This window comes from Notolabrus celidotus, chromosome 19, assembly GCF_009762535.1.
Source record: "Notolabrus celidotus isolate fNotCel1 chromosome 19, fNotCel1.pri, whole genome shotgun sequence".
NCBI classification, from domain to species: domain Eukaryota; kingdom Metazoa; phylum Chordata; class Actinopteri; order Labriformes; family Labridae; genus Notolabrus; species Notolabrus celidotus.
Window position 1 is genome coordinate 10,645,413 of NC_048290.1, and position 72,089 is coordinate 10,717,501.

Genomic DNA, 72,089 nt, shown 5'->3' on the forward strand with positions numbered 1-72,089 from the left:
ATGATGCATCAAGACCACTTGAACAGTCCTGGTTCAGATGAGGGATGTCATCCCAACGTGCACCAGGAGAGACGAACCCCTTCCACTGAGCCTTACCCTATGTGGAACCAAGATGGCTACCCATTACGTAGCTTCACTCCCCCTTACCAGAGACAGCATGAGAGCTCAGATAGTGGCCAGCTGGATGACAGGTCAGTTATCAGCTCATAAAATACTAGATTATGTCAATACAACAGGGACTTAACCTGTTTCTGAATTCTCTCTGTAGAATTTAATTTTTTGAATTAGTCAAGCATAACACCAAGACCATAAGTGAGTCTTTTGTTTTACCTACAAGACTTGTATCCATCACAAGTTCTGGCAGTCAAACATATCCAGCCCATTTCAAATCAGTTCTCTTGTAAAACCCTGCCAGGTGACCCTGGCCCTTCTTCTGTCTTTTCTTTTCTTCATCTTTTTTTCCATCCTCTCATCCACAGAAGTGATCTGGCCGGCTCTCAACAGGACTCCTACGAAGACCGGGGCAACGAGTGCTTGACTCAAGACGATCTCCCCCACCATGGTTACCAGAGTCGAGGCTCTGAAAGAGAGCACAGACACCCTGACCAAGGCTTACTCACCACTGCTCAAAACCTCTCCCAGAATCACGCAGATGGTGATTACCCAAAACAAGACTCTAGAGACAAGCACCTGAAAGATGGCCCCGAATCCCACGATGAGATCTTGGAAGGCTCAAAAGACAACTGGAAAAGAGACGGGGGACAGAAACAAGATGAAAGACTCAGCAGTGCTCAAGGCCAGTGGTCCGAAGCAAGTTCCAGTTCCAGTAGTAGTGTCAGCCAGCCGTCTGAGACCAGCGGACGCACATTGATTCGCAGAACTGGACCCATCAAGAAACCAGTTCTCAAAGCTCTTAAAGTGGAAGACAAAGAGAATGAGAAGCCTAAACCTGAGCCTGAGGAGAAGACTGTCCCGTACCGCCTGGAAAAAGAAATCCTTACTAATGTTTACGACCTAAAGAAAGATAACCAGCCAGCGAGCAACAGACGCTCGGCCTCACCCGTTGTTGAGAAACAGCCGGAAGAAAGGCAGCGTCAGTCACCAGCTCCTACCAAGACAGAGAGGCCCCTGAGCACCCACAGCGACGACTCCCCCAAAGAGAGCACCTGGGAATGCAACAAGAGCCAGTCACCCAGAGAGAGTCAGGAGAGCCGGGAGGCCCACGCACCACGGCGCAATAACTGGATCTTCATAGATGAAGAGCAGGCCTTTGGTTCAGTCAGGGGAACAGGCAGAGGCCGAAGCCGAGGCTTCAGGGAGTTCAACTCTAGAGGTGGAACCCGCGGTGGCCGAGGTGGAGACAATCTCAGAGGAGCTTATAACAACAACAACAACAGGAGTGAAGCTCAGCGCGCAGGCAGAGGCCGAGCAACCCCCAGGGACCTCGTCAAGGCGGAAGAGTTCCAGAGGGGCAAGCCAAGAAGGAGAAATGTCAGCGAGACTTTGAGTGAAGCCTCTGAGTATGAAGAACTGCCCAAGAGGCGACGCCAGAAGGGATCTGAGAATGGAGAAGGTTACACAGATTCTGGAGAAGCCCGTAAAGCTGACAGAGAATCTTGGAGGTCCAACAAGGTGTACACAGACGACCAGGCGGCCCAAGATCCCCGAGATAAGACAAAGTCCAGCAGGAGCTTTGGAGGCCGCATGCTACCTCCCAGACTGAACACTACTGGAGGTTACAACCGAGGCTTTGGAGGATCCAGAGAGATGTCTAGCTGGAGGGGCCGTGGACCCCAGTTTAGTGGCAGTGGTGGCTCCATGCAAGAAAACGGTTACGGCCCTGGAGCCGAGACTACATACTCCCGCAGACCCCCTGTTGAGCGCGAGGCTCTAAAGTATGCCCCCAAATTCACCGGCTCATTCATGGAAAACGGCACAGAGGAGAGGGAAGGAGAATACTACTTTGACAACGACAACCCCGACAGGCAGATGTTAAGAAGACGGCGTCCACCCCGTCAAGACAAACCTCCACGATTCCGCCGACTACGCCAAGAGCGCGAGCCCGGCTCAAACCAGTGGACAAGCGAAGAGTACGTTAATGGAGACTTCGCAAACCCTTGGCCAACTCGCCCCAAAGGCAGCGGTGAGGAAAGCTGGCCCAGCGGCCACTACACTGGCGGACGACCCAACCAACATGGTCAGGCGGAGGAATGGGAGACGGGATCTGAGAACAGTGACTTTGGTGACTGGAGAGAGAAGCGAGGAGGAAGTGGAGGCCCCGCACCGCAGGGTCACGGTGATATTCCCTCTGACTCCGGTCACAGTGAGCCAGGCTCTGGTGAGAAGAGGGAGCTTTGTAAGAGAAGCTTCTCCAGCCAGAGGCCACTGGTGGAGCGGCAGAACAGGAAAGGAGAGCCTTCAATGTTGGAGACGGGCAAGATGGTGCGCACACCTGAGCCACCAAACTCCTCCAACAGGAGCGACAGCTGGCAGAACGGAGGGAGTTGTACAAGGTGAGCTTAAACAAAACACCTGTAGGCTATAATATGCTTTTTAAAGTTATACTTTTTGGGCATTTTTGCCTCTTAATGGATGGGACAGCTGAAGAGAGCCAGGGCATGTGGGGAATAGAGAGTGGGGGAGGACATGGTCGAGGCTGGAATCGAGCGCAAATGCAGATACAGAGAGCAGAGACCACTCGACCAGTCTCAAAACAGCGCTTCAGAAACAGATGGGTGACATCACAGATACTATGTCCATATTTTATACCATCTATGGTCTTCCCCCACTCTCTGCTCCCCACAGTTCCTGTCTTTCTTCAGCCTATCTAATAAAGGGAAACATATTTTTTTTTAAATCAACAACAGAAAGAAACTCTATACATTTTAAAAGAAGCTATTCAGTGATAAAAGGAGGATCTCAGAGCATACATGCTTGAATGTGGAACTGTACCTCTCATTCTCATGTTTGTGGTCAACTCAGCCTGTTGATTCTAAATGAACAGCAGTGAGCTGCCTTAACTCTTTGTGTTCATTTGTGGTGCGCCTTTAGTTAACAAATGATCAAACTATGCCACCCTTGCTTGGACTTTGAAGTCCGCCTATCGCAAGTATATAAAACTTTCTCTGCAGACTTCAATGCATCTTTCTTTTTGTCTCAACATAAAGAAATGGACAGCTAGTACATCAATTAACTTCCTTATATCGCTTTCCATCAATCCACTATCTTCTTCTGGCATTATGCCCTTGTAAACTTCTTTTTCTGTCAGTTAATTTCTGTCTGTGTTATCCTCATTCATCACCGCCCTGTGGAGACATGATGTGGTGATGTGGTGAATCAAATTGCCAGGGAAATTGGAGTAGCGCTTTATTCCTCTTGTTTTTGGTAACAAGAGGTGTAAACAACTTTGATGTCACCTGGGTTCAGAACTTTATTCAAATTTGGAACATAGTCACTTATTCTGTGCAAGTTGGTCAAATTGATCAGCTGCAGTGTAGTCTCTCTCTCTCTCTCTCTCTCTCTCTCTCTCTCTCTCTCTCTCTCTCTCTCTCTCTCTCTCTCTCTCTCTCTCTCTCTCTCTCTCTCAACACTGAGTTAAAAATCATAATCTACTTGATTAAAACATCAAGAGATAATTTCTACATCGCATGGACATTATTTTCCTCAGACATGAACCCCATCCAGAATTATATTGAAGTTTTCTAATTTGATCACATTTTTAGTTTTAACAAATCAGGCACACAAAAATAAATCCAGTCATGTAGAATATTAACTCTACATGGACTACGAGTATGTAACATACATGTAGAAGTTCTGCAGTGTTGAAATGTTGCTGATACAGGGGTTCATAAATGTATTAGAATGGTGTGAACAGAGGCCAAATGCACATTTAAAATTAACTTCAATTTTACGCTAAAAGTCTTAGAACAAAATTATATACATACCTACATACAATTATAAAATATATTTTGGGATGGGGGGTATTTTTCTGCAATCACATGTCTGATTTAAAAGTAATATTTATTCTAGTTTGCCAAGGGGCGGCCTTGATGACACTTAGTTGATAAACTGGAACATGTGTTTTCGATGATCTTGTATCAGTACTCAGAGTCCCCTTCTCTAACCATGCCTCTCCCATTTTAAGCAGAGGTCCTGATGAGTCAGGCCAAGTCTACAGCATAGAACAGCCGGATGAGAGGGAATCCAGTGAGCCCTCTGGGAAGAAACTAGACAAAGAGCTGAAGCAAGGACCTGTCAAGACCGACATGGTTGAACCTCTGTCCCAGTATGAGATCAGCAGCTACCCACGTGAGTCCAGCCGTTCAGAATGATCTTTTTGCTTTTCTCCATGTTGATAGAAATTTAAAAAGCCTTTCTGTATGCAAACATGTCCCCATCTAAAAATAGACTAACATAATCAATACAGATTTTTTCTATGTTACCCAATTAGTGAGTATTTCCCATTGATCACATGCTTGTTTTGTAGTCGAGGGAGACATTGGGGGACCAGTTTCGACTCCAGATGGATTCCAGGATGCCCTGTCCAAAAAGCAAAGGCGCCCGCAGGAAGATGAGAGAAGGAGGAAGGAACAAGTAGCCGCAGTAAGTGACCATATGCTCAGTCCTGATGCTCGCAAAGTGATCACGCTGAGGTTAAACAAAAAGTGCTCAGTTTGTATAAATGTATCCTGCGTTCTACACCAGGTGCCGGTGAAGAACAGGACTATCACATCCAAGATACCACCACGCTTTGCCAAAAAGCAAGGCAGCATGAGCCTGGAGCAACCTGAGGAGGCGCTTACCTCCAACAACCTGGGAACAGAAATCTGGGAGACAAACAGCTCAGGTAATAGACAGGCCCGTGCTTTTGTTCTCCCTATAAAGCAAGTCACATTATAGTGATTTGAGACATTTTCAGAAGCATATTTTATTATTACCTTCTTTGATTGTATTTCTTGAAGGGTGTACTCATGATATTTTTCATCTTTTTCAGCTCTTTCAGTTCAGTCTTCAGGAGGAGATTCATGGACTAAACAGGTCTCCTACACTGGAAGTGAACCAAACTCTGAGGTAGGACGATGTAGCTGCTCATCTAAACCTCAATTGCATATTGAACATATTGAATTCTGCATTTCCTTCTCTCACTCCTTATTTACAAGTGTTGAATAAACAGCAATAGCCTGGGTCGTTTGACAAACACTGACACGTTGTTGCTTTCTCCATCTTTACCAGGACTCTGATGCCGGCCCCGAGCACACTAAAGAGCAGCACAAGCCGGGACCCATCGGAAATGAGCGCTCCCTAAAGCACCGTAAAGGCTCCGAAGGCGTCGATCGTCTGGAAGGTGGGCCCATCACACCGGTCAATGGTGTGGACCTCCACGGGGACTCTGTGCTGCCTGTGCCGCCCATCGAATTTGGAGTCAGTGCCAAAGACTCTGATTTCAGCCTGCCACCCGGCTCCACCCCGGTGCCCGTGTCCAATCCTGTCAACAAGCTTCAGGATGCACTAACCACCAATGTGAGTGACCATATCTGTACTTCAGAGTCTTACAATTCAAAGTGGTGTGACTTTTACCACTAAAATCCGGAATAGAATGAAGAAAGTGAGCTAACTCAGAAGTGTGTGAATGTTGCTTTGATGTTGATTTGAATCTGAGTGATCTGATTTTTGTTTCCTAAACAGACCGCCCTCAATCAGAGCATCCCCATGCTGCGATCCAATCACCTGCAGCCAGGCATAAACCTCAACCCTATCTCTTTCCCCAGTGCTGATCTCACACTCAAGGTATTTTTGGGTGCAACCCTAAAGCAAGCAAAGAATAACCAGTGTCTTTTCATGTAAACCTATCTTGTACAAAGCGAATTAAGTGTGCTAAACTGATGGGTAATTTGTGTGATTCAAATATGCATATAAACTTAAAATGTTCTGTTTCCTTCAGATGGAATCAGCCCGTAAAGCTTGGGAGAACTCTCAGTCCCTCCCTGAGCAGGGCTCTCCTGGCGGTGGAGCCTCTGGGGTTCAGCCTCCCTGCAGTGTCGGCTCATCCAGTGGCGTCAGCTACAGTTCATTTGGAGGAGTTTCCATGCCTCAGATGCCCGTTGCTTCTGTTGCACCTTCCATGTCCATGCAAGGTAAACCGCTTTCTATCATATCTGTTTGATAAGCACTCAGTCTTTGAAGAAACATGATTTAAACTCTGTCGTGTCCTGTCCCCTCTGCAGGTAGTCATATTCCTCCGTTGTATCTGGATGGTCATGTCTTTCCTAGCCAGCCACGCCTCGTTCCTCCCACCATGACTCAGCAGCAGACTTACCAACAGGTAGAGATACAATCACATATACATACATACAGACAGGCTCAGTTGTGTGTGAGCAGAAGTGTCATTGTTTTCTTTATGTTTGCATCAGGCGGCTGCAGCCCAGCAGATCCCCATCTCCTTACACACATCTCTTCAGGCTCAGGCTCAGCTGGGGCTCCGTGGAGGTCTACCTGTCTCTCAGTCACAAGAGATGTTCAGCTCTATTCCCCCCTTCAGGTACTCCTCATTCTTTACATTGAATTTCCAGTGTGCTTCTTAATTTTCTTTTCTTTGTAAGTGTTCATCGTATGAGGCTCCACTTTTCAGTCCCTCATTCTGCTTCTTTTCTCTACTTTCAGGTCCCAGGTCTACATGCACCCCAACCTATCTCAGCCCAGCCCCATGGTGCTGTCTGGTGGAGCCCCTCTGAAGGGGCCGTACTCTGCTTTCCCTGGCATGCAGCCCTCAGACATGGTCAAGCAACAGTCCGGCTCACACTACCAGCCCATGAACGGCAGCCAGCAGCTTGTCTACGACAGCCAAATGAACCAGGGGCCCGGGATGAGTTCCTCCCAGCTGATGGACTCGCAGCTCATTCAGGTCAGTAGGTTGATTCAACCTTGAAATGTGCAAATCATTAATTTAATACCAGCAGCTGTTCTGGAAGCATTCAGAGCCCAGTCAGTCTGCTGTAACGCTGTTTGGACATGAAAAGTAACATCATTGTTATCTCCAGGTGACCATGCCGCTGCCCGGCTCTCAGCTGCGCTACGGCTCAGCTCAGCAACACCTCATCCTCCCGCAGTCCATCCAGCTGCAGCAGGGCCAGAACCTGTCTGTAGGAGCTCCCCGCAGGATGCTGCCGCCTGGCTCCCAGGCTGCTGTCATGACCGGCAGCCGAGAGGTGAGACTTCAATTTGATTTTAAACTAAGAGCAAATAGATATTTGTGTGATTTTACGTCTTTCTTTCTATTAATAAGCAGCTTTCATTGCCGATCTCCATTTTCTCCCCCTTCTCTCAGGGCTCACAGATGGAAATGAAAGGGTTCCAGTTCTCTGACAAGCCCAGTCATTCCCAAGGCATGCCTGTGGGGTCCTATAGGTGAGTGTAGCACTATACTGCTTTAGACCTTCAACAAGTGAGATTTAGTCTTTCATAAATGCATATTATAGGAAATGGATTGTGAAATGTACTCTTCTCTCCCTTCCCTTCTTATCAGGCCTGGGTCTGCCAGTCCAAGTGGGAAGCCCTCTGGCCCTGGGGGGCCTGTAGGTCCTCTGCCGACACATTTTGCTCAGCAGGTATTTATTTGTTTATTGAAATATGTTTTCTATGTAACGGTAAATGGGGTTGGTTTTTATTCTTGGGCTAATGAAAGATGTTTTTCACTTTTTGCTTAAGTATGAAAACTGCACTAGTAAAGTGATCTTATGTCCGTATTAGGGTTTATTTTTTAATATATCAAAATATAGAACATAGTTGGTGAAATACATATCGTGGTAAGCTAAATGTATTAACGCTCTATCAGGATCTAATTGAAGACACAAACCTGATACCAAACTCACATATTTGAAACAATGTACAAACACCTTTAAAGTTTTAATACATGCTAATTATACCTCTTTTCATTCCCCCTCCCCTCATTCATCCCTTCCCCCCCCTCCCTCAACCATGACCAATAGGTCCCTACCGCTCAGGGCAGCATGGTGATGCACATGCGCCCCCCCACCACTGGCCCTTTCCCCAACCCCATCCAGAGACCCGTCATGCAGGTTAACAAACCTGTTATCATCCGCTCCCCCCCTTACCCCAACCCCGGCCGCGACCCTTCCCACTCCACCCCTCCCTCTGCCCCTGAGCCCCCTGTTAAGGGGCCAGAGGATGGCATGAAGGTGAGCCACCCACTGTAAATATAGGTAATTTGATTTTATCCATTTTCTTTCTTCTTCTCTCTTTGTATTTCTTGTGTGTTTGTGTTATGTGCATGTTATTTAAAGTGTAGCTTAGTTTCAACCCATAAGTGTTGATAAGATTCTCTGCTAAATGACTTGAATGGGATTAATTATTCTATACTAATAATGATAACATTGATGACATTTTGTGTATGGACTAGCTCTTCTGTAATATGAAAATGTTTCCTCACTATGAATGTAGCTTACAAAATATTTAATGCATGTGACAGTAACTTAAGTTTTACACTATATTAGCAAATAAGTTATATCACTGCCTGTGTTTTTGGATTCTCTAAAGCTGGTTTGATCAATTTCTAGTGATGAAGATGTGTTAAAAAGAATAAATGAGGGAAAAAAAGAAGTAAGACAGAAAAAATAGATCATCATTTTAGTAGAATTTGTGGGGTAATTGGTGCAGTATTATAGTATTTACGGTAAATAAGGCAGCAGTTTGGTGTTTTGGAAAGCAAAAAACACCTACCTGCATTACAATAACTTTTTACAAGTGAATCAGTACATTAAAAAAACAGTTTCTGCCAAAGCCGCTGTAGGAGGACTAAATTAAATTGATTTGAATTAGCTAAGTAGCTGTTAAAACTGTCAGAAACCAAGAGAGTCATAAAGTATGTCAAGCACCTCCTTCTTTTTCCTGATTGCTCAGTTTCAGCTTTGGACTACCCAAACAACTGTACATGCATGCAATGTATGCTTTTGCAAGGTGCCGCTTTATGTGTAAGCTCCTCTCTTCCTTTCCTCCATGCAGAACAAAACCCTGCGAGACGTACGCAAGGCAGTGGATGAGATCAAGACACCACCCGGGGGCATGACCAGCAAACTCCAGGAGCCCCTGCCCTCCACAGGGCAAGCCAAACCAGCACGCACTGGAGCCATCAAACCCCAGGCTGTCAAAGTAGAGGAAGGCAAGGCATAACAATGGACCTTAAGAATCCTCATCACCACCCAGCCTGCCGACACAGAGCCCCCTGACCCACGTCTGAGTCTGTTTAGACGCAGCGTATACCAAGGCATCAGGACAGGGGGGGACAACAAGCAGACATCATAATGAGTTACTCCTCTTGAACTGTCAGAACTGGACACTATTATTTCACACCACGTATAGAGATATATAAATATATATAAATATATACATAGACACAGTCTTTTAAGCAGGTCTCTTCAAGGTCCTCTTTAATTTATTATTAGTCACTTTGAAGGGGAGATTGGTAAGGAGGAAAACATTATTTCTGTTCTTTGTGTTTCTCTTCGAGGTGGGGAAAGGAAAGTGGCCAACTCAGACAGATGGTTCATTTTCACACCATTTTGCCAAACTGTATTTACTCCCTGTTTATGGACTGTAGCCCTTAAGACCAGGCAGACACCTGATACAACGGACTATGAGAAGAAAAGTCTGTTCCACATTTTTAAACAAATTTGAAATGCAGCAGGGCACTTTTTTGTCATTTTTCATTGGCATTTTTACTGATAAATAAAATATCAAAGTCATCACCCCTTCTCCTCTTGGTAAAGGACTTCTTTTATTAACCCCTGAAAAAAAAATCCCCTTATTTGTGGACATCTTTGCATGTCAACACGGTGAAAACACCCTTTGAATGCTCCCCAGCCCATGAACTGTGGCTCCGATTGGTAGACATGATCTCCTTTCTTAAACTCTGTTCTTTGCTTTTACATTCTGTCGCTCTCTCTTCTGTATGTAAATTGAAACATAAAAAGTGGACATTTTTACCTAAATCACGTTGCTTCCACGAAAAAAACTCCACCGGCATTGATACAGCGTGTGTGCATGTGACCTGCTGAACGCGTGTAAACTGGCAGCAACATTTCACAAAGACTGCACCTGAACTCAGCCTTCATTGTGCTGCCATCGACTGCCTGGATTATGAGAAAAACCAAGCTGGCAACTTTTTCTTTGGAGCTCATTGTGAAGTTAAATATACAGGGGAGAGACTTGGTTCACAGTTGCTGTAAAAGACTCCGCCCCCTACAAATAGCTGATTGAAATGTTTGCTTTCTTATCGCTTTATTTGGGTTGTAATTAATCAATTTGTCTGTTGATGAACATGTGATGTAAGTAATGATTTCGACGCCCCTCAGTCTGGGGTGTTATGCTTTTTTCTTTCTAAGGCTCTTAAAAGACTTTTCTCTCTACTCCGTTAAAGTCCCCACTAACAGCACTGTGGGGATTCCTGAAGAAACAGACTCATCACCATTTGATTATTCCGGTCTCTGAGGTGGCACTAGCAATAAATGCAGCCTAACTATAATCACAATCAGGGTCCAAATAACCTTTCTGTTACTACGATCACAACCGAGGGGCGTTTCTCGTTGCTTGCTGCATTAAAACCGATCTTTGCTTGAGCTTTTTTTTTCTGTGAGCACTGCAGTTCCAGTGGAATCTGAAGGACTTTTTAAAGTGTTTGTTCTATTTGAAAATGTGAAGCTGTTGGAATTCTCATTTACTTTGGTTTATTATTTTTCTTTTTGTAATGGACACTCGTTTTGAAGCTCACAATGCCAATGTCATAACTGGTTAAATGTTACTGCTTACCATACAGCTCCATGACACTACAAAATGTTGCGATTTCTCTTTATGACAGTGTTTCACTGGTATATATGTATATGCATACTTAACTGTACAGTCGAGCCTTGTCAGCGAGGGGAGGCTTTAAACCCACATTTCATTTTAGATATTGTGGCACTATAAAGGATTTAATGTTGAAAAGGTCACTGTGTTCTCAGAATGGACTGCTTTCACTTGTTGATAGGTTTTATCGGGCTTGGAGTGTTTTTTTTTTCTGCATCTTATCCCTTACTGCAAAAGATCTTGAAGCTTCTCATCATTGTACTTGCACCAAAATATTGCCCTGACTTTTTTTTTTGTACTTTTAAGATGCATATTTCATTTTTTGTCAGAGGACCAGTGCTTTCTAAAGCTGATCCAGCATTCTATTTATCCTACCTGATCTTTATCCTTTCAGATATTTGGTCATTACTCTCCCTTGTTAAAAAAAAAAAAAAGAGCTTATTGAAAGAAAAAGAAATAAAGCAGTTGTGATTTCTTAAATGTACTTTTGATTCTGTATTCTCACTTTGTCATATTAAAATCATGCATCAACTAATTTATGGGGGACATTTTTGGGGCAGTGTTGAGCACAATATCTTGAAATACACTCACCGTTCACATTTAGTGTGCTGTGTTTTGTTGTTTCATTCAGTAATGTTCAACTTTACACCAAAGGACCAACATTCGATTTAGGTACCCAAGAAATGCCGGTTCAGAGGTTCTCCTGCAGAAGTGAAAATTAGAGTTGTACTCCTTATCACTGCCTCATAGATGTATTCATTAGGTACTTAGGGAATGCAAAAAATAATCCTATTGTAACTTTAACTCACCAGTTTACAAAAATATTTGGTTTATATTGTGACGACCATGCCTGTGTTGGTGGTGCAGGGGGCATGCCTTGGCTGAGGATCTTCTACCCCCTCATCTTCCCCCTGACCCTCTGGCTGGCTCTGGTTCTCCCTGGCATGGAGTGCACATTCTGACGCTTGGTTTCTTCTGTTCCATTTCGCAACTATTCTCTAACACGCACTCACACATACACTCAACACTACTCATAACATCTCAAGTTAAAGTTACTCATGCTTTTGTAAATAAATTATTCATTTTGTTTTTGCCAAATTGCGTTTGTCTCCATTTTTGTCATAATGTATGACCCGTATTGAGACACCATTTTTCCACACATGGCTTTGCCTTCAAACCTTTGAGCTAGAGCAAATATTGTTTCTCTTTCTATCCTCTGCACCATGACATCCAACCAGGAAGTGGTTCTGACTGTGCCTCAACTATTTATTAAGTTTTGTGCCAGTTTGTCTCCACAAAGGGTAATTTGAGCCATACATTTTGTGGCCATATATAAACCATACATTCAGTGCATCAAGAAAAAATACTTTAAATCCAAGCAGCTCATAATTAAAAGTTAAAAGTCCTGGAAAATCACGGATTGTCCTGGAAAATTATTCCAACATAACTGCTTGCGACCTGACACAGTTAAAAAAACACATCCCCATTCAACATTTGTGGCCATTTTTGTCATTCAGTTCTATTTAGGTCAATCAATGCACTGATCCTCTGATTATCATTATTATATATTTATTTATTTATTCCAGTAAGGCAGCTTCCAGATTCCTTAGCAGGCTCTTTTGTTTTTTACTTAGCTCATTTTATATTTTTTGTGAAAAGAGAAAGCTGAGATGAAAGTTGCCCATCATTGTTACTTGGTTGCACTAATAAAGTGAAGGGCTATACATCTGTGGTTGCATTGTTCTATAATCAATTTGCCATAATTTTTAAGCATGTAAGAGATGATTTCATGGATAGCCATAGACTGCACGTCATTCAATGTGGACTTCAACTGAGAGGAACATATTAGACTATTTAGGAACTACATTAGGAACCAAATTTAGACTGTCATACCAGCTTGATCATCAATGAAAATGTCCTGGAAAATGATCTCTGGAAAAGAATGGGAACCCTGAAACAACTATCTTTTTTCTTTGTTTTATGACAGATATATAATCACTTCAAGCTTGGTGCCAGCAACAAGTTTCAAGAAGGCTGTTAAGACTAAACAGACTGGTCAGGAGGGCCAGTTCTGTCCTGGGCTGTCCTCTGGACTCCATACAGGAGGTGAGTGAAAGGAGGATGTTAGCCAAGCTGACATCCATCATGGACAATCCCTCTCACCCCCTGCATGAGACTGTGGGGTCCCTGAGCAGCTCCTTCAGCAGCAGACTGAGACTCCCACCCTGCAGGACGGAGCGCTACCGCAGGTCCTTCATCCCATCTGCAATCAGTTTAACACCAGCACTACTGTGTCCCGTTAATCAGCTGTTCTCATCTTTCTTTCCACTACATGGAAGTTACTATGTGGCTTGGCACATTCACAAATAACTACTGTATCCATCTGAATCGCACTGTTTTGCATACTATGTTTGTTTTTAAATAACCTGGTGCAATTTTTATCTGCAACTTATCTATTTATCAGATAGAAGTGTACATAGAGTGTATATATCTGTAATAGTTGCCATATTTTATTTTATTTTATTTTATTTTATTTTATTTTATTCTATTTTGTTTTATTTTATTCTATTTTATTCTATTCTATTTTATCTTGTCTTTGCTATTATCATTGTTATTATATATTTTTTAACTATGTTAGTACATTGTTGTATTCCCCTGTCCCGTGTTGTAAGCTGCTGTACCAAAAGAATTCCCCCCAACGGGGGACCAATAAAGTATATCATATCTTATCTTAAGGGGACAACAAAGCACTGAAAAAGTTTTATAAAGCTTAAAAAAAACACCTATTTAACTTTAACAACTTGACTTTGAAATCCACTCCATTGATATTCCAATAAAATGTGATTCTTAGGACAGTATTCCATAAATCAAAATTACCGTAATACTCCAGTTATAACGCACCTGTAAAAAGCTCACCACGTGACGTCAGCTGTATCAAATTCCAGAGATTTTTGCAGGACAAAAGAAGCCTGTCTGGACGAGGAAAAGTCTCCTCGCGCTGACTGTGGAGTGAGGAAGTAGCGTTTCTTACCGCAGGAATCACTGACATTTATCTGGAAGTAATTCCTGAGCTTCTGCGTGGGATATAAAAGGTAATTTCCCCCGTTGTTTTCAACTTTACCTCCCCGTGGCTGAGATGCCTCGCTGAGGTCTTGATTGATGTGTTGTTGTTGTTGCAGGCCTGTAGGATGTTCAACATCATAAATCTACAGAGGCTCCAGCTAAGTTATGTTGTTCCAGGAGTTTGTAGGACTGCAATAAATTGAACAGAATGTACTGTGATATGTTGAGCTCAACACATTTTTGTTTTGTTGCTTATTGTGAAACATATCTGTCTGTAGCCCCTGCAAACAAAAGTAACATGTTAACATATGTTTTACATGGGGCCAACTTGTTATAGATAGAGTTTGACCTGTCAGCCATGTTACCTGGAGCCAGTTTACTTCAACTATAACTTTTTTAAAGTCCACAAATGATCACACTTTTATAAAAAACATGGTTTTCTTTGAATCAACTTTATTGACACCATTTATCAAGAACAAAACAACTTGTACAAAATGAATCTGTAATGTGAAGCAGGCAGGAGGACGTCATGATCATAAATACATATTTTTAAAGGGAAACTCAAGACCTACCTTTTTAGTCTTGCTTTTAACTAAGTTGATTCTTAATAGTTCTATTCATGTATTTATTATCTGTTTCAAATGTAGTCACTTTTATTCTACTTTATTTACTTATGTACTTATTTATTTATTTTAAGTCTAGCATCTTAAGTTATTTTAATGGTTTAATATTTTAGTCTTTTATTATCTTAGAAATGTATTTTACTTTGGTGATTTTTAATTTCCTGTTTTGAGTTTTAACATCTTATTTTACCTCCAATGTTTCCTCATTAAGATATCATGAGAGCGTTTCCTCAGTTCGTTCAGCAACTTCTTTTTTATTTTATTTATTTATTTTATTTTTATTGTTTTTATTACTATTGTTGCATATTGTGTTCTTTACCTTAGGATTATAGGGTGGGTTTGGGATTGGGATCTTTTTCTTAATTTATTCTATTTTGAAGTTATGTACAGCACTTTGTGTTACAATGTCATTGTATGAAAAGCGCTTTGTAAATAAAGTCTGATTGATTGATGATCATAGACAAAGGACAAACAGACGTACGTTTATAGAAACATGTTCACTGATGAACATCTTCTTTAGCCTTTAAAAGTTATATTACTGATGTTGTTTATGCTTTTTTCTGTATCTTCATCCAATAAACAGCTTTGTTAGGGCCTCACCTCATACTGGAAATGCAGAATCCTAGTATTGTGCACCAAGTGTGGCTACAGATTGGTTTTAAATGCCTTTAGGCAATGTTCACTGTCTGACTAAACCTTATTTTTATGTCGTGCACGATTCAGTGGTGCTTTTATAGGTTAACTGCTTTACATAGTGTCAGCTTTAAAATATGCCTGCTTTTTATTATTGATCATCTGTTGTATTCATATCCTAAAGAGAAAGGCAAAGTAACTGAAAACTGCAACAGGTTTTTTCCACTGCCACCCTGAAAATAAGCACCAGCACCCAACACAAAGAGAGGGCTGTGTCTCCCTCTGGTGGTTGTACTTAGCTGTTCAGAAGGAAATTTGTAGATTGCAATTTCTACAAGTTAACCTTGATAATATGTGATGTGTAACACAAAGACTGACTGCTTTATCCCAGATGATTGCAGTACAGCTTAATGTGTCTTCCACTGTGTGTTTTTGTAAACCAGGATGGCTCCAAAACGCGGGGTCAGACCCGATGAAGGATCGATGATGATGCAGGAGCTCGATGACCGGCTAAAGGAGCAGATTGACAAACTGGAGCATGTTCGCCTTGCTGCCGTTGACCTAAAGGACAACTTGTCTGGGGTATATTTTGGAGGACACAAATCCACATGTATGATTAAAAAACCGTATGGAACAAACCCATTTTTGAGCTATCTTCTGCTCTTCCTCCAATACAGAGCAACAGTGATCTAAGCCAGTCCATCACGGACCATTTGGAATGGTTAAATCACCTGTCAGAGCGGGTTGAGACTCTTCACGTGAACACAACTGTTTTTGTTCAGGTGAGTGAGAGATGCAGTTATTGATGGGTCATGTGATTGCAAATGAAACTGAAACATGAACTGAAATATGAAGTGTATCAAACTTAGACCCACAAGGTCAATCAACCTAAAGAAGTTGCCATAAAAAAAAGAAAAAAATCAAGGGTACTATTGAACCTTTCTATTAAACCAAAAATAATACATTTGAAATGTGATTTTTCCAGATGAATCCTAAGCCCCGAGCTTGGGCAGGAAAACAAAGTTCCAAACATGGCCACCGCTGGGGACGTTTCCACCAGAATGAGGATGCTCAGTCAGAGTACGGCTGGTCTCCCATTCGCACACGACGAAACAGTGATGCTGCCTCTGAAATGTCCTGTAACTGGTGACCTGGTAGACCGGCGTATGGATCAGCTGTGGTTACAAAAGCAAAATATTTCACAAAACCCGACTGTTTACACATTTATCTTTTGGACTGAATCCTTTTCATCTGCTGTGATGCTGAGTTTTACATGCAGTGTAGTACTTAACATTTTTTTATGCTTGTTATGTTGTTAAACAAGCTAGGTTTTTAATAAAATCACACTTGTCAAGTGTCTGTGTCCAGTTTTATGTCCATGCAGTTTGTTTGCTTTTTATAAAGTTTTAAAATGATCTAAACTCGGATCTAAACTCGCGCTAGCGGTCTAATCACCCCACATACAGAGGCTATAGTCCTCATCACAGAGGTCGCTGGTTCGACTCCTGGCCGCAACCATTTCCTGCATGTCTTCCCCCACTCTCTGCTCCCCACGTTTCCTGTCTCTCTTCAGCTGTCCTATCTAATAAAGGCAAAAAGTCCAAAAATATAACCTCAATAAATTAAAAGATAATAATAACAAAATTATCTAAACTGCATTCCATCTAGACCATATTTATCAATGAAAATCACTGCATTATATACCACAGTTAACACATGGTGTACTCTGTAGGGCAGGGGGGTCAAACATACAGCCCTCTAGAGGTTCCAATCCGGCCGGCGGATGACTTCCCAAAATGAAAAAATTACAGAGAAGACATTCACTTAAATTTTTCAATAAAAGTAACTGCTATATTAGATTTGTTCTCTGGGGGTTGCATACAATCATAGTGCTGATGGAGTGCACCTGAACAACGCAGGTGAGTGCACGAGAAACCTGTGTGCTTTGTGTGTTCGCAGCAGGTTTCAGTGCTTAAAGAATATAATATTTGGCCCCACTGTGAGACTCATCATGGCGAAAAATACAATAGCTGTTTTAGTAAACATATAGTTCATTAAATGTGAACATTTTAAGAATGTACTTGTACTTTTTTCACTAAAACAAAGTGAATTTTGAGATCAAATTTTTTTATGGTGTAATAAAAAGGCTAGGATCACATTCAAGATGCTTCTCTGTTCAAAAGGAAAGGGAGGACTAAACTTACCTCATCTTAAAAATTACTACTGGGCAGCACAACTCAGAGGCATCATTATGTGGATAACTAATGATACAGAAACTGTTTGGGTGGGAATGGAGCAAAACTCATGTCAAAAGGTACCCTTGGAAGCACTTCCATTTCTGACTGAAAAGATACAGAAGGGTATAAGAATTAATAATGAATGGATTAGGGAAACAATGAAAATATGGGCAATAGTACGTAAAAAATTAGGACTGTCAAATTCAATCTGCAGGGTCACGAAAATAGCAGCAAACCCAGATTTTGTACCATCAACTATGGATGTAGGGTACAAGAATTTGGCACACAAAGGGTTAACATATATCGCACAAATGTTCACTGATCAAACCATGAAATCTTTCGAGCAACTTAAAAGGGAATTTAACCTCCCAACACATGATTTCTATACATTTCTACAACTCCAAAATTACCTTCAAAGACACAAACAATGGGATAATATTTGTAAAACAACATCTGAACTAGAGGAAGTGTTCCTGTCATTTAAAGAGAATGAAGTTAAAAAAAGAGTTATTCCAATGATTTATAAAGCATTGCAACATGAATCTGGGGATGACAAGTTAGAGGTGAAAGAAAAATGGGAAATGGAAGAAAGCATCATAATAACAGATGAAGATTGGATGAAACATTTAGAGCAGGACACAGACTAACACACAGCCCAGCATGGAGGGAATTTGATTTGAAGGTCAAAATGCGGTATTTTAATACTCCTTCTATAACTTCCAAATACAGTAACACATCTGAGTTGTGCTGGAGGGGCTGTGGGGTTAATCGGGGACTTCACCCATATATTTTGGGATTGCCCAAAACTTACTGATTTTTGGAAAAACATCCAAAAAGAACTCTAACAAATCTTTGGTATCACATTTTCTTTAAATCCTTTTCTCTTCATACTCGGCATAACCCCTGTTAACATTAATGATGCAGACTTAATAGCCTTACTAAGAATTTTGCTTTTAATAGCCAAAAAAACAATTACAATGTCCTGGTTGAATCTGCTTCATCCCAGCATTTCCCAATGGAGAGGCAGAGTTAAAGCTGTCCTTATAATGGAAAAAATCACAGCAAGGTTACAGCTGTGGACAAACAAGTTTCTCAATACATGGGCACCGGTGATACAGGCAATGCCTGAGCTCTAGTCACCTCTTGTTTTATTTATTTATTTGATTTGATTCATTGATTTCAGTTCAGTTTTACCCTTAATTCACCTTTGCAATTGTAAATTATAAGCAATGAATCTATACTGTGAATTAAGATAAGAATGTAGTGACGACGATTCTAGTTATAGGAAATTGTCTCATTAATATGTAAAGGGAATACATCTCCTGTATGTATGCTTGTTGTGTGTCAATTGGAAAATATATATATAAATACAAAGTTTAAACCCCCCCCCCCCCAAAAAAACAAAAACCAAAGGGAAACATTTGGAGTTGTCCTTCTTTATAGGTTATTATGTTGTGATTTTACTTGTCTGGCCCACTTGAGATCAAACTGGGCTGTATGTGGCCCCTGAACTGATATCAGGTTGACACCCCTGCTGCAGGGCTGCTCGATAATTCAGTCATGTCAAAACATTTTTTTTTTTTAGGAAGCTACCATAGAAGGACTCTGTCAGGATTGGACTTTGTTCCAAAAACAGCAAGCAGATCCAACAAACTAATGTTTCGAAACAAGCCCAACTACTTTTATTGTCTGATGTAATGTGTGCGTAAAGTTTGAAACCTGGCGTCCTGTGAGTTCATACCATTAAACGCTGTTTCTGTGAATGTAGGTCAACATGCTCCTCCTGTAGGGGGCGCTGCTAACTCTGCCCTATTTTGTAACTGTTAATCACCGTTTTAAATAAAGCTTTGGCATAGCGCGTGGGTGATATTTCTGGAAGGAAGCAGTGACACGCTGAAGTAGCACTACCCTGTTTAAAGGGATCTTTTTTGAACACTGCGTCGAATTTATTTTTGTATCTATATTAAACTGTAACGGGTATCGAGTAAACCCCTGAAACAATGGCAGAGAGTGACTGGGACACCGTGACTGTGCTGAGGAAGAAGGGCCCGACGACTACTCAGTCCAAGTCCAGGCAGGTTAGCATGAGCACCTCACTTCGTCACTGTTTCATGTTGGTTCTCTCAGGCCTATTTCTCAACTTTGGGCATTTGAGTTAGCTTAGAAAATATAATGTATAACTCTGTAACAGCCTTTGTATGTCGATGATACCAAAACAAATGTCACTGCTTGTGTTTAACGGTTAATATACCATCAACCGTCGACCATGCGTCGGTTGGTTTAACAACAACAGAGTACTCGAGGCAGGCTGACTAACTGGATGGTTCCCTATATAACGGACTCATAGCATTGTTTGTTTTTCACTATAAACACAACAGACTCTGGTACCTTAGAGTTACTGCTGGACTAATGCTAACTGGATTCATTTGTTATGATCAACAGTGATTCCTTTCGCTATCACTTAACCCCATGTAGACATTATTCAGGTCTATGGTATGTTAGCTGTTTTACATTGTCATGATAGGTTAGTTAGTGGTAACGGTAAATTGGTATTAACATTAGCTTGTGCTTTCACATGAACGTGGTTAAATGTCTCGTAAAGCAATTTTTTTTAATGTGACGCAATGTTAGTCAATCCTATGGGAGAGACGCTCCCTTTTCTAGACACAGAGTAGAATAGAAAATATTTATTGTTTAGCTTTGTGCTGAAGGTAGAAATGAATCTTTGATTCTTTTTGTCCAAAGAAAGGCACACACTTTACGCCCTCCTTTAAAATCAAATCAAATGAAAAGTGATACAAATCCTTTAAACATGATCAACACAAACATCAAATCCTTTAAACATTATCAACACAAACATCAAATCATTTAAACAAGATCAACACAAACATCAAATCATTTAAACATGATCAACACAAACATCAAATCCTTTAAACATTATCAACACAAACATCAAATCATTTAAACAAGATCAACACAAACATCAAATCATTTAAACATGATCAACACAAACATCAAATAATTTAAACAAGATCAACACAAACATCAAATCATTTAAACATGAACAACATAAATATCAAATAATTTAAACATGATCAACACAAACATCAAATCATTTAAACATGATCAACACAAACATCAAATCATTTAAACAAGATCAACACAAACATCAAATCCTTTAAACATGATCAACACAAACATCAAATCATTTAAACAAGATCAACACAAACATCAAATCATTTAAACAAGATCAACACAAACATCAAATCATTTAAACAAGATCAACACAAACATCAAATAATTTAAACATGATCAACACAAACATCAAATCCTTTAAACATGATCAACACAAACATCAAATCATTTAAACAAGATCAACACACGCATCAAATCATTTAAACATGATCAACACACACATCAAATAATTTAAACATGATCAACACAAACATCAAATCATTTAAACATGATCAACACAAACATCAAATCATTTAAACATGATCAACACAAACATCAAATCATTTAAACAAGATCAACACAAACATCAAATCATTTAAACATGAACATGAACATGATTTGATGTCTTTATTTCGTACATGTAAAAGTAAAATAGAAAAAAAACATACATTAAAAAAAAAAGAAATAGTTATACAAACATACAATAAAAAAAGAAATAGTTGTATAGACATACAAGTATAAAAGAAGAAATAGTTTTACAGACATACAAGTATAAAAGAAGAAATAGTTGTACAGACATACAAGAAAAAAAAAGAAATAGTTATACAAACATACAAGAAAAAAAAGAAATAGTTATACAAAAGAAACAAAATCAATCAGTTCCATTAGCAAGCAGTGAAACAATTTACTTTACATGTGTGAAAAGGAGTAGGAAGAAGTTAAAACTTGTCTAATCCTACCCCTTAAACATGATCAACACAAACATCAAATCATTTATAGCCAACAACAAATCCAGCACATCTACTGAAGCAATTGTTTAAATCCGAAAATGTTAAAATGCAGACATATTATAAAGTGACTGTGTTGGTAAACATTCTTGGCTGACTTGTTGTCCTTTAGCTGGATCGTTTCTGTTATTTTTTAACTTGTTAGTCCCACTTAGATTTGATCTGTTACTTATTAACTCCATGATGATTTGTAGAGCCACCTGAGGTAATAAGATAAGATATTACTTTTATTGATTCGGGGAGGGGGGGGTTCCAATTAGTAAAACGATAAAATAAGTAAAAATAAAAATAGATAAATAAAGATAGAATACAATTTATATATATGAAATGTTACAAATGGAATTTAGATAAATACAGATGTTACAAATGGATTAAATAGTAATATTTAATAATGTTTCAGTAGTAACAGGTTGACATGGTGTGATTATGGTTTGTAACAGATTAAGCAATATAATAAGTAATTATGGGTATATAATATGACTGTAAGTTGTAGTAAACAATAATAAAGTAATATAACATAATATAATATAGCAAAGATAATTATATGATATAATGTAATATGCATTATAATGTTATCAGCAGTCATATAGTCAGTACGAGACTTAGGCCTGTCCATAATGCAAAATCCTGTCAATGAAACTGAAATATTAAGATTCACTCATGTCTGTCTTTTCTCTAGGCTATCACCACTGCTCAGAGACGTGGGGAGGATATTGAGACAACCAAGAAATGTAAATTGATCCTTTTTAAACAAATTGTTCAAAACATTTCACAGTCACAGTGTGACCTCATTTTAATGGATTTCTCATTCTTCTCTTCTTCTAAGTTGCAATTCTTACAAGGGAGATACGACAAGCTGTAAATGATTTTTGTGGCCTGTGTTGTGATGATGCTTTTATTTGTTTACCTCACTGTTTGATGCTCTAAAATAACACCGTCACACAGGGTCTGCAGGGCAGAACAAACAGCACCTTGTCACAAAGAACACAGCTAAACTGGACAGAGAGACTGAGGAGCTGCACCATGACAGGGTTCCTCTGGAGGTCGGGAAGGTCATTCAGCAGGGCAGACAGGCAGCCAGCCTGACCCAGAAAGACCTGGCGACTGTGAGTATACAAGGCTCTTATACAGTATTATTGTAAAAAACCTAAATCAGACAATACATAGGAAATGTAGACCCAATCCTAGACTCAACCTTAAGCCTTAACACAGGACCCTCACTGAATTTTATGACTGCCATGTGAGACTGAGGGTTTGAGGTGGTATAAAAAGGACACACTATCATGACATCTCAGGTTGCCTGGAAACACAACCTGGCACTTAATAAGAAGGAAAAAAACCTGCCACCAGCAAGAGTTTTTATATCCAGCATACAGTGTTTGTATTTTAGCAAACTATCAAAACTTTAAAAAAGCATGATTGTTAATCCCTCTGGAACATTTGATTGAACAAATATGCGACTAGTAACTCCTAAAACATGAGCTGCATGTAGTCATGTACAGACATGCTTATGTTGTCCCCGTCACACCCATGCTTTCTGTGTTTGCACCCAGGTTTTCAGACTTAATTAAATCTTACTTCAACAAACAAACATTAGGTTATATTTAGTAAGCAGCTGGACAATCACAGTCTTTATTTTTGCCATGGTTGCCATGAATTCTGGGTCATTTCCAGAGGTAGGTCTGCAGATATTTGGACTCATGGAAAGTGCACACCTTGGTGTTTTAAAGTCTGCATTGGAGCAGTCACACTTGATGACTTTGAGGTGCCTCCCAGCTGAGTTTGGTGCAGTCTCTCAGTCGCATCATAAAGCGCTCTGATACAGACTGTGCCAAATCACACACTGACTATAAGAGTGTCATTCTGCAGAGTTAATAGAGGGACTTACCCAGAGTTCATTGTGAACTTGGTGATGTGAAGGGCGTGATTGTCAAGCCTCTCACTGGATGTAAACCAATGTTGGAGGAAAAAAAAGAAAATCTAAACAAAGAAAGCACGAAATAAAAATATTAGTTGAATCACATTATTGTTGTTCATTCCATGTTTGTGCAGTTTTTGTTTAAAGTATTCACAGAGAACTGACATGAATGAGATTTTGACTTTGATTAGCTGTCCTATGAGACGCATGAATTCATGCTGAGGTTCGGTATTCAATCTTTTGTTTTGTTTTTGGGTCTGTTTTTATTTAATGGCACATCTTATATTCAGGCAAGTGATTCTTATGTGCTGTCATATTATGAATATATAACAGAATCCAGCCAAAAAAATCTTGAGAACCAGGCTGTATTGTTCAATGTGCTGTCTTGACCGAGACACAGACCTGAACATCAGCAGATGGTTATGAACTACCTTGGAGAAATAGAACAACACAGAAACAGCACCAGGATTCTCTCTTGTCCTATTCAAATTGCCAAGAATGCAGCTGTGTTAGCATATCTGTCATTGATTGTCTAGTTGTTTTTTTTTAAATGAAACTAGTCTTAACTGGTGGTGCAATGGATCACAAAGCTTCACTGTCCAGATAGGATGTGGGATTTGTGTCATGGTTCCGATACGGTTTTGGATCGGCTAAGAAAATATTTTAAATCTGACTTTTTGACTCCGTAGCCAGCCATGACTTCAAACTGTGCATTCAATAATAATAGTAATAATAATGATAATAAAGTTTGTTTATAAAGCACTTATCAAAACAGACGTTAAAAAGTGCTTTACATCATAAAAACCCACAATAAAGAGAACAAAGCATGGGGGGATATAAGGGCTGGTAAGACAATTCAAGAGGAACAGTTGAATAAAAGAGTAAAAGAGAAACTACTAAAAGAAATTAAAACAATTAAAATCAGTAAAACAAATAAAACAATGAGTGAATGAAAGAAAACCATGAATAGAAGTAGATTCAAAATAAATGTAACATAACATTGTGGATAAAACAATATCACAGGAAGCACTTTTGTTAAAAGTATGTTTTCAGCTGTGATTTGAAAGAAGATACTGATGCAGCTCGCCTGAGATCCTCCAAAAGCAGCCCTCGTCCAAACACAGCTTTCTTTACAGCAGGCTGTAACGGTCCTTACGTGAAGTTTCTCATCGTTTTCACTCGTAACCGATGAAATATCAACGCTTTACGGCCTCTTTCGGTGTAAAAGTCTCCAAACACTTGCACAAGAATACAATTTAAAAGACTGAATTGGCTTTCATATTTTTACAGCTGATGTCTTTAGTGCATACAAGTACTACTTGAACATTGCCTCCTTCTCACTAAGACTTTGCACAGGGATTAAGCAGCAGTACATTGATTTTATGCTTCATTTTCCATCGATCCGCGGTTAACATACTTGTTGATACAATCGGATCGTGGATCAGCTGTGACCCGTAACACCACTAAGTTAACAATCCGGTCCTGAGAGGAAATAATTAATCATCTGAAGTGTTTTAAGAGTAGAGTGATTCATGATTTATGACTGATGTTTTCCTCCAGAAAATAAACGAGAAGCCACAAGTCATTGCAGACTACGAGTGCGGGAAAGCAATCCCCAACAACCAGGTCCTGGGCAAGCTTGAGAGAGTAATCGGTAAGACCACAGCGTGCTTCCATTGAATAATCTCATGTACTGTGAGTTAACAGCTGTTTGACCCTCATGTTCCTCATCTGTCACCAACAGGCTTGAAACTTCGTGGGAAGGATATTGGCAAGCCCCTGGAGGCAAACCCCAAAAAGAAATGAATGCAAAGCCTCGAAATCAGCCCCTCCCTACGGTCCCCCTCATTCCTAGAAACCCTTACCCCCTTCCCCTCCCTCCAAACCTCTCCTTGCTCCTGCATCTTCCTCTTCCCGGGCTGATCTCACCTGCGTCCTGCCTGAGGACCTGGTGCTCCACTGCATCACATGCTGCAGACTGTCAAGTCGTCTTAAACACTCTTCTCTCTCTCGACCACATAATCTAATGAATGATCGAATGCATCACAAACTGACGTTCTGTGTATTTGGTTTCACTCACGTCTGCTAAGGCTTTGGCATGATGAATGCAACGTTTTTTGATTGTGATGAGAAGTCATTGAAAAGGTGGATTAGTTTTCATGACCGATCAGACTAGTTTGGACTAACGTTAACTGAGCATGATCTTAAGCCAAAAGTGCTTGATTGCATCTCTGTTTCACACACTTTGGTGAGTGGGTGAATGTCATTACAGTATTGGACTGTTTTAATGCTGTGCTTTGTTTTGATCTACAAATAAAGTTTGGCAATTCAAGACTTTTCTTGGTGTGCATTTTTCACTACTTTCAGACCTAAGCTATCCCCAAAAAATGAACAATGTCTTTTTTAATATACCTTCAAAGACATCTTTACAGATCTATAAACTCTGGCTCAAATAGTTTTCATCATTGAATATCTTTAATGTGTACATTTTTTGCCTGATTTGGGCTGCTGCACTTAGAAAAGTTAAGGAGGAAAATGCTACATGATCCTATAGTGTGTCTGTAGAGCCAGAGGATGCAGTATCATTACCGCAATCCCGGGACCACATCTCTAAAACCCTTCTGACACTAGACCGCGGTGATCCGATGCACTCTGCGGTGTGTTCACAAACAAAAAAACGTCTTAAAATGTGGTCCCAAACATGCAATCTTGATTCTGCAGCCTCTGAGTCTGCAGACACGCTATTATGAACCTGGAATCTCAGTGTAGTGCTAGTATTCAGCCACTAGATGTAGGCATACTATCAGAAATATCTAAAACCGTTTGTTCTCTGTAAATATTTGTGAAAACATCTCAGTGTTGCAGTTTTTTCATGCAAATCTTTTCATCCCTTCTCTAAATGTTTCAGGAGTTTATTACTAAATTTCAAAGACCCTCAGATCCCTTAGAGCTGGGCGATATTGAAAAAAATGTTATCACAGTAAAAGGATTCACATCAGTTGATATCGATAATTATCACAATACAAAGCTACGGTGGCCCTGAAGGACAAAACAAATTTACAAAAGATGAAACACTTTTACAAAGTTGGAGACAATTTTACGTTTGGAAAACATTTTTACATTTTATAAAACAAAATTACATCAGTAAAACACTTTTACCATGGCCAGAACAAATTTACATTAAAGAAAACAAATTTACAAAAGATGAAACACTTTTACAATTTCTGAAACAAATTAATATTTCATTTTATGGAAAGGGAATGTACCAAATACCAGAAGTGATCCGGAAGCGATCGAGTGAGGGGTCATTTAGTTTGTTTTGATGGAGAGAAACCAAACGGAGCGACATGGTTTACATATTAGGACATCCTCGGGTCTCAGAGTGAGGTTTCAGACCTCAGCTGAAAAAGCATCATGTCTCTGGAAAAGCTCCATCATATCTCTGCACAACCTTCATCATGAGTCAGAATTCAGATGAAACGGCCTCAGACCACATCGCCTCAGGCTAAACGGAGTCAGGCTAAAAGGAGTCAGGCTGAAAGGAGTCAGGCTGAAAGGAGTCAGACTTAACGGTAAAAGTATTCTGTCATTTGTAAAATTGTCTCCAACTTTGTAAAAGTGTTTCATCTTTTGTAAATTTGTTTTGTCCTTCAGGGCCACCGTACATATGAAATCATTATATCATTTAAATTTAAAGATAGATTTTTGCCCCTGAGTGAAAGTTACAGAAACCAAATGATTTGTTGGCTTTTGTCTGGGAATTAGAACTCTGCTAATAATAATAATAATAATAATAATAATAATAATAATAACATTCTATTTAAAGGCGCCTTTCTTGGCACTCAAGGACACCGCACAGATGTATATATATATATACATACACTAATTTACGCACTAAGAAGAAGAACATACTTTATTAATCCCCAGGGGGAAATTCAATTTTTTCACTCGTGTTATTTTTCAGTCATGCTACATGCACAGTTTTTGGTATATATACAATGCACACACATGCAGTGGACATGCACTTAGGGAGAGATGTCAGAGTGAGGATGCTGCCATCAACCAGCGCACCCCAAGCAGTTGGGGGTTCGGTGCCTTGCTCAAGGGAACTTCGGCAGTGCCCTGGCAAGTGAACCAGCACCTCTCCAGCCACCAGTCCACTCGCCAAACTTCATCCATACTGGGACTCGAACCGGCGACCCTTCTGTTCCCAAGTCAAGTCAAGTCCCTATGGACTGAGCTACTGCTGCCCCCAAACATTAAAGGAAACAAAATCAAAATCAAAATCAAAACAATATAAACTAGGCTTCTTGAATCCTTCCTTTTTGACAGTGCTAACAGGAAGCAGGTCTTCTGTGTAAGATGAGATTTTAGTGTGTAGAATCAATTTTTTCTTTAATGTTGGGTGGCACATTAGCCCCTTCACCTTTCCAGTGGCTGGGGGCTGTAATTACAAGTTTAAATATATCACATTTTAATCGAACATTTGTTATATTTATATTGAGAAAATTTATATCACAATAATTATCATTGTTGAATTATCACCAAGCCCTATCCTCAGGTTCGATCTTTTTTTTAAACACTTCCATGAGCTACATCTAACCTTCCAAAATAAATCCTCAACTCCTTATTAAAGAACTGATGCATGATTTAAACATCAGATTGAATTAAGGATTTAAGCATTCTTTGCTGGAAGTCAAGTGTTTTGGCGTGTGTAATATCAGAAATAATGCATGTGAAATGTGTATCTTAAAAATGAACGGTCAGCTAACAAATGCACATCACTTTCTGTAGGATGGACCTTGAGATATCTTGTCTTTAAGTAGCTCTTATTTGCCCTGCTTTCCTTTCCTCTGCAGTGCTCCTCCTCATACAACCATGGCTTATTGATTCCAGGATTACTTTTGCCAGTGGTAAGGCTGCCTTCTGTTTTATTAAAGATTCATGGGCCTCATTGTTGCGGAATAACAAAAGCAGCTCGGTGAGAGGGGAAGTGCAAGTGGGGCAGAACACACTCAGGCTCAAGGACTTGATCATGGCTTCAACAATACAGCGGGAGGGTGGTATTGACGAGAGTTTGAAGGCTGGTGGAGTGTGAAGGACCAGGAGGGAGGTCAGGATCAGTAAAGCAGTGTTGCAGAGGATTAATGTGGGGATATTTGATACAGCTTTCACTTTATGAGACTTCTATATCCTCTGGAAAGGTTTATATAAGATGCTGTGTTCCACTGTAGGCTGAGGTAATATTGTGATAGCATATTAGGGCTTGGGAACAGCATAAGGTACTCACATGCCTCTGCAGAGAGACAAAGGAAGAGCATGCAGAAGTCAAGCAGAGCAAACGATAAGGTCCTCTGTCCTGTGTAAGTTCAGTGGAGCCCTACGGTGCAATCTCTGGTTCGGTGAGATAAGACCTTTTGTTGCCTGTGGCGCATCGGTACATCAGTGTGGTTGTCATTAGCAACAAAACCACAGCAGGCAGCAGAACACACCTGAAGAAATCTGCTGCTGTGATTTGAAATTATGCGTGTGCAGAGAGCAAGCCTTTAAAAGAAATCCCTAAAGCAGGCTGCAATATATGTGAAATTTACTCCTGCCTTTCCTGCAGTGTACATTGAAGAGATTTTAACATGCAGTATCAGGACAGGCAGCGGTAGTAACAGAATTAGATTGTTTGAAAGGTTTCATCTGCATCAGAATGCTCAAGCAGTACTTGGAAATTCACTTTTATGTCATCCAATTTAACGTTGTCCATTATCTCAAAAACAAACTGGATTGGATTGACCTCATTTACTGTACTCAAGTCAAACTTTATTTATATAGCACTATTCATACACAAGGCAACACAATTTGCTTCACAATTATGACACATAACATTACAGATGAAAGACTGTACTGTAGGTACAGACTTCTAATGAAAACCAAGTCAATTACTGTTACATGAAATGGGATTTCATACCAACTTTGTCCAAGAGGGGCAGCATGATCCACACAAACTGACGGTTCCTTAAATTTGCTGTTAAGCAAATATGTTCTGACTGATATCAACTGTGCTAGGAATACATATTTCACAGGAAAATAACCTTTAATTTTTTTTACAACCCCAAAGTCCAACTCATTTAACCTCATGCAACCACTATCTCCACTATCATCTCTCTCTCTCTTTTCATCTCCTATTTCCCTCTTTCCAACTCCAACTTGATCAAAGCAGATGGCTGTCTAACATGAGTCTGTTTTTCTCAAGCTTTCTGCCTGTTGAAAGGAAGTTTTTCCTTTCTGTAATGTGGTGGATTAAGATGAGATAAGTCTTACCCTGTCTTGATGCTGGGTCTTTGTTGATTATTTAATTATTGAGTATGAGTATGAATTTAACAATACAGTCTAGTTCTGCTATGTTTGTAAAAGCATCTTGAGATAGCATTTGTTGTGATCAAAAGTTTTGATCAACACAAACTGGAGGTTATATATACATACAAAGAAGATTTAAATTTACAACACCCTGTTTTCCAAATTTGATTCAATCTGGCCTACGTCACTCTTAAACAACTCATCCCTTGAGCCAGGAGTGAGTATGGCCGTTTTCTAAACCGCCTACTATACTAGCAGTACCTACTGATCTGGCCAAAGGTCAGTGTGTAGTATGCAGTATGTGAACAAGAGCAAAATCTGCAGTATGCCAAAACTACCCGGATGTCGTACTGATTTGGGAAAATTTCTCAGTATGCATCGGACCAGTCTCTCTCGTGTACTGTGTCCCACAAAGCACAGTGCTAATGTTCTGCTCTTTCTTTTTTCTCCTTTTTGACAGGGGACACTCAATTTTTAGGTGCTGTGAAAATTATTAAATTCCATATAAACCACTTCTTAACTTTTTAAGCAGAAGAGGATAGTAAAGAAACAGTTTAGCTATCAACTTGGTATTGTTGTTTGCTTTCTGAAACCAGAAATCCAGCAACGCCTGGCCCAGCATACTGCAGAACAGATCCAACAGAACAGTCATACTACATACTACCTTCAAACACAGTATGTAGTACATTCTACATTCGTAGGTAGTATGTAGCAGGCAGTTTCGAAAACAGCCTGCCTCTCAGGTTATGAGGCCAAAACGAAAGGCCCTAATCAGGAGGCATCTTTGCACATGGCACAAGTCTGCATTTGGGTCCTCCAGGCTAGTGTCAAATCAGCAGCTGACCATGCTACTGTAAAATCATTTTTATTTCCAGAAAATTCCTCGATGGCTCTCCATTTTGCGCCAGCTCAGCCAGCCAGCCGACACAGAGCATGAAATATTTAACCTGTTAATGGGGTGAATACATAAGCGTGGGTGAAATATGTAGAGGGTGCCAGGTTGTGCAGCATCATCGGTCATTTAAGCATACTGTCATGCTTTCATGCCTGTGATTTCACGGGGAGTTAACATTGAGTTTTCAAGTAGATGCTGAATAGACTTAAAGACATCTGCTGTACCTTTAATTTGAATGTAAGAAACATTTATTTGTTAAATAACTTACTTGTTTTTTCTATGAAATCCCCCCCCAAAAAAAGTGTTTCAAGTGTTGCAGAACTTTGTATGACAAACTTTTCAAAAGTTAAAGGTGTGGTTGGTAAAAATATGTACACACGATAACAGTATATTTGTGTTCTAAAATGTCTTTACATCATTTCTCAATTTTGACGTTCAGCCATTCCTTCCTGGACAAAAGAGAGCATACCAATGTTGCTACGTTCCCTGTTAAATAATGTCTCTCACAGCAGGTACTTTTACTCATTTTCATGCTTTAGCTGCAGGAGGTTTCCACTTGTTGTCTTTTTTCTCTCCCCAGCTCCATCGCTGAAGTCGCTGTGCTGGGATGCATATTTGCTCGAATCAAGTATGCAGCCTCCTGACCGGCCGGTGTTCACTGGACAAACAAAGAAGGGAGCCTTGCTGTTGTTACCAGGGGGTTATTTGGATTCCTGCTCAACAGGCTGCTTTGCTCGGTAAATCTCTGTGTGTGTATGTGAATGTGTGTGTGTGTGTGTGTGAAAGAGAGAGGGAGACAGAGACCGGCTGCGTTCCTGGAAATGCCACTCCATTGGTCAGAACACCATAGCAACATAGTTCCACCTATGACAAGCAGGCAGCCAGTGGTTTTGAAGGGGCGACGTGAAGCAGAAAAGCTGTATGGGGGGTGTAGAGGGGGAGTTAAAGGAGGGGGAAAGTCTGGGGTCTGTTTTGCCCTGAGGCTCCAAACTCAAATTGAGATTCCACTACATGTTCAACCTGTTGTGTTGATCCAAGCAGCGCTCTGTCTGAAACAAAAACAACAGCAGAAGCTTTGCTTTAAGTTTCTCTGCTTTGGTCATTACTTTGGTGTCTCTCTTTTGTTCTGTTAGTTTTAAAATTATCAAAATACATAAAAAATACATTTATTAGGAAATCAAAATCTTACATCAAAATATATGTTTAAATACTATGGAAGGAATAATATATAGTGAGTAGGTGGTTACAGGAAACAGAATCTGCTTCATCTGTCAGGTCTTGCTCACCCTGTCAGGATTCTAATTTGCGTAACCACCTGTTCACTATCCATTACCATGCTTATTACCTTGCTATCATCTGAGGAGTTGGTAGCAACAAGTTGACACAATATACAGTTTTAAAGATGATTTTATTGATTTAAAAATGAATCATTTATGCAGCTAAGAAACATTTTTACCTCCAGTTTCATGGTCTGTAACACTTCAGCGTCCTTGCCGTATGAATTAACATTAACCTGAACCTTTCAATTCACAGTCAAGTTAAAACATTAGCCTGATTATTTGTTTAATTCACATGTCAGCAGTAGTTGTGGTCCAGTGGCTCCTCAGGTGTCCCTCACATCTGTGCTCAGTAACTGTTTTTATTATCAGACTCAACACCACCCTGAGACCGAATCTGATGATTTTCACATGGTGTTGACAGGTAGAGAAGAAATGTGCCATGCTCAATGACTTGATATGATGTGTTTGATATAGCTGATGAGATTGTCTGACTAGCCGCCCCAACAGCCAGCCTGAAATCCTCAACCATGATTGGCTATTTGGCTTGTCAGAGGCATCACTTGTATTGAAATCCTCTATTTGTGTTGTATTTCAACTGGCTGCTGGTAGCTTCTTTGCAATCACTTAAACTGATGACTTTGTACAAGCAGCTTTTTTAGTTTAGCAGATTTAATTATTGACAATGTTGAGTCTGCCTTTGAAGTTAAAATTTATATACAAGATTTTTTGATTATTTTATATTAGAACATGATGCAAAAGAATGAACTTCTGATATACTTATATAATCTATTTTGGGGATTATTGTATATTATATTAGAAGTTGAAGTGGATGTGGTTAGTAGAGATAACCCACCTAGGTTTGGTATTAGTCCCTGATGTCTGTGTCCAAGTTTGTCCACCTCCTTAAGTATGGGTAATGTTTGTAGTTGTGAGGTACGGATGGACATTCTGTCCTTGACTAATTCAGACTTGTTTTTAGTCTGCTTCGCTGGTCCAAAATTGAAGAGTCTTTTCAATCAAACCAGCACTCTAATAGATTTATCTACTAAATATGACACTGAAAATGTACTATTACAACCTAATGAAGGAGAAACTGTGTCTGTTATAAAGTGGCGCTGCTACATTTGTCTTCCTCGCTATGCATTCAGCATGCTTTGGCAGCAAAGCGGTTGCTTGCTTTCTGGAGCTCCATCTTCAGGGTTATATACCCTAATGCAATTAAATCCATCCCTTAGAATTTTACAGGTATGTTGGTCACAGCTGTGTTTAGGAGGCAGCTCACTTTAAGATGAACAAAAAGGTATTGAAAGAGCATCTTATACACTGAAATTTACGGTAATCACTGTTGTTATGGAGTTTTGACCAATCAGAACGAAGTATTTAACACAGCCAGGTAATAATGTTTTAGAGAAGTTATGCTACTATAATGTATGTATCAGGGTTTTGTCTTTATTCTGCCTTTATAATAGATGCAAACACTAGGCCATTTTTTATGTCTAACTAACCCAAAAACAAAGATGAAAACACCAGATTATACTGTGAGAAAATATATGCACAGTTTATTGATAGATGCAAATAAGGTGAGGCACACAAAATAATTCAAATCAACAATGTATTAGTTGTGAGTTTGACCATGTTTTTTTTCTCTTCACTATTGAGACAGATACATCAGTCAGTCATGGACAGAAACCTGCATGCAGGCCAGTAAATTCTTGCTACAATGGACTTTATCAAGAAACTATTTGTCGTAGGTAAAACACCCAGAACATGAAGATCTCTCTGCAGCCTACATGGGACACGGGAGGCAACGAATAAAAACAGGCCCAGCTGCTGTTACGCCAAAAAAACACACAACTTTATCAGCCACGTATGAAAAATAAACAGAGGAACTCCAGTGACTACTACAGAATAACAAATTATATCATAAATATTTTTAACTGCTGCTCGTATTCATGGCTTCTTAAGACCTGCTTGGGCTCATTTTTTTTTCTTCTTCTACTCTCATCTACAAATCACTGTACAAAACTGTTTCTGGAACATTCTGTGAAAGGCCAGTTTCACAAAGGACGAATGATCGGTAATATTTACATTTGGCTTAGGAGTCACTGATACACATGTTCGTACAAAGAACTAAAGGCACTGTGACAAATGTCAAAACATGTACGCAGAGTGAGCAGGAGGACAAAACGGGGCATCTTTTCAGTAGGTGCAATGTTCCAATTGTTCAGTAAATCCCATTTCTATTGAGGAGTGTCAGACGGTGTGACTTGTGATTAATCTATACTAATCTTCATTATGCAATGCTGTCTAACAAGGATTGCAGACCGAAAGGAAGCCTGCATGGTTCTCACCCATTTAGGAATAATCTTCATGGATTTGTTTGAGACAAAAAAGCTGAATTGTGTAGTTGACACAACAAACAGCACCATGTACACATTAACAAACATGATAGGAAAAGATGCAACAGTGTACGCCTGCCAGGGACCTTGTATTTCTATTAAGATATCAGAAAAAAGAAGAGTTAGCTGCACATTTATGTAGATACCACACAGCATACCTTGCAAATCTGGCTGATTCGAAGAGACGTTATGAATGATTAGCCTTCTCTAATAGGGTTTTAACTGCTAATAATAAATACACACAATGCAGTGTCAAACATGAAACTTTGGTAAGTGTGTTAACGAGTTATGAATGCTGTCCATGTTTTGTTTCTTTAACTGCAGCATCAGAAGTCAGTAAGCGAGTGGTTTAGTGATTTTGTCCTTATAACACCTAAAAACAGCTGATTCTCACTGGTCACTAATTAGTTAAGTTGACAGTCCGTAGCAGGATACTGATAGTGGACGGCTAGCTTGATGCTGGGCTCTCATGCATGTAGCAGAAGCACAAACAGGTGGGTAATGTTCACAGTATGAACCCATCCATAGTGTTTCGACATTGATTTTCACTGTTCTTTCTCATGCCACAAAGTCGGCCATCACTTTATGGAGTACAGCAGTTCGGCTGTGTGGCAGAGAGACAGAGGGTGAGCGGTGGAGAAGTACTGACAGCACAACCAGTCCTCCAGTTCAGCGTTCCTCTCTGGCTCCAGCGAACGCTCGGCGAATTTCATCATCAGCAGCGCCCGTTTCACATCCAGCCAGTTCAGAAGCCCCTCGTGTCGCGATCCGCCGCCGAAGCCTCCTCCCCCGTGTCCGTGTCTCTCCCACTGCTGCTCCATCAGGTCCTTCCTGGGGCCCCACAGCAGGCTCTGCAGTATGCGCTTAGCCTCTTGGATGTGGATGCGCTTGATGGGGTCAGGTTGGAGCAGCAGCTGAGCGAGCCTCTGGAGGCCGGCTGAGTAAAGGGAGACGGAGGGGATCGGAGGCAAGTCCTCGCAACGGTAGTCTTGTTCCCTCAGAGCTGGACGCACCTCGAACGGGTTGGGTTGATGGAGGAGCTCGTAGATCAAGATGCCGGTTTGGAACTCGTCGAATTTGCGGTACTGGGCTGCCGAGACAATCTCAGGCGCCAGTCTTGCATGGTCGCGTTTGATGCGAGGATCCACCGTTGTTGAAGCAGCATCCTCAGAGGAGCGTCGCTTAGCTTTAGCGAAGTTGCTAATGAGCAGCCTGGGAAGGTGACGCTGATTATCTCCCCCACTGGAACCATTACTGGTGTTACTGTCAGTGGAATTCTGGTGGGTAAACTGTGACTGCTTTCGCTGGTGGGGCACCAGCAAAAGGTTCTCAAGACATAGATCTCGGTGTGTGACACCGTGCTCCTTCAGGTGCTCCAGCCCGTGGCAGAGCTGCAGTAGGAGGAAACACACCCGGCGCTCGTACACCTCTGGCTGAGTTTTATGGAACGCCTGCCACTCCTTGACAAAGTCAGCTGTGGTCTGCTGAGGGATCTCCGGGGTGATCACCACCACCCGCTCTCGGTCGGCCTGCTGTCCGGACGCAGGCTTTGAGGGCTGAGGCAGCGACGGAGCAGCTGTGGCGGGAGCGGAGACTTCTTCGGAAGGCAGCATGCTCTGGGGGACACAGGCAAGGAAGTGTCCACAGTCCTGCTGCAGGTTGAAGTGGGGCGGCATGCTCTGCTGCACTGACAGACTGTAGAGATGACCCTGTTTGGCATCTATGGATGGACTCTTACAGATCTGGAAAGGTAGGGACAGGCAGGAGGAGGAGGAGGGGGAAGTGAAAGGAAAGAATGAGACAAACAGGGGTGAGGGGAGGGGATTTGAAACACAGAGACGGGAAGGAGAAGGAGCCAAGAAACACAAGAAAGGGATTTTTGTTAGCAAGGCTCACAAGCCAACGCCAATTCAGTCTTGTTCAAATGAAATCAACGTCTTTGATGTTTAAAACTCTGACCTCATCTGAAAAGCTGCACAATTCTTTTCTTTGAGCATCCGGTAGGCGAGTTGATGCCAAGACTAGACTCAACTTTTGTTAGCATAAACTACTCTGGCTCTATTTAAATTCACACACATCTGAAATAAAGCTTCCATCAGACTTCTGTAGCAAACATAAATAATGTGGGTATGTTCTCATTGTGTTCCAGGACTCAGATTTACAATATAATCTCTTTATGTGATTATTTTGGCTAAAATCTACTTTCATCAGACTAAAGTTTCAGATGGCAGCAAAATAGAACTATGCCTTTATATAAATCCATAAATGTTTGTGCTGATGTCATACTACATGGAGTGTGTAAGACCTGTGTGTACTAGAAATTATCTGGTAATTACACTATGATACAATGCGATACGACCGGTAGACACAAAATCTTGGTATGTATTAATGACAGCCAATAAGCTGTAGTCTGTCTAAGAATGAACACACCATCCAAATAATTCATGTGGACTGGTATTTTCTTACTCCACTGGTATGTATTGGGTTATGTGTGTATGTGTGTGTGGCCTTGCAGCAGGGGTTTGTCTGACTGTAAATCCTGCCTGGAATCTGAAGATTAATTGAGCCTTTGGATATTACACAAGAGTGTGGGCACACACGCCGTGGCACAACACTCACTGTACAAACAGACGCTGCTTTGTACAGCACATGACTTTTGGACAAAGGTCAACGAGACTGAATCCACACCCTTCTTCCTGGTTGTTTACACGACATTCCCCGAAGGTTTGTACTGCAGCCGGGCCATCCCATCTGAAGCTTATGAACAAGCAAGACCGCCGCCCTTTTTTTTAAGTCTCTTAATTCTATCCTTAAACGATCAGATCCCTGCTTAAAAGATCAATTTACAACACCCACTGTGTGGCCTATTCCTTTAACAATAGAGGAGATATTTACAAGTGAGCTGCATGAGTACAAATGTAGGCAAGGCACTTCTGCCTATGGTTGTTCAGTCACCACTTAATACATGACTGTTGACTTTGTTCAAAATGCCTGTACTGTGAAAATGATGGTATTATGTATGATGACGGAATAAAACTACTACTACTACTACTCAGTCGAGGCAGACGGCTGTCTAACATGAGTCTGGTCCTGCTTGAGGTTTCTGCCTGTTAAAGGAAGTTTTTCCTTGCCACTGTTACTTGCTAAATGCTGCAACGTGCTCTACTCATGGTGGATTAAGATGAGATAAGACTGAGTCATGGCTGTAAGAGGGGACTGGATCTTATCCTGTCTTGATGTTGTTAATAATTTAACATAGAATATGGATTAGGCCTGCTATGTTTGTATGATTTGGCGCTATATAAATACAGATTGATTGAGAGCAGAAAAAGTAGAGCATTTTGTACAATAAACACTCCTCTTTATGGCAACCAGCATCCAAACCCTGAATCTACACTGCTCACTGATCCTATTAGAACTGTCTTCTACACAAAATCACAGCTTTACATTAAAATAACAAGGTTCTAAAATCAGCAAATATGAACTGAACCCCTAAAAAATAAGAAACCTTTCAACTGTGTGACATATTGGAGGACGATGATGATGATGCAAAAAATGTGGACCTACTTCAGTTCCTCTTCAGCAATACAGTCATTATACTAAATGACTGATTGTTTCTTAAAGAAAAAAAAAAGCTTCTGTATTGATTTTATCTAGATGTGGCAAAGTGCCTTTGATTTCCCTTTCTTTAGACTCACTGTATATGATGCATGTTTGAAGCCTAACTTCTTTTTTCAGTCTCATTCATAGTAGCCTCAATACTATCGTTCAGTCTGCTTACAGAGGTGCAGAGGTGTTTGTCACTGAGGTGACTGCTTACCAAAACTGCTCCCTAAACACATAGTCATATAAACAGTCATAAAAAATAACAGCCAGTGTTCTGGAGTTACCTTCACAGCGTAGGAGTTGCTAGGATCTGAAGCACAGGCAGCAGAGTAGTAGACAGCATCTCCAGCACTGCAGCTCGGCTTGTTAGAGGTGAGCCTGAACAGAGACCAGTTACTCTCTTCAAATCTCAGTGGGTTCCTCTGGGAGCGAGTGAAGTGATCCTCACATTTAAGAGCCAAGCGCCGCAGAGACTCGGCATACAGGCCTCCCAGTTTGGAGTACACTCCCTCCCTGCTGTCTATGTTACTGAGGAGGGTTTGGAGCTGCAGGCTTGAGCCCAAATTTGGTGCAAGACCCGGTTCTGAAGCTAAGAAGGGGACGCTGAGTTGAGGAGAAGAGGAGCAGGTGATGCTGCTTCGACAGTGGACACCAAGGCGCCCGTGAGTCTTCAGAGGCTCGTCCAGGGTACGGGACCTGGAGGATCGTCCTGTCAAGGCGTGACACCGCTCCAGAGACTCATTGGAAGAGAATATGGGTCGCGGATCAACAGGGCTGGACGGTAAACTGGATCGGGGGGTAACATCAGTAGGTCGACACACATTGCTCTCTGAACCAGTGAATGGTAGGCGTGGGTAGGCTCGGACAAAGGGTTTTCCGTTCGAGCTATCAGGAGCCGACACTGTGCGATTGACCATTTTCTTCTCTGGGAGCGGAGGTGGCTGGTTGCTGAGGCTGTTGGAGAAGGGCGGGTGAGGAGATGCAGGAGCTGAAGCAGCTGGACTCCTGTTGAATGGAGAGGAGCATGACATCCGTGAAGCATCTCTGGATCCTAGAAGATAGAAAAGAAAGTCATCAGCATAACGTTTGGGCCCAAAAGTTGATTGCTACAACCAGCACTGAATAATGTATACTCAATGAAAAGCAAGATACATTAAAGCTGCTGATGGTAGGAATGGTGTAAAAAAAGTTACTTCTCATCTGCTGGATTTGGAGAAAAGGTCATAATACCTATCTGTACTCATCAGTAAGTGAAGTAATTTGAGACTATTGAGAAATCTTTGCGTTTTCCAATGCCTCTGTATCAAGCAATGTTATTATTCCCCTTGTTCCCGACGACAAATCATAGCTAATCTCCAATCCTCTGCGCTGGTTGGTTAAGGAGCGGCCCTTGCTACGTCCTCCGATTGGTTATGAGTCCAGCTCTATCATGATTGCGCACACCGATCTGTTTTTGGGGGCTAAGAGGAAATCTAGTTGGGAGGGATAGTGTTGACATTCAAAGTCCCTCTCTCTGAAAAGATGTTTACTCCGTGACTACCAACAGCAGCTTTAACTTAGATCTCTGAAATAAACACATATTTACAACCCAGCTGTGTTGAATTCTCAGTTCTGATTGGTTAAAACATATCATCATGTCAAATCAATTAGCAGGAAAGAGTCTGGCACATTTCACCTCTGCCTGTTGACACTGTGGCTTAAATGTTTGCTTTCGTTCGCATTCTAAATCAGTAGGCTTAAGAACATGCTTTAACTTGAAGGTGAACTGAAATGTTCAGTTTCAGGTTATTTTGTGCTGTAAGTAGGCTGAAAAATATGTTGCCATTGAGGCAGCATCTACCATAGAATCAAAGGGACTTTATTTATATAGCTGTTTTCATGTCATTATCAACTTGTTTATTTGATAGCCATGTAATAAGCAGGAATAACCAATCCCAACTTTTTTGGGATTGGTTAGGACATCACATCACAGCTTAGTGTGGCATTAAATAAAAGGCATGGAAACAAGAGAAGGAGAGTTTTAGTTCTGCCAAAATTAAAATCCTTCTACCTCCTTCGTTTTTTAATATAGCAGTGTTTAACAAGTTAAAATATGTGTAAAAAAAGCCATTTGATCTTTTCTTTTTACAGACATCACACAGTATCTCTTTGCTTTCTTTTTTTCTATTTAAGTTTATTTCCTGCAACCTCAAAGTGCTTCATGGCTTATACAGAACCGTGTAACAGCTGTGAATCTGATTTATTAACCACGGCCCTTCTGTCACTGTCTACCACTATGTCGCCAAACACATACCTCTTATCCTCACACGAGCTGAACATTTCCACAATCCAGGACTCAAGCTGACACTCAAAACATCTTCCATCCAATTATTATCCATTTGTCAATTAAAGACTTCGAGCTGAAACTTGACATCACACCAGAGGAGACAGATACTGAGATAATTGTGCGCTGCAGTCTTCAATAACTGCTTTCACAGAAGGGGAAGACTGTAAAGAAAAAAGTACTCTGTAGGATGTAGCCAAGCCCTCTTTCCCTCGTTATCAGAGTCCATAATTATCTCTTCAAACAACATTGGCCAGGAAGTTGCAGCGATTACAAGCGTCTGAGGGCCACAGAGGTTTGAAGCCGATAGGCGGAGGATGACAATAATTTCCAAACTGAGGACACATGCCAGTCATTCCAAAACATGTCTCGAGCTTTGACGATTGCAGAAATCATGAGTTCAGTCATAAAGTGAACACCAGCTCAAAACAAAATTGAAAAAAGCGGAAGGGATAAGTTAACAGACTTCTGTTTTAAACCCCTGCAGTGCTTCCTTTCCTCTTTTCACAACTGCAGTGCAATTTATCATATCTTCATAGTTTGAATCTGCATAGTATAAATCAATAAAGCAGATACAAGAGCAAGACAGCTCACTTATCACACATCTCAACTACTATAAAGCCATTCACACATCTGTAAAATCTATAGAAAAACAAGCTTTCTAAATGTATTTATGATCATTTGCTTTATCTAATCCTGTGTCTGCCTCATATGATCATTGGATTGTACACGTTTCACTTGGGGTAAAAATGCCTCCACCCCTTTCAGATAATCATATAAATCCCTTTGCAGTACGTACCAGTGTCTGTAATCAGGTTGTCAGTGGAGGCAGTGGGTAAACTGGCACTACCCAGCCCCCGCAGAGATGAAGTAGGACTCTCGACTGATCCTTGTTGGCTGCACCGGTCCAGCTCCATGTTGCTGCCACTCATCATGCCACACACTCTGTAACAGAGATGGATGAAAGTGAGTATGAGACAAAAACCACGCACTCAAGCCATAATTTTGTAGCTTTATTGCGTTGTCTACCAGTGAGTATGTGTCTGAAGTTTAAAAAAAACATCAACCGAGCACGTGGAAGTTAAACTCTTTTTTCTTTTACCATCTGTTTATGGATGTGGAACCTCTTCACTTCCTCTTGACGTCCTCTCATCAACAATATGTGTTACCAAATAGTTCATGTGAAAAGAGCACATGTGTAATTAAATGAGGAGCGATTACTGTCAGAGGTAGTTTCACTTCCATGTTTAAGTGGAGCACTTCTTGATTCAGTGTTGGTTTAAAGCTGCAACAAGCATGCTATGCTATGAAAGAGGGTGACTGCCATAAATAATCCCATTTCTAATCCTATGAGACTTAAACATTTTCCAAAACAGTTTTTTTATTTGGGACTCACATTCTACATCCAAAAGTTTGTAAACAGTTCACAAGGAGTACTTCAACATTTATTTGTGCTGTGAAGTCACTTGAGTCCTTTTTGATTGGTACTTTTATCTCTTCGTACAGTTTATACCAAGCGGCGACCTCTGGTCTCAAAATATGAAGCCCATGCGGAAGTGTTATAAACTGCAATTCATCAAGAATCCGCTTGAGGCTGGCTGCAGAAACCACATAGACACCAATTCAAAAAAGACGATCTTTGCAGCATTAATAAACATGTTTACAGCCTGGTTCAAAAAACGGCTTGGCTCTTCGTAGCTACTTTCTCTATCGGCACACACTGTACGGGGGGTGAATTTTATTCTAACTCAACAGTTCAGAAGATATTAAGATTCTGAGTTTTTGCCCAAATAAGGACATGACTGACTTGACTCCCTGACATGAACGCATAGCTGTTGGCTAGGAGGTTCAAACCCCGCCTCTTTACGTCACACTATGCCTGGTTGAGTTCCACATTTCCAATATGGCTGCCACCGACGATTGGCTTCAAAACAGCGCTCATGAACAGATGGGTGACGTCACGGATACTACGTCCATTATTTATACAGTCTATGGTTTCTACATACAAATGTTGAATCTGCGCATGGGGTCTGGTTTCTGTTTGTAGTACTTTTGGAATGCGAGTAGTATTGTCAAATTTCATATTGGCATATGCAGGAAAAACAGTCCCTATGGAGAGCAAAAGCAGGCAGAGCCTACACCACCATAATGACATCAAATCTCCATCATAATGTTAGTATTTCAGCAAACTTTTGACCTGTTCACTTCCAGTAAATTTAAAGAAATGTGGTTCATTTTTGGCCACCACTTCCTGTTCTAGTCATGCCAGGCCAAGTCAAGCTGTAGCAGCATGTCATGTCATTTTCTATCTTTCTCCTTGCCTTCAATTCCTGTCCCATCTTTATCATAGACTACATATGCATACATAAAACAACTGTTTTGACCAACTAGCAACAAGACTCCAGAGAATTTAGACTTTTAAAAAGGTATGTATAATTGCTTTTGGGTTCAGCAGTAAGATTCATGAAAAAAAGATGTCAGGCTCTTCATTGTGGCTCACTAGAAGCAGCTTTGCGTTCCATCTTGATCAGTTGGCCTTCATGGCCGCTCATAACACGGGTGAAAACAGCGTGAGCAGACTCCCTAATCAAGGTGACCAATTAGCTTGAGTGACAGCCTTTCACTTGTCTCATTATAGACGCTAATGGCTCGGGGAAACAGGGTCCAACCCCATCCCCTTCATCTCTCTTTCCTCCCTTCCATCACAAAATGACTCCTCTATCCATTCATCTGCCGGCCCCTGACTTCTATTCCGCCATAAATCAGCACAACAAACAGATGAGGAGGAGAAAAGGAGAGGAGCACACGGGGGGGAGACAAAGGGTTAGGTATTCTCTTTGGGCACTTAGCTAAAGGATCATTTTACAGACCAAAGAGCAGTGATGAAAGGCGGTGGAAATGCTGAGGCACAGGAGAAAGTGTAATGGCTGCTGCGGGGATTATGAGTGTATGTGCATGTGTGTGTGCTTTTGCACGTCTCACTCTAGATATCTCAGATTTGTATCCAAAACATGAGATTTGCCTTCCTTGGTGAAAGAATGTCATTGCTTGTGTCCTGCGGGGGGGACGAGCATGGATGGAGGAGCCTTGGAGCAAGGGCGACTAAAAAAAAGAAGAGGCCTTGATTTTGATTAGGACAGCAAGAAAGAATCCCCTGAGCACCTAGGACTGCATCCTTGTTAATTCATCAGCTGATTATTATCACAACAAACTGAAGCACTTTTGCCTGTAAAGCTCCTGAGAGAGGTTTTTTGCTAGTTTTGAAATAGGCTGAAATTAATGCTATTACTTCTATGTGAGCTATGAAAGCAAATTAGACATAATTGCCAAGATATACTGTATCTATTTTGTTATTTTAATGCCTGAGACTGCTGCTGTGGACAGGTGTCGGATGGAGTCATGAACGCTGCAAAAACAGTCTTTGTTTACATTTTCCATAGCGAAAATGCTCAATGACTGGAACATTTTACAGCAGCAAAAAATGTAATAAGATGATAACTTATTAAACAAGTACAGGACTAAATTAGTGAAGAGATTGTAGGTACCAGTTTCTCCACAGAGGGTGTCAAAATCGCTAAAACCAAACGTTCCTTATAGGAGCTTTAAATGTCTTAAAATGCCCAACATATTTTCCAAGATTCAATTTCTTTAAATGACTGCCTTTGTCTGAATCCCCCAAAATATTCAGTTTGTTATTTTAGCACAAATAACCCTTTTTATCAGGATTTATTCACCCTCCTTTCTATGCTGAGAGTTAGCCTAAACATCTATTAATAAATGTCTTAATTGCTAATGACCTCAAAGAAGATTAAATCTGTTCCTTCGCTAATACAAAGTCTACGTGAGATATCACGCTCGACCCAGTAAACTAGTGTTCCGCAATCAACCCCGGCAACGACAGCAACCCAGATCCAGAATGTAAACAGTCACGCTACAGTGGGAAACACACAGCGGATCTGTTGACATGAATGCTCCTCCGACATGTGTGTGGTATTAATAAAGCGGTGTGCGCAGGGATGGTAGAGTTTTTAAAAGGGATCAGACTGAGGTTACAGCTAAGTAGCTACAGATAGCAGTGTGACAGCGTAAAATGAGACTCAAAATAAACTGCAGTGTTGTTGTTGTGGTGGATCAGGTTCACACTCCTGGTTCCACTTTCTGGCTCACTTTAAGGCCTTCTCTGTCAAATGTGTCTTTATGTTATCTGAGTGATAAAGTAACTCTCAAAGGTTGATTTTATGGCATTGCAGGTGCTGTTTATCCTGCATGTTTTTTTTTAAATGCAACCTCTGTACATCACAATACAACACAGAGAAGAATGGCATTCATTGTTTCTGTCCAAAGATTGAAGGATAGTAACCATAGCTATATGGCCTTATAAACCATGTCTTTGAAACAAAGCTCCATTAATGTTTGACACCTCCTTGTTATCTCTCTCAAACTGCACCATCATCTTGCTGTCTTCTCCTCCGTCAGCTATCGCTCCCCCTTATTCATTACAATCCACTTTCATTTATTTGTACCACATCACATATGGTGGTTACACACAATGTTCTTAATCAATTTCACTTCTAATCCTATTAATCTTATAACTAATTTAATCTCAGAAGCAGGATGAGCTTAAAATAAAAGAATGAGATAATTAAGGTAGAGAAGAATTAGAAGAAGAAAGGGCAAAAAGTTTCCCAAATACCATCTGTCGCTCTGCAGAGTGCGCATCTTAATTTCAACCACATAGAGTTTTAAAAGGCAAGCAGAGACCTGTGTGTAGCAGTGAAGACACTGTGGTTTATGATGATCTTCCTGGAACTCAAACTCTGTCACCATCATCCTGTTCTACATAGAGCATTGCCACTTCCTTCACAAGACAAGTGAGAGATGTTTCATCAAGTCTCTTAAAAAAGAAGCACACATAAGAAAAGACTCCATCAGGTGCCTACCTCATACTGGAGGGGTCCTTGTCAGGCTGACTGGCTCAGAATGCCCCCTGGATCAGACCGATAGCTCTCTAAAGCCCCTCCATGTGTAGTAACAGAACCCTGGCTCCACACGAGTCATATGTGTATTTAAAGTGTGTCTCCGCAGGAAAGCAAGGGCACCCATTAGATGCACAAAATTAAAGCACCCATATCTCATATATAGCATTCACTCGTTGACCTATGAGTTGTATTTTAGAGCAGGTCTAGGTCTGTCAGGCAGCAACAAGATGCTATCTGTTCTGCAGCACAGAGGAGATCAGAATGGCTACAGGACGGGAGGGGCAGCACGTCTTGGAACGGTAGTATAGCAAGCAAAAGGCAATTCACACCCATCTTAAACTCAGTGGACTCCAATCCACATGGCTGATCTATAAATTCTACTTCTATTGGTGGCAACTGACTGCCAGACTGGGACACTTTAGGAGTTGCCAGGGGCAACAATCTGTTCACCAGAGCCCCTCCCCTCTGGCAACCTTCACTGACCAGTTGACACGCCTTCCCACGTTAAAGAGTACCTACTCTCAAACTCATGCATAGTGTACGCACATGCACAGGCACACACCTCTAAGTCTGACCAACCACATGCATGGAGTTCGACCTGTGAGGAGGAAGGAAAAGCAGGAAATTCATTTTCCACTTTTCCACTGTTGTCAACGGCACAGAGAGGCCGATTTTTTAAACCATCTGTGGCTTTTAAATGATTCAGCACATGAAAACGCTGCTTCATGGAGTCCATGTGCATGTGAATGTTTGTATTGTGAATGTTTTCCATTCAATCCACGCTCAAGATTCCTTTTTCTCTCTGGAGTATATTTAGAATACTTTGCAGATATATTTTAGATTCTTATTTCCTCAGGCACTTGTCAGTGAGTTTCAAGCTCCTGCCTGTTGACCGAGGACACTCGTTGATAAAACATTGAACCAAAAGATAAACTTGGAACACCAGAAAGCCACAACTGTCGCTGGCTGGCTCGAGGCGTGTTCCCACATGTGTCTCAACAAGGTGTATTTTTATCAGCGCAGAATGTCTGCAATGTCATAACAGGAGAGATGGGTCCTTACTAGAATTACCACAGACATAAGGGCCCTTGAAATTTGATCAGCAAACTGTGTTTTTCACAGTTAAACACTCCCACTCACTTTTGCTGACTCCAGCTGCTTAAGATGGTGAAACATCTGTTTGTCTGGAGGAAGACTCGACTGTGTTACACTTCATCACGCGATCTCAGACAAAGCAGAGTTTATTTAGAGGACATCATTGGATGTTTTAATAACTGCAGCATAGCAGCTTTCTGTAGCTGACTCAGACAGCAGCGTGTATTCTTAGCCTCATGCAGACTCAGGTTAAAGCATGTGAGTGAATTTTACAGACATAGAATGACTAGGTAGCCCTGTGTGGGTCACAATATTGCATGATGTGAATAAATAAGGAAAAATGTATGAATATGTATTCCTTTAAGTAGTTGAATTTGGTTTGTCTTACAAATAAGCAGGACAGATGATTCAGCATTATCTAAGCAAAATGGTGCTAATAAAGATGCATCTGAATGCCTTGTAATGACAGTTTTGTCCCTGCGTGACAATATCAATGGAACAAGGGCTTTTTTTTGTTTCTCTTTACAGTTCCATCTTTTGTCCTGCAGCCAAAACAAATTTACAGCAATGTGACACAGCAGGGGGCTATTTAACAGACCCATTTAGTGTGTTAATTAGAATTGAAAAAGTCACATTACTAGCGTGAATAGAACAAGGCGTGCATTGACGACTATGCCGGAACAGTTTGAATGATCACACGGCGTAAGAATGGAGGCTGATTCAAGGAAGAATAATGATGCTATGAAAGGAGAAGGCACAGTAAGGTTCATGCAGATGGCTGCAATAAGATGCATGCGTGTGCTGAAATGCACAAGCATTTAACTACAGCCTATACTCCATAAGGTACCTGAACGCTAAATATAGTGTCCCCATCAGGGATCAAAACACAATTCTACCGTTAAACCAAGTATGTTATGTAACTGCTAAATTATGGAATACAATGAAGCCCCAGTGCCATGTCTGAATTACAGTTGCATATATAATGCAAGCTGCAACAAGGAGGCTGGAGCACATGCACGCAATATGTACAACAATGAGTAGTTTAATAAAAGCATAGTAGTCATCTAACTTCACGTGTCTGGTGTACTTTGATGTTTAATTAAAGCACTATTAGATTTTTTTTTTCAGCTGCCTTATACAATATTTAGGACCAACTTTTCCTCAAGATAGCTTGTGTATTATCTGTGCTTTTGCTTTAATCTGTGCTGGCGGTCACAACTTTCCAGTTACTGTAGTAAACTGAATTCCTTGATGACATTCGTACACTGGTCAAACTGGTAAAGCAAAGTTATGCCCTCACACCTCAGCAAAATTTGGCCTTACATCAGACACTTCCTCAACAACATGATGAGTGAAAAAGTTTTATCAATGATGTTCCACATACACCAAATATAATCCCATTCAGATACAGTACATGTGTTCCATACAGTTGAGAGGGTTAATCATTTAACCTGTGAAAGCCAAACAAAAGGTTCTTTGATCGTCTTACCTGTGCAGTTTCTTAGGAGGGGGAGGTGGTGGATTGGGTTCATTGTTGGCAGCTCCCTTTCCTGCTGCCAGCAGCTCTGATGAGCCGCCATGCACCGGTTGCCTTGCCGGCATGCTCCCGTTATGCTTGCCCTCCTCCTCTGCACCGGTGCCCTCAGTATCCCCCTGACAGGCACCATTGTTGAAGGCAGCCGGGGGGGCCGTGCCTGGCTCTGTCAACGGAGGGGGGCTGCTGTGGGCCTTACAGTCCTTGGCGTCCTTCCAGACAGCGGCACCATTGACCAGGCCCGTCACCCGAGTGGTTGTCTGCCCCCGGTTGGCAGCCAGCTTCTTCTTGTCCCCTTCTTTCCGCTCTTTCTCCTCCTCCTCCTCTTCTTCCTCGATGCGACAGTTCCAGCCAGAATTGTGGTGGAGGGGCTTGTGCCAGCGTTCGGACGCCGCTGTGCTGGGGTTCTCAGTATGGACTTTGAAGTGACCCTCTCGAGCAGAGACGAGGAAAAGCATGGGGAGTTCGGGGAGGGGAATTGGGGAAGAGATGGACGAAGAGAGACTGGAGGTTCCAAGTCTCGGAAGTTCAGGAAGAGGGACCAGAGAAGACATGGATGGTGAAAGGCTGGAGGTGCCCAGTTTGGGGGAACGACTTGTCCTCTTTGGGGGAATAGGTGGGCTGGACTGAGGCTTAGGATGTATATTTGGGGTATGGATGGCCTCTGTGGTCAAGGACGGGGCACTGTGGCTTGGACTTGGCCATCTGAAGGCAGGGCTGCTGGGGTCTTTACGTGCTGTTGGGCTGAAATGACATTGGGTGCCAATGGCTGAATCTGGACTGCTCAGGTAAAAAGTCCTGTTGTTCTCCTCTGTATGGGTGGCCATCACAGTGATGGTGGCTCGTTGAGTTTCTACTGAAAGCTCAGAGCACTTGGATGAGTTCTTAGCTTGGGTGGGAGATTCTGGATTGGATTGTACCCCATTCAATTGCACCCCATTTCCTTGCGGCCTGCGCTTTTTCTTGGTGCTTTCTGCATAAATGGGTTCCGAGTTTGGCTTACCCTCAGGAGAACTTGGAGCTGACTCAAAGCTACCAGTGACTGATGGACTTTTAGGGCCACCAGTCCGGACTTGATTACCTCCTAATCCCTCTTGCCCAGGAAGTGAATCTGTACTACTGCGATAAGAGCAGGTTGAGTCTGATAGGCTTGTCTGTTCAGACAGGACGGGAGGAGAGTGGAGGGTTGGTGGCGGTGGATGATTGTGGCTAGTGGTGTCCACACTTAGGGCTGTGGTGGGGGAAGTGCTGGATGTCTTAGTTGTAACAGAAGCAAAACTCCCACTGCTGATACCATTTATATGAAGTGTGGCAGGATTGGAAGAGACAATATTCAGAGGAAAAGTTACCTCTATTGATGCCTCATTGGACTCCTGGTGATTTGTCTTGGCAGAAACAACCATCCCATTGTAAGTGCTCTTGGTTCTTGTCGTTGTTGTATTCTGTAGCCTACAATTGTCTCCATTGGCATTCTTCTTTACATTCTGAGAACTTTTACCCTCCTCCTGGGTGACAAAGATATTACTGATGATCATGGAGTCTTTAGGCAGGATGTTGGGGGATAAGGAAGCCAGAGAAAAGCAGTTGTTGTAGTCCTTTTTTGTTTCAGGGCTCTTAAGAACTGCATCTCTGTGGGCCTTGTTGCAGCCATTACTGTCGATGTAAAGAGACGACAGGTCCAAGAGCTTTTTCAGGTCCAATCGCTCAACTGGGCTCTTTGTATTCTCCTGAAAGACATGAAAAACAACACAAATTAAAGATCAGAATCACCTCTAATGCCAGGAATGAAATCCAAGGTTTGGAAAAAGAAGTGCACATTTAAGAGAATCACCTGTTCAACATTCATGTTGACATCAGTCATAGACTCGTTGGTGTCAAGGCTCATCATAGTTGGCTTGACAGCGATAGTTGGCTTGCTGTAGGGTGAAGGCGCTGTCACTCCAGCTTCTTCAGCACCTCCTAGGCTGCTCTTCAAACAAGCGGCTGGCGCACTGCCACCCAAGCCGCCGACAGCTTTGTGGTGCGCACTGAGCGGGTGGAAGCAGTTCTTACAAGAGCCGGGTTTCCACACGTGTTCTGCAAAGTCACTGCAGGCTGACATCTTTGGATTGCTAAATCAGGGTTCGGTCAGAAGAGGAGGTTGACTGATCTGGCAGACACAGGATGGACTGTCATGGCTGGCCCAAGCAAGGTTGTAACATCACAGGAGGATGATCAGAAGGCAGCATGCAGAGAAGGGAGGAAGAAGAGAAGGGTACATTGTTACAAGAATGAAGTCCATACTTTGTGGGCACAGGCTGAATCACAGTAATAACCTTGATTGTCTTTGTCACCAAGATAAACTGTTCACATGACATAAGAACTGTGGCTTTTCCAAACAGTCCCTTAGGCACTTTATTTCCTCCCACGCACTTAGCAACATCACTTTTTTTAGTTTTCAGGGCAGTAAAAAGTTTGAAAGATGGCCCATTTACCTAGAAATGCACCACTCCACTTACTAAGCACTTTGGTTTCATTTACGTCACAAAAGCTATTTGATTTATATACAGTTTCATAGCAAATGTCTCATACTATACATAGTATTCAGTTGTGGTAGGTTTTTGGCTATTGGTACAGTGAAAACACCTATTTGAATTGCAAATATTCCAGTACAGGTTCTAATACCTGGACTTGGGTCTTGGCAGCTACCTTGTAAGCCCCCCTTATCATTAGGGTGGTTCCAAAGTGAGCTTATCTCCAATTTGTTTAAATAGAAATTTAAAGTCTGACTAACCATCCAGTCCAAAGGCAATAAAACACCCAAGATTGAGCTAGCACCATGAGCCTTTGGTCCTCCTTGCAGGTTAACGTCTACATGCCTGTGCAGGAAGTCTAAATCTAATGCAATTGGTCCTAAAAACTTTTTAGAGTATTTCAACACATTGAGATTAAAAGATTTGGAAATAAGGAAAGTGAGTGAAGGTACCGTTTCCAGTTGTAGTAGCTAAGAGTTGTTGGTTTGAAATCAGGAGAGAAAAAGTTTTACAGTTGCATCCCTTGATATTTGGCCCAGTTTTTTGGGATGTATGATTTTAAGACTACGAAAATAATCCGATAAAGTAAAAAAGCTGATCTCCTTGAAGTTTTTTGGATAGTATCGAGAGTGTCAAGGCTGGCAAGTGTCTCTAAGCTCACAGGAGACCCCAGTTAAGATTTAAGTGTCATCTATGGATGTAACTTAAGAAGACCTGCAGTCTGCTGTGCTACTTGTTCCCATGGCCTCCTAAATTAGAGGGTATGTGGTTTCTGTTCAACCAAAGGCCTTGCCGGTGTGAGCCTTGTGACATAAAAGCCCTCCAGGGTCCTCCGCAGCCCCCGACATGCTAGAAGAAGACGGAGGAGCCTCAAGCATCCTGGAGGTCGGAATGCCAGGAATGTCTACAGGCGCAAGTCTCACAAGGGTCAATCTCACACCCACAACAACCTCCCTTCCCCCCCTACCACACACATAAACCTCCCACTCCACATGTGTCCTTCTCTCGCAAACAAACTGACCCACACACACACACCTCCTTCCTCTTCCCTTGTGTGTCCTGTTTAACTGGACTGACAGTGAGAAGATCAACACCATTTCAGAGGGATCACTCGTTTCCTTGCATCTGGGTGTCCCGCTTTATGGTCTTTACACAGCTTTAATTGGCTTTCAACAAGGTGCTGCGATGACTCAGAGCAACATTAACCCACCATCTACACTCATTATCTACAATAAGAGAAAAAAGTAAGGATAAAGAGGGTAAATAATCACTCCCTTAGGACAATCAAAAGGGGTCTGGGTATGCTTAAGTGTAGACTAAGTGTTACTGTTACATTAGACACTCTTCAAGCCCCTGTGGTTCTTGATTTGTCTGACAACCTACATTTATTCATTGATAAAAAACATCCAGAGCTGAGGATAAAGAGTGCAAAAGACATGTTGAACCTTCTGGTAATTCATGGCTCAAGTATAACACCCTTGCGATCTACTAATCCTTTAAGCATGAAGAGATTTCCTGTCGGTAAAGATAATGCATGTTTACATTTTTCTTTGTTCTGTCTGACTCAGTTTAGGCAGGAAAGCACCCGCTAGCTCACTGTTTGTTTAACCGTTCCTGCGACAACAGAGGAAGCCAAGTCTTGCTTAACATCTTATGGCATTGTGCATGAGTCATATGAAGCGATGACTGATCAGAGACACACAGATCATTTGACTACCAGGCCTGCTGTTATAGAAAAAAAAAGACTGACTGGCAGTCAAGAACATGTCTCGGGGGGGTTTGGTTCAGCTGAGTGATGACAATGCACAGCTAGACTGAGTACTGGTGTTGAGTGTTCAGGAGATACTTTGTTGTTACGCTTTCACATCAGGGAATCTTAGACGACTAAATGAAAAGATAAGTGGGAAATATCCAAACATTTTCTTGGACTATAAGGGAAAACAAACCCATTTATCAAACTGCACCTTATTTCCAGTTCTTCTATCTCGTTTACATGTTCATGCCCTTTTTGTTTGAACAGAGATAGACCCTGCTGTCTACATTCCCCACACCTTCTCAAGCTCAAGGTCCATATTTCTCACTTGTAAGAACACACACACACTCACACTAGAAGTTCAGCCATATGGCAGAGCTCAAAAACTACTTTAAAAAAAAAAACATGGACTATACAAAATATCTCATGAGCGTGTTAGAAGTAGGGGCAAAAAAAAGCACAAGGAAAACTGACTTGAGGCTGGGTGTTGAATTTACAGTCATGGCCAATTTAAAAAAGATATTACCCAGGAGCAGTGGTGGACAGTAACAGAGTAAATTTACTTGAGTACAGTACTAAAGTACATTTTTTGAGTATCTGTACTTTACTTGAGTATTATTTTTGGGGGAACTTATTACTTTTACTCCACTACATTTGAAATACAAATACCACTTTTGACTCCCCTACATCTCTATCAGTGCTCTAGTCACTCACTACTGTTGCTTTGAAGTCAGCTCATGAATTTTATTTTCTGAAATCAGATCCCAAAGACTGTAAACTGTTTGTGTACTTGTGTTTGGTTTGTCTAAAGGTGTAGCCGTACCTCGGTTGAGCATAGATCTGCTCAAACGTTATTCAGATCAGTCCATTCATTTAGTCGTGGTAATGATTATTCTGAACGAGAAGGATGATGATTCTCTACCTGAACACTACAGCCATATTTGAAGTCCACATTTGAGGTTTTGAAATAAAGAATGATTGTTATTGTTGTAAATCTCTGATCTGTTTACCACACAAACTTCATCACAGCCTACAAAACATCACCATCTAACCTGAGAAAGAATGTGGAGGTCTGTAGCTAACACACTGGTTTTAGTCCAGATGAACATTTGAAACTTATCTGTGCTTGTAGTAATTTGGTTTATATTTCATGGTATACTTTTTAGACATGAAATAATGTTTTCTAGATAAACAGAACGTAGCAGAATGCACACCCATGCATTCTTGACTGTACTGATGCTTTGTGAAAATAGATTTAGAGATATTTTTAAAAGTAACTTTGAATACTTCAGTATTTTTAAAAGCAAGTACTTCAGGACTTTAACTCAAGTCATAATCTGACTGACCTACTTTCACTTGTATTGGAGTAATGTTTGACCAGAAGGATCTATACTTTGACTTAAGTCATTAATCTTGGTACTGTCCACCACTGCCCAGGAGTCAAAAACCACATGTCCCCCTGACCTCTGTGCATACACTGCACATCACACAAACGCCTGGCCACTAGATGTCTCAAAAGACACATTGGATTCTAATGAGAAAATGAAATATTGAAGTCTAGGTCTCTCAGGGTTCCCACTCTTCCAGAGATCATTTTCCAGGACATTTCCAGGACATTTTCAATGATGATCAAGCTGGTATGACCGTTCAAATTTAGTTCCTAAATAGTGTAATATGTTCCTCTCAGTGGAAGTCTACATTGAAAGACGTGCAGTCTATGGCTATCCATGAAATCATCTCTTACATGCTTAAAAATCATGGCAAATTGATTATAGAATAATGCAACCACAGATGTACAGCACTTCACTTTATTAGTGCAACCAAGTAACAATGATGGGCAACATCTCAGCTTTCTCTTTTCTCAAAAAATATATAATTAGCTAAATAAGAAACAAAAGAGCCTGCAAAGGAATCTGGAAGCTGCTTTACTGAAATAAAATAATAAAATAATAATAATAATCTGAGGATCAGTGCATTGATTGACCTAAATAGAACTGAATGACAAAAATGGCCACAAATGTTGAATGGGGATGTTTTTTTTTAACCATGTCAGGTCGCACACAGTTATGTTGGAATAATTTTTCAGGACAATCCATGATTTTCCAGGACTTTTTACTTTTTCTTCCAGGTTTTCCAGATTTTCCAGGATGTGTGGGAACCCTGTCTCTAAACATATATATTTAAGTGTAAAGCCCCAAAAAACTCTTAGTCTGTTTCCCTTGAACAATCCCAGCTAAATATTACCTTGGATCTAACTTGCTGTAATACATTAAAGAATGCAGTCAGGCAACAATGTCAGACAGGATGGCAGCAGTTTAAATAGCCCACAGATATAGTGACCAGGAGGAGTAATTAAGGTAAAAGGTTAAAGGGGCTTATCAACTCTCAACAGCTGGTAAAACTGCACTCTTCTTCTTCTGCAGCAGCAACAACAGCAATCACGTTTGACCCTGTAAACACACTGACGCACGTACGCGCACTAGACTGTACGGTACGCGCACGCACGGTAGGAAGCTTTAATGAAGTAAAGGTCGTTTTAAATGTTCACTGGTTTACTGAAGCATACTTCTTTACATTAGTATACCGACTTATTTCCCCTGAGTTGTAGTGCTATGCCAAAATAAATGCTCATTCACCGAAATGAATACAATGCTCACAACATAACATTGAAGCCAGTCATTCATAAGAAAATAATAACCGAACCAATAGTCAATACACGCTCTAATAACCAGGTCAAACAGTGTTTAGTCACCTACTTTGGAACCAAATTCTTTAGGAGCAGCATTTGTCACGGCTGCCTCACTCTTAGCTCATTCATTCAGGGGGGGTACAACCTAGGTTTTGGATACCCGGGAGGACTAGTCTCGAAGGGATTTCCGCCAAAACTTGTACACTTTTTGACATTTATGCATCTTAAAACGAGTCATTTGAATGCCTCATAAGCACCTATTTAAACACATCTTCAACACACACTATACACCCCACGTGTTTCGGTTTAAAGCATCTGTTGTGGGGTTAGAAAACAGTAATTCGGTTCAACACTTCTTTGCTTCTGGTTAGGCTGGTGTAGCAGGGAAATATGTGAATCTCCACGCACACTGAGGGGACTGGCAACAATGGGTTTTGGGTTTTTTTTGTATTATCTCTATTAAAACCACATAGCTTTTTTTGAGGAAAAAACTATAGTAACTTAGCTGAACATAAGCTGCATCAAAAAAACTAAGAAAAATGTGTGTAATAATGTGCAGGGGGCAGAGAGAACGCCACTGCTGCAATACTATAACCATGATAGAATAGCCAAGGTTATCTAGTACCTACTGCATGCTTACCTGCTCGGACTTTCTCTTCCCTGGCAACACAAAAGCTCTTCCAAAAAAATAAAATACACAAAAAAAATCAACCACACAGCTGTTGAGTAGCTGCTCCTCTAAATCTCAGACCAGCAGATATCCGTTTTTCTTCACGTATCCAATACACGACAGGTTAATACACCGGGAGAAGACTGTGTGCTGCTCCTGCTGCAGGCTTGTTTCGGCTCCAGCCGGGCATGCTGCTTGTGTTGCTGCTGCTGCTGCTGTTGCTCTGTGCAGAGGTGGAGTTCTGAGGCGGAGCAGGAGGAGTCCTCTGCAGCAGCAGAAGCAGGCAGCAGCGGCGGCGGCGTGGGGAAAGCACAGGGAGGTGGGAGGAGCTCCTAACCAGGCATGCAGTCTGGACAGTAGCCAGAGTCACACATTTTCATTAAGGCTTTTGTCCTACTAGCTGTCATAAGAGATTTCCCTCCTTGTCTTTTTCCCCTTTACGATACAGGTGCCAATACCTAAATGTGTGATACCGAGTAAGATTTGGTACCTTTTTCAGTATTTAATAAATACAGCTGTACTCTTCTAACCCTATATGGTTATTTAAATACCTTCTATTCTTATTGTCTGAGTCAGTGAATGTAGCTTATATTGTAGAGAACTTAATTAGTTGGTGATTTGACAGCCTAATTTTAAAGGTGACATGTTACGCTCTTTTTCATCAAAATATATTGGTCTAAGAGGTCCCCAAAACATGTCTTTAAAGTTTATTGCTCAAAAAACACTTTGAAATCAGATTTTGGCATGCCTGTAACCCCCTCTTTTTCAGCCCTGCTCAGAACAGGCTGTTTTCTGTGTCTGTGCCTTTAAATGAGAATGAGCTCTCTGACCACGCCCCCCCCAGGAAGTGGATGTGGCGTCAGCTGTCCAGTACATTGATCTAAAGCAAGCGGCAACCTCCGGTCTCAAAGGATGAAGCCCATGCGGAAGTGCTATAAACTGCAATACATCGAGAATCCGCTTGAGGCTGGCTGCAGAAACACCAGAAACCACATAGACACTAATGGGAAAAAGACGATCTTTGCTGCATTAATAAACATGTTTACAGCCTGGTTCAAAAAACAGCTAGCTAATCTCTCTAATGGCACACACTGTGCAGGGAGTGAATTTTTTTCTAACGTGACGGTTCATAAGATATTAAGATTACGAGTTTTGCCCAAATAAGGACATGACTGACATGACTCCCGGTCGGGAACACATAGCTGTTGGCTCGGAGGCTCACACTACGTCACACTCTGCCTGGTTGAGTTCCGCATTTCCAATATGGCTGCTGCCGTCAATTTGCTTCAAAATAGCTCTCAGGAACAGATGGGTGACGTCACGGATACTATGTCCATATTTTATACAGTCTATGGTCTAATGTTTACATGTTGGCTGAATATACACGGCTGCTCACAGACCCGCGTTACTTCAACCCTCTGAATTTGATCCAGAATCTGATCCTGACGGAGAGGCGCCTGCAGCAGAACCTTTCTGAATGATTGGTCACAGATTTTGTGTTTCTTGTTGTTTTATTTGTCAGCATGTCGACGTGTGTATTGGTACACAGCGACAAACATGTAGCTATGTGGCTATGCTAACTAGCGCTAACACTTTTCCATGAAAAATAAAAATCATCCACTAGATCTTCAAATCTGCAGACGTGGGGAGTAAAACCAACATTTGTGTTTCTTAAGACAGCCTACAACTAGCATGCCTCCCTCCTAAGCTCCTTGTTAACACACGTGTGCAGGTAATGGAAAAACGGAGGAGGGGTTGAGTATTATTTTATACAGTCTATGGGCTGAACAAGCTCCGAGCTCTGACTTCCGTGACAGACCGGATGTCTTTATGACTTATGAAAAACACTGAAAACTGAAACGGCTCGTTTCAGCACACATTTACAGAAAGGTGTAGAAATATGAACGGGGCAGAATGGATTTTTTTTCATTTTCTTGTGTTTGTAGACATGCCAGGGACACGTTTCAGGTAGAGAACCATTACAAAGTCGATTTTGCATTATATGTCACCTTTAAAAACGAAATAAAAACTACAATAAGGGGAAGATTTATTTGGCAGGTCTGTTTTACATTGGCCTGCAAAGATAGTTTGAAAGGCATCGATTTTAAGTCACTAGTGCTTAAGTTGTCATTTTTACAGGTCTACAGAGATTCTGTAACAGCTTTCCTGTTACAACAACTATATGCTATCACAGTGTGATTCTATGGTGTTAAACCATTGCAGAATTAAAGTGTGACATTGCAAGCCTCGTATAGCCTAACCACAAGGTGCTACACAGACATCATTTTGCCCCTGTTACGTCACAGTTTCTTCAGATCCAGCTCCGCAGCTGAACAACTTTAACCTTGAAACCTTTTTCACAGGCAACAAGGTGCAACAATGGCATGACAGTTTCTGATATTAGAGGAAGAGATCCCTGCTTTTCATCTGGCTTCCATTTGAAAGGGGCGACCATTGACTGTACTGTACATAGAATGGAATAAATGCCTTCTCTTTGCCCATTGTGAGATGTGAAGCCAAACGACTGCCTCAATAGGCACTGACATATTGCACAGGTGGAGTTAAGGCATGCGTGAAAGCAGTCTTGCTGGTAGAGCCGCGGGTGACATCACACTCTTTCTGCTTACCAAGACACGCATTTAACTTAGCCTACCACTGCATTGTTGAAGATCCCTCAGGTCAGTTAAGTCCACAGCTGAATTGATTCTTGAGTTGATGTGGAGCTGACACTTATGGTTCACTTACTTCAAGTCTACCTGTCTCATTGAAGGTTACTAACCATAGACCTTTCTGGAGTCCCTGAGCTCCATTGTCTCGTAGGTTCCTCTGAGCTGCCGTAGACGTCCTCCTGCTGTGGACGTTCCAGACTCCAGCTGATACGGACATGCTTGACTCCTGCGGCAACAGCTACTACTACTTGTCTCATCACTATCACCACTCTCTCTTATCTCTAATTCTCCTCTATCCCTGTTTCCAGATCCAACTTGGTCGACGCAGATGGCTGTCTAACATGAGTCTGGTTCTGCTCGAGGGTTCTGCCTGTTAAAAGGAAGTTTTTCCTCGCCACTGTAACTAGCTAAATACTGTGAGATGCAATGCTCATGATGGATTAAGGTGGGGTAAGACTGAGTCCTACCCTGTCTTGGTGTTGGGTCTCTGTTCATAATTTGATGTAGAGTGGTCTAGACCTGCTATGTTTGTAAAAGTGTCTTGAGATAACGTTTGTTGTGATTTGGGGCTATAACGCTACATTCTCCTTGAGCATTGTACAGCTCTTGTTTGCTGATGTTATGTAATAACTGTTTAGAATTTAGTCTTTTGCTGCTCTGAAATGGTCACACTTTTGGTCTTTGGTGGCAGTGCAGCTTGCCATGTACACTGTTTTTGACCCAACGCGAAGAAATGGGCTTACTAACTACAGAATTGGATCTGTGCAAAAACTGGCAAGAATACCAGATCTGGCATCTTAGGTAGTACCAGAAGCATTTAGGAAACACTAGCAGTCTTGCAAATTATTAGATACACATTCCAGCTTTCTTTGAGGTAAGTGCTTTGAATTCCAACAAAATTTAGAAGTCGCTATTTAAGGCAACAGGGAACACAGAAATGAAAGGAAACCCCATTTTTAGCTGTACAGATTTATTCTGACAGTAATCAGTCTTGATCCCTTTGATATGGGTGACGGTGGACATATACAAGTTTTCCTGGCTTTTCCAGCTCCTTCCCCACTGCTACCCCCTGGACTGCTCCTGCTACTGTTCATCATGCCTGGGGTGACAGAGCAGTAGAAAAACATTGGCCCTGCTACTGAGCCAGGCGGGACCCCCTGCTGGTTTCCATTACAGGCAGCAAAAGGAGAGGCAGAGCTCACAGAGCGACAAACAGCCGCTGTGCTGGATGAAGGCAGTCATCCATAGAGATTAACCTTTTGACTGAGTGTCTCTTCTTGTGTCTTACTGAGGAATAACACTGGAACAAGGTGTTATCTGTTGGCTTTTTGACTTGTTTAAACAGAGCACCACTGGAATCCAGACTGTTTTGGGCCTTTCTCTGCTTATTTAACATTCCCTTTGATTGTCTTTAGTTTGTCATAGATTAGCTGCTGAGATCAAGCAGCCAACTCCTCCTTCTTTACAGGACCCCATCACTCTCACTCAGACATACTTCCTCTTAAAGTATACATCTATGTATATGAATTGATTGGATGCAGAACCAACCAGTTTCCTGAACCTCTCGTGAAGATTTATAGCTGAGCTGGGACAATCAGCATAAGTGGCGCGGCCGAGCCTGGATCCAGGAAAAGTGATATCTTTTTACAAGACCACCTGTTGAATCTGGAAAGAGTCACAATCCCATCAAGAGGATTAAGAGTTTGGTGCCTTGCATCTATTTTTGGCAGTGCGGAGCATGTAATAATTCTGCTAATGGGGTGATTCAAATAGCTTGTGCTTTGCAGAAAAATATGGGAGAGTAGCATCTAGAAACAATCTGCAATTTGGATTCATCTGCCACTTTGCCTGAGTAATGATGCATATTTTAAATCGCTATTTCAATACATTAAAAAAATCATGCAGGATGTGGCATTTCCTAATACGCAGGCTTGTTGTTAGGCAGCAGTGATCATCACAGATAAATAAAACTTGTTGCATGTATAGAATGACGTCTGCTCTTGCACAGTACATTCATGATTGCCTTGGCGGCTATATTTTATTCTTGCAGGAAGCCTCATATCCTGTTCTTGTACTGATGTGTTGCCCTATTTGTGTAAAGTATTTGTATGTAGTGTCATGTTGCACACTCACAGGAGGGGCTGTCATATCTTTCCCTGGAGACATTGTGATAAATCGTGTATTTAGAGTCAGAATTGTAGATCTGAAACATGGTGGGAACATCCGAATTACGGGAGCAGAACATTTTAGTTGATATGACTGCTTTTCACATACAACTTCTATAATCAGAATCAGCATCAGAAGCCTTTATTGTCATTGTAGCTAAAACGTATATAGATATTAAAACAAAAAGAGAGGGTATATGCATCAAACCAACCATCTGTAAATCATTGCAGATAAATTAAAGAGGTCATAAGCCTAAATATACTGTGGCCACAAACATGTGAGCAGTACTTTTCTTGTGCTGGCATGAGCCTCAAGTTGTCAGCCTGTGTACACTGTGCCCCATAAAACATTTTCGAGCTGCTCATCTTTTATAAGACTCCCTTAAATTATGAAGGGCATCACAGCCACTTACTGTTAATCTGGCTGGCCATGAGAGCCTCTGCCACACCGTGCACACTGATGAATTCGCAGTTTGTTGACATTCTGCAGACATTGGCTCTGAGTTTGAGGGAGAGAGAGAGAGGAGAGACTGCACGCTGCAACATGAGGATGCTGTTGGAGGAGAGCCAATCATAAACTGGCCAGCCATAGATACAACGTCAAGATGCTGAAATATGAGCTGTACCCTGACAGCTCTGTGTGATGTATAGTGTTTGCATCTCTCCTGACTCCCCTGCAGTTTGGCAAAGAAAGATGGATTTACACTCAATATCTATGCATCCACCTGCACTGCCAGTATTCCTACTGCTCTACCTGCACTCTTATTTTGCCTCAGAATGAATGAATTTTTAAAGGGCCAATCATCTCAAATTAAATTCAGTGAGGAGAGAGGTGGGTTTTAATGCAAAGTAGCAAAAATGGTCTTGTGATGATTTAAAGCATTACTCAGGTAAGATAGGAGCAACACTATCTCTCCCACTGAGCCCTCTGTCAGTAAGGATAAGCAGAGCCGTATTAAAGTGCTGAGGATGGCGCTCTGTTGGCTCAGGAGAGTGAATATCTCAGACTTTAAGTGAAATTGACTATTGAGAGGGTACTTTTTTCCATACTGTATTCACGGTTGGGATTTTTCCTTCAGCTGGCATTAGAGAGTTGCACTTCATAATTTTTCTTTACTGCAGTTTTGTCAGTTATTACTGTCAACTACTTAATGCCTGTTATAGAAGTGGTGTACTAAAGAATTATCACAATCCAGGATATGCCTTTGTACTAAATATCAGCACATCTGTAATCATCTTCCACCAATTTTTGACTGAATCAGTGCTGTGCTGTTATTCAATAGCACTTGCTCTTCTGTAATGTTATTTAATTGTATCTAATCTAACAACTGAACACAGGGCACTGACTGAGCAACAGAAGCTGATTCTTGGTCTATATTGACCTTATACTTTGATGCTTTTGATTCTTTATCTCTCTGTTACATAGGTGATAATGTACAGTGAGACAGGGGTTATGAAAATTGGAATCTTGATTGGGTGAGCAGGAGGTCTTGGCTTAGAATTATAATTTTGGTAACCACCTGCTCACTATACATTATCCCGATTATTACCCAGATACCAACTAAAGACATAACAACTTGAAGAGAAACCATTTATTTCATTTATTAAAAATTAGTTATTAATACAGCTTAAAAAAATGTGTCCTTCCAGTTCCATGTTGGCAACGCTTTCATGTTTTATCAGCCTCTTAGCAAGACAATTCAACATTAAATTCAACATTTCAATTCACAGTCTAGTTAGGATATGTTATTTGTTATAAATTACATTGAACTATACGTTTCTACTGAAGGTATCGCAAGACAAGGTTAACAGGACTTCTGCAGGGATACTTCTCGGAGCTTTGTAGTTAACCAAGCGGCAACCTCCTGCCGTGAGAATTGAGGCCAATGCGGAAGTGTTAAAAACTGCAGTTCATCGAGTATCCACTTGAGGCTGGCTCCGTGAGTACCAGAAACCACATACACACAAATTCAAAAAAGCAGATCTTTACAGCAGAAATAAACATGTCTACAGCCTGGTACAAAAAACTGCCGCCGCCAATAGGCTTCAAAACAGCGCTTCAGAAAAGGATGGGTGATGTCACAGATACTACGTCCATATTTTATACAGTCTATGCAGTTAACACATCTTTAATCATTAATGAGGCAAACGTCACACATTTTAACATTTTTGCATTTATCACAACCGCTTATGGTTTAAGTTATTTTGTAACGCTTGGCAACTTTGAGATATATTGACCAGCTCTGCTGTTAGTGCCTGGATTGCAAGACATAATCATGCTCCACTTTTCCCTATCAGAGATGGTTGGGACCCTGGAGCTTCTCAGGGGGTTCTCATATCTATGCCCATTAACCAACTCTCAAGACCAGCCTGGGACGGGCTTTCCCAAAATATTAACCAATTTAGAATGCTGACGGTAGCTAACATTTTTGCCACAGTGTCAACAGGCAGAGATGGCATGTGTCGGACTCCTTTCCACGGATCAATCTGATATGATGTGTGTGATGAGGTTGTCAGTGGAGTTGTTTTTTTGTAACTGAGAATTAATCACAATTGTTATGTGGTTTTGACTAATCAGAATCAAGTATTTAATAGAGCCTGGTAATACATTGTTTTATTCTTTGATGTGCTACTTTTGAATTTATAAGACAGCTAACAGTATAGCTACAGACAGGAAATGGGTGGGAGGAGGTTTACTTGGACAAAATTTCCCTGCTGGAACCAAACCCAGGACGTTACATGATAACATCTTTGCTACTGGGATGCCTCTTGCTTCATTCTTAATCAGTTTCAAACTCCCCTAGCTTTTCCTCATGTAAATGAGGCCTTGACAAGTTTATTTTGTCTAAGCAAAAAGTCCCAGACTGTGAACAGATTCTGAAATTACTTTCTGGAAACCTGTCATTGTTTGGTACTCTTCCTCAGCTTTAATCTGACCCTCTCTTCTCTTGTCAACTGTCTATGGAGGCATTGTTCTTGCTCGATGTAAATTCCCCACACGTTACACAATTTCTTTCCCAAAAGCAGAAGTTCAGAGTTTGGGCCTCTCACCGTGTTTGTTTGGGCTAATTGACAAACCAGGTTGTGGTGCAGCTCAGGTTTCTGACTTTTTCTGTGACACTTCCCTTTTACCACATGAGGCCCCATAAAAGATATCCTGTCACGACACCAAAAGGTCTTTGTTTGCATTTGGCCTGACTGTGAAGAGAAGTCAGTCACAGGAGACTTTAGACTTCCCATTTGTAACTCAATGCTTCTGTGAGATTGTCTTAAAATAAGAAGAAAAAAAATTAAGTTCAAGGGAAGTTTGAGCGTTTACAACAGGTGCTTGACAGGAAAGATAAAAGAGGGAATACACTTCTGTTTGCTGTTTACTGCCTGTCGGAAACACTATAAAGGACCAGAGAAGCAGATTGTACACTTGTTCCCTCAGGACTCACTTTTTTCTCTCCAGGTCGCCGCTCTTAAAACCTGAACATTCAAAGCTAGCCCCCTCGTGTAACTGTACGCCTCTGAGAGCCAGGCACCAAGAATTAATTGTGTGTGTGTGTGTGTGTGTCAAAGGGAGAGGTGGGGTGTCAGATTTAGTGCCTTTTCCATTCTTGGTTGCCATGGCAGTTGTGTAGAGGAGTTTGTGTGGTAAGGAATGCAAAGATAACGCAAGGCAGAGCCGCACCTCACACAAACACACCAAGTAAAATAACACACACCACACGTACACACACAAACCTACTCTTCTGTATACTTTCCATCACCTACACGGTCCCCGATGACGATACTTCTCCGCTGCCTCCATGGTTGCATTCCTGTACCTGTCCTTACAGGCTCACCCTGTGATTATGAAACACACACGCAAAACCCTCACGCTTAATTTCAACATCAAAAGAACACATCATTTGTTTATGGAGATTTCTATGTGATCTCACCTTCATTTACCCAGATTACGGATGACATTACAAGACGCTGCCTATAAATCCGGTTTCAAAAATTTTCCTAAGCTTTAAATGTTTAAATTATTATTTTGACTTGAAAGCAATAATTGATTGAAACAATAATACAAAAATGACAAACAAGAAATTAGGAATTTGTAAAGGGAAAAAAATAAGCTGCACTTTCATCATCAGCCCAATTTTAAATACTACTTGTGTATTATGTTAAAATAAAGGGTTGATGGTTAAATGTACAATAACTTCTAACTAACTTACATCATCACCTTGGTAAAGGAATAGGAACCATCACAGCAGTTTAAAGACCTATAGGACATAAGTACAACAGAACAACAAAAAAAACAACAAAAAACACATTAAAGCAATTATTTAACATGCCTTAACATGTCTGGAAAAACAATACCACTCAGTGTATTAAGCATGTAGTAATAGCAAGAGGGTAATTAACGTAGCTGGACTAACAGCTGCAGGGAACAATACCTTTCTGTTCAACAAGGTGCCAAACTAAGTTCATTTTGCATTTTTGTATTAACCAAACAAAGTATGTATGATTATCACTGACTATAGAGATTTAGGCATACTTTTCAACTTTGGACACAGCCAGGTGTTGCTAGCTAGCTGTTTTATGGTGAGTTTAGGGGTTTACTTTTCAATTTGGAAACAGCCAGGCGAGCTGTTCCTATGCTAACAGTCTTTATGCTAGCTAGTTGTTTTTACCATGAGTGTTTCTGCAAGCTCAAGTGTTATAGAGTATTTACAGACATTCACTAATGGCTTAACTGACAAGAAAAAAAAGGGACGTCAAAAACAAAGTTGACGTAATCAGAAATAAGGTAAAAATGTAAACCTTTTGAAATTCGAAAGAATAACTTAAAGCTCCTTTCGGGAACTTCAGTTTGTGTCAAATTGTATGTCATCTCTCTTTGCTGGTCATGTCCTATCATATGTTTTCTGATTAGTGCTTATAATCACACTTTCTTTTAAAATTCAAACATATACTGTTTCCTGACTCCTTGCTGTGGAAATGCAAATATACCTTGTTTTGGTAATCATCTGGTCTGACACCTACCCAGTGGCAGTGATAACAGCCATTGAAAGTAACTAGATATAACCAGTCTAGACACCAACTGTCTTTTTTTTTTTTTTGCAGGTCATCTAGAGATGTCTGTATTAATTGTAGTCTATATTATAACTAGCTGCCTTGCCTTGCCTAAAAACTTGTCACAGGAGCTAAACAAAATTATATGTACCTAATCAAAATTGGACTCTAAGTAAAGAAAAAATATATGTTTGAGATCTCCCACCTGCTGATAAACCAGATCTTCTGTTTTACTGTATCACTGTGAGCATGATGATGACAAGAACCTTTAAACATTTTGCATAATTTTCCTTGTTAAAGTGTCAACTCAGACTATAAAATCTCGCTCCAGTCCACAGGGTCAAAGCTGTTAGATTTTTGTTATCAGGCCCACATGTCCGTCAGGCGGTGATACAGAGACAGACCAGCTGGTCGGTTTGTGATTGGCTGTTAATCTGGCTCACACATGTACCTCGTTTAATACCTATTGCACACCATTGACCTGTTTGTCCTGGGATGTGACTGCTGCTCTGCTTGAATACTTAGCACAACATGGATGTTAGCATAGTTTTCACAGATGCACACACACAGACACACACATGCCAACACCCACACACCATCTGCCAGATGCATTAGCACTCCACAGATGCCCAGGTCAGACCGGGCCTCAGCTATCATAGCAGGGCACGGGGAGTGTGTGGGTTCAGTGGTTCATGGGGGGCTTAGATCATTTTAACAAGTTAGCCAAACTCCTACATTCTCTGGGGGGGGGGGGGGGGGGGGGGGGGGGGGGGGGCTGGCTCTCCCTCTCTCCCTTTCTCCTCATCTCTCTCTCTCTCCCTCTTCCTCTCAAAAAACAAGTGATTCAACCTCAAGTTAAAGCAAAGTTAAAGCACAAAATTAACAAGAAAAGACAAATTCAGTACTTTTATTACTGTCATTTTCATTCTTTATGCCTATAATGCTTTAAACGCTGTCTGTAAATGTGAAAAATTGTGTTCCAGCTTGATTTGAAAACTTGCAAAATGAGTATAGTGTGAAATAAATTTGTTGCTTAGCAACACGTGATTTCGTTGTTAAGACCTGGCTGCATTTATTTGACTCCTCACTGGTTCAGCAGAAGCAAATGACTGACAAAAATCCCAATCTTTAACAAGGAAAAGTTGATATTTGAAGAGGAATAAAAAAATGTATAAATCAAAAGAACCTGGCTTAAGAATAGACAATACAATATCACTATCAATGTTATAATTCACTTCAGCTGCCATGTAGCTGTACTTTAAAATCTCTCACAGGGTGCCATTGGTCTAACAGTCTAAGCGTGTGCCCCATGTACAGAGGCTATAGTCCTTGTTGCAGCGGTCACAGGTTCAACTCCCGGCCTCTACCATTTGCTGCATGTCTTCCCCCACTCGCTGCTCTCCACATTTCCTGTCTATCTCAGGCTTTCCTATCAAATAAAGGCAAAAATGCCAAAAAACAAAACTTAAAATAATAAAATATAAACAAAATCACTCATGTTAGAGCCTCTAAAAATGTTGCATCCAATTGTAATTGCTTGTTCAGCATCCACATAAATCTGTGAGTGGAAACAAATCAGGCTTTTGAATTTCAAACTAAGAGATCATGATGTTTCATAGGATCTTAGTGCAACACGCACACTAATAGTGAAAGTCTACTTTATCAAATAATGAAAGAGCACCCAATTCCCCCTCCAGTCTTCCTGTAGCCTTAAACCACTTACTTCATTCATTTTCTTTTCCAGCTATTTCTTGTGACTGACAGGTTGGAAGCATTCCCAGAATGCATCAGTAGAAGAAAACGCCAAACCAAACAGAGTAGAAATGATGCCAAAGACGAGCAGGAAGAACTGTCTCAATGAAAGGAAAGGAAAATGCAACCATTCTGGCAGATGTCTGTTTAAAAAAATGCAGAGGTGATTCTAGAGTCTGCTGGGGCCCATTCAACGCAAACTTGACCTGGTCACTACCTCTTTCTTTTCTCACTTCCAGATTAATTTTCACCGAGGAACAAGAATTATGTACATTTGAAGCTTCATAGTGCAACTAGAGTGAGTGCTGTCAGATGCAAACATTGCACATTTTGAGCCGCCGTTTTGGTTCAAAGTTTGTCAGCTGTCTGGAGCCTCTACGGGCCTGGGGCTCTAAGCAGTTAACTGCCTTGTTTGTTGACAAGCAGTGCCTCTGCAAACATGTTTATAGTTTGCAGTTTAAACACATACTGTATAAGCACAATGCACATCTCAATGCAAGCGGAGGCGTTATCAGATGCTGCAAAACCTGCAAGCTTTTAATCAGTGTTGAGATGAATTCATAGGATTGAAACACTTGTAAGAATTCCACATAGCTGCTTTGCTACTGGGTCTAATATCCTCTCAAGTGTTCCTCAGTGAAAATACAAACCCTTTTAATTCAAGCCAGGCTTTGACAGCTTCATTACAAAGTCAGGTCAAACCACTTCGCCATACCGAGGCAACAAGCCAACATTAGTGGAGTTCACTTCTGAAAATAAAATGTTGCAGTAGCCTTTGAACAAAAGTGAATACAAGAGAAAGAGGGTAAAGTAGGGTTATTTTCGCCTGTTGGAATGCTAAAATAGTAGCTGTTGGTGTTGGAAAAGCATTGCTATGGGACATGTCAAAGTAAAATTACTAATAATCTGCAGATCTTTCACCAAGCCTACATTTTGAACTGTTGAAAGTCCTTATTTCTGTGAGGTATATGTGTCTGTAGTCTTTAGGTTGTAACTTCACAAAGTGTCTCCAAATATGAAATCTCACAAATATCACACCGCTGTGTGACTCTGCAGTCTCCTCCTGTCTGCCTCGCAGGTTTCTCACATGATTGATCTTCCTCAGAGCTGTGATTACAGTCAGTCGCTGACATTCCTCCCACTCAGAGTGACTGACTCTGACTGACTGGATGTGCACTCTATCCTTGTCTCTCTCTCTCTCATAAACACAGTTATTCAATAAGCCACACTAAGGAATCTACCCTTCTGTTGCTTGAACAATGATAACTGGTAATGGAAATGCTCATGTGAAGCTTGATCATAGTATTTATATTAATACTTTGATCTTTATAGAGCCCCCTCTGTCTTACTTAAAATTGTTGTTTTCAGTATGTAGGACAGAGCCACTGACCTTTGACCTAAACACTGAACTTAGAGCTGGACCTATCCCCTTGGTGCTGTACTGTTATCCACTTTCTCGTCTCTGATATGAGGGTCAAGGTGAAAAAAAAAAGTATTTTCTTGGAGTCAGTTAGAGATTGACAAAAGAACTGAAACAAATGATAAAAAAGATGGAAAAAACATACAAGAAGAAAAGTTTGTAGACAGCGAAGAGACATCACACAAGTAAAGGCCTGAGGCCTGTTTAGGGTTGACGTCACAATGACATGATATTAGCTGGAGGCAAAATGAAGCAACACTGGAGCAATGCAGGAATCACCTCTGAAGGGTAGTCAGCATCATAGGAGTCTGAAAATGACGTCTTGTTGTGTTGTTTGGAGCCAGAGTAGAAAGAGTACTAGTGATGTCTCAGAACTTTAAGTCTATTGTGTACCCGCCGCCACTGCTGGACAACAAGAACAAAGACGACTGGGATAACATGAAAGGACTGGACCCAGGCGATCATTAGAAGTGCTTACTATACTTCATTTAGCACATATTTACTGTTGTATGTACTTATGATATTACGTTTATTAAGGGTTATCATTACCCTCTGATCAGAAATTGGAGAGGCATTAAGAGGAATATTTGGATTTTGCCATAATCTTAACTTTTTCAGCTCATCATGGGCTAACGTAAGCTTTGTTAGCAAAACAAACAGATACAAAAAAAAAAGTTTGCACCACCCTTCGTAAAATTGCCATAGTCATCAAACACAAATTTATAGGCATACTATCCACACTTGGTTTTTCTTTAAGTTCAGTGTAAATGTCCTGCCATTCTACCTTCGGCTGTCTTGTCAAATCATCCATCCACTGAGTGTACCAGTCTGCTCCCATTCGTCAGTGTTATCCTTAAAAACCAAAAAGAGACACTTTTCCTAACATTGCAGGCTTATGCTGATAACTAAATGAATGCAGAATTTATAACTCCCCATTCAGTGAACCATTAGAATGAACACTGTCTTTTAGCAGGCCTTCTCCCTCCTTTGAGTCTGACTCTCATGTCTCTAAAATGAAGTGCACTGCACCAATTGTCTCAGGCTCCATTGTTGTGAGCTGTCAGTCAAAATGTGATTAGCCGCACCCACACGGTCTTGAGAAAAGGTCTTAACATCAATATAGCTCTTTTCAATGTAGCTTCTATCAGTCAGGCTTTCCATCAGAAGGTTTATTTTCATTTATATTTTAGAGTATTCTCACAGATTCTCATCATGAATTTATTTTTACTATTTTTAGCAGAATTTCCAGAAGCTTTAAGAGGTGTGAATGATGTGGTTTTCATGGAGTTGTGAGGTTTGTGGACACTCTGCTGTCACTCTCGGGGCCTCAACAGAAAGGTTTAGAACCAGCACTCTAATTAGCTCTATTGTGGATAACAGCAACCCTCCTCAACTTGTTACACTTCTCCACTTAAAGCCACGTGTGGAGTGAAACATCACAAGTGAGCCACTTTCTAATTGAGCCCTGTTGGTGGAGATGAACTTCTCTTGACTTGCACTCAGTCTTGTGCTGATTCTTGTTTGACTCCTTTCTTCCTACAGGCTGTTTTGAGTCTAAATAACAAAGAAACAAATGGATGAACCATGAACTCTTGACTAGTCAGGAGGAGACAAATGAAATATACAGTTGTTGATTCACAGGAGGTATTTCTAACTCTCACTCACAAACACACAGAGGACTCCACACAAAGCCCCCTCTCAGTGAAGTGCCCGGGGCTCTGTATAGAACAGAGCTGTATGGGGATGAGTAGCGTGTGAATCACACTTGGTTCCCAGACGCACGTTCACTCCAGACTTCACCTCCCCCTCCCGTTTGCCTCTGATGACCTCCGGGAGGTCAGCATGTCTTTATATCATGTCAGACACCAAAGATGTGAGCCTCGCTCAGGGGAAAGAGTTGTACTTAATAGCCTTGTTGATCCTCATGTGGGTGATTTGTGCAGTGTGTTCTTTTAGAACTGCATGTGTTCATGAGTGTGATGATATTTTTTATGTTTGTATGGTTGCATTTTATCCAATTAGCACATCTTCATATTTGTTGATTAATTTAGTAGAATTGTTTTTTAAGTAAAAACTACACCTTTATTGACTAAATGGTGGATTTTAAGAGCCCATGACTGACAGGGACCAAAACAAAAAATATTAGAACATTTGCAACGAATGAAGCTGTGGGGCCTAATGCACCCCGGAATCCCTGGCAGTGTCCCTTTGACTGCTTCCTCGTTTTGCAAAACATGGAACTTTTTGAGGCGTACTACTTTTTTTTTCAGTATATGTAGATAACGACGTAGCCTCTTGGAGCAGTGGTGAACTTTTTGAGAGGAGTCAGTCTGAAGGCTGGAAGAGAGGGGCAGAACCATATACAGTCTATGGGCAGAACGTGGACCTACAACTGAGCGTGTTGTACAACAAGCTAGAGGGCGGAATGTGTAGCAGTCAAAATCACACAGAGGTGTCAAAACGAGAAGTTGTTGGCCGCCATTAGAACCTGACAGTTGAAAAAGTGTTGGATCATCTTCAGACAGTGATAAGTACCTTCAGATAATTTGATACTTTAATACACGTGAGCATATAAGTCCCTCATGCAATAGTTACACGTCATTGTTTTACTGCCAGACTGGATTAGCTTTGTTTTGATCTCAGCAATGTTTATTTCATTTATCTATTAACTGTTAAATAAACATAAAGGTTGCTTACTTTGAAAGAAAGATATTCAACTCTGGTAGTAACACAACCATATGTAACTATTGTAGGAGTATTTATATGCTTAGATTTATTAAAATATACAATTTTCTGAGGAAAATAATTATAAGAAAATAAACCTTTTATTGAAACAAAATAGTTCAGGTATTATGGTTGATGCTATCAACCAAGATGGTATAACTTATATTAGGCGGATAAAACTTCCCTCCAAATTTGTAGGCTTGTGGGCGAAACTTGTAACAATGACGTAGTTGTGAGAAAACTTGTAACCATGACATATTGGAAGGTGGAACATGTAACATCTTGCTGTGTCTTGCAGCCTTCATACACATACTATTTAATATCTCGGGGCTTCTGGAGCCAGCAGGTAGCTAAGGACTTCCAGCCATAGCTTCCTTTTCCCTGCATTGTCTCTGTTTTCACTCTGATTAGACACTTAAGACGCAAAAATTGAGTTTTAGTTGAGACATAATGAAAGCTACATCACTATTAGATGAGCCACCAATGGGGTTTGGATTGCTTTACAGGGAATTGTGTTTTAAACCAATGCTTACTGAAACGCTAGTGGACAATTATATTGGGTCTAAAATGATTCCTTATGCAAAAATCCAACCCCACACCCACAGATTTATGAATCTGTAAACAAAGACTATAATCACTCTTAAGTTAATGGGAGCTGGCTGGGGTGGATATTGGGTGTGCAAAATGCATGATTTTGAAAGTAGACCTGTGCGTAGTCAAGTTTAAGCAACATTATACACTACAAGGGAGAAATTATAGTAATTGTAGTAAACACTGGCATGATAGCTGGCATGTTATTTAGAGCAGAATAGCTATAATAGCAGATATAGAAGGGAAAAAAAGGAATTATTCATAATTCTGTATCACTGATGTAATTGTTGACTGTCCTTGTCAGGCAGAAGCTTTTGTGCTATTCAGACACGCTGACAGGTGAGA

At 41.0% G+C, this 72,089-nt stretch overlaps 3 protein-coding genes across 20 annotated transcripts in view; 2 read left to right on the plus strand and 1 right to left on the minus strand.

Annotated features, from left to right (window-relative positions):
* Positions 1-11,460, plus strand: part of prrc2b (proline-rich coiled-coil 2B) — a 26,242-nt gene extending 14,782 nt beyond the window's left edge. For 4 of the 17 annotated variants that reach the window (XM_034710062.1, XM_034710065.1, XM_034710063.1 and 1 more), the window contains exons 15-31: positions 1-191; positions 480-2,513; positions 4,145-4,308; positions 4,487-4,602; positions 4,705-4,846; positions 4,994-5,070; positions 5,233-5,520; positions 5,686-5,787; positions 5,942-6,134; positions 6,225-6,322; positions 6,411-6,538; positions 6,661-6,901; positions 7,038-7,205; positions 7,286-7,404; positions 7,523-7,604; positions 7,986-8,195; positions 9,019-11,460. The exon at positions 1-191 is cut by the window's left edge. In XM_034710062.1, the coding sequence (XP_034565953.1) occupies positions 1-191; positions 480-2,513; positions 4,145-4,308; positions 4,487-4,602; positions 4,705-4,846; positions 4,994-5,070; positions 5,233-5,520; positions 5,686-5,787; positions 5,942-6,134; positions 6,225-6,322; positions 6,411-6,538; positions 6,661-6,901; positions 7,038-7,205; positions 7,286-7,404; positions 7,523-7,604; positions 7,986-8,195; positions 9,019-9,186 (4,521 nt within the window). In that variant the 3' untranslated portion in view covers positions 9,187-11,460. Of the gene's footprint in view, positions 192-479; positions 2,514-4,144; positions 4,309-4,486; positions 4,603-4,704; positions 4,847-4,993; positions 5,071-5,232; positions 5,521-5,685; positions 5,788-5,941; positions 6,135-6,224; positions 6,323-6,410; positions 6,539-6,660; positions 6,902-7,037; positions 7,206-7,285; positions 7,405-7,522; positions 7,605-7,985; positions 8,220-9,018 lie in introns of all 17 variants that reach the window. The other 13 variants (XM_034710072.1, XM_034710069.1, XM_034710076.1 and 10 more) reach the window with 10 other exon arrangements.
* Positions 11,461-19,250: 7,790 nt separating this feature from the next.
* edf1 (endothelial differentiation-related factor 1) lies at positions 19,251-25,625 on the plus strand. The gene is made up of 5 exons (XM_034709949.1): positions 19,251-19,491; positions 22,055-22,106; positions 22,321-22,481; positions 24,854-24,947; positions 25,038-25,625. Exons 1-5 carry the CDS (start codon positions 19,414-19,416, stop codon positions 25,097-25,099), a joined length of 447 nt encoding a protein of 148 aa, XP_034565840.1. The 5' UTR covers positions 19,251-19,413; the 3' UTR covers positions 25,100-25,625.
* A 7,725-nt stretch (positions 25,626-33,350) lies between these two features.
* On the minus strand, positions 33,351-55,638 carry LOC117831310 (inactive tyrosine-protein kinase PRAG1-like). Of its 2 annotated transcripts, none has more exons than XM_034709943.1 (6): positions 55,348-55,638; positions 49,584-49,929; positions 47,708-49,479; positions 40,944-41,089; positions 38,106-38,872; positions 33,351-35,957 (listed from the first exon to the last, which is right to left on the minus strand). In XM_034709943.1, the coding sequence occupies exons 2-6, from the start codon at positions 49,851-49,853 to the stop codon at positions 34,794-34,796; spliced, it is 4,119 nt and encodes a 1,372-aa protein (XP_034565834.1). In that variant the 5' UTR covers positions 49,854-49,929; positions 55,348-55,638; the 3' UTR covers positions 33,351-34,793. The 2 variants fall into 2 exon arrangements, with proteins under 2 accessions (XP_034565834.1, XP_034565835.1); XM_034709944.1 differs by lacking the exon at positions 55,348-55,638 and adding an exon at positions 54,775-54,805.
* Between the last annotated feature and the right edge of the window lie 16,451 nt (positions 55,639-72,089).

Coding starts and splice junctions, on each gene's coding strand:
- edf1 (XM_034709949.1), top strand. CDS start 19,414: ATGGCAGAGAGTGACTGGGACACCGTGACTGTGCTGAGGAAGAAGGGC. Junction 19,492..22,054: donor CTCAGTCCAAGTCCAGGCAG/GTTAGCATGAGC, acceptor TCTTTTCTCTAG/GCTATCACCACTGCTCAGAG. Junction 22,482..24,853: donor CCCAGAAAGACCTGGCGACT/GTGAGTATACAA, acceptor GTTTTCCTCCAG/AAAATAAACGAGAAGCCACA.
- LOC117831310 (XM_034709943.1), bottom strand. CDS start 49,853: ATGTCAGCCTGCAGTGACTTTGCAGAACACGTGTGGAAACCCGGCTCT. Junction 38,873..40,943: donor CAACCTGATTACAGACACTG/GTACGTACTGCA, acceptor TCTATCTTCTAG/GATCCAGAGATGCTTCACGG. Junction 35,958..38,105: donor GCAACTCCTACGCTGTGAAG/GTAACTCCAGAA, acceptor CTACCTTTCCAG/ATCTGTAAGAGTCCATCCAT.